This window comes from Harpia harpyja, chromosome 2 (genome assembly GCF_026419915.1).
Source record: "Harpia harpyja isolate bHarHar1 chromosome 2, bHarHar1 primary haplotype, whole genome shotgun sequence".
Classification (NCBI taxonomy): Eukaryota; Metazoa; Chordata; class Aves; order Accipitriformes; family Accipitridae; genus Harpia; species Harpia harpyja.
This window is the reverse complement of record NC_068941.1, coordinates 78819156-78891244: the sequence shown is the minus strand read 5'-3', so window position 1 is coordinate 78891244 and position 72089 is coordinate 78819156. Positions and strand designations below refer to the sequence as shown.

Here is a 72089-nt window from a genome sequence, read left to right as displayed (position 1 = left end):
TTGGAACTATTATCCTGAACTATATTGGAAATGTATTTCTTCTCTGGCTTTATTGAAACCCTAAAGTTGCTGACCATTTTCCATTCATAAAGGGAAAATATATAACAAAGCTTTTGCATAGGTCTAGAGTGTACAACAAAAATAACATGGAAGCATACTGTAAAAATCTGTTCATAATATACTTGCTGCGTTTCAGCCAAAAGCCTCTGCCAAGATTTAATACTTCTTTGTTTTAAAAAAAGTGTTTTAAAAGAAAATAGATATGTAAATTGTGGATTGCTTCTTGGCAAATTATATTTTTAAAACAAGTTAGGTTACCTCTAGAGACTTTGCAACCTATGTTTGGTTGTTATTAAAAAGAATTTAGTAGTTTAATCCTGGTCTCCAGTTGTCAACATCACAAAGTCATCATGCAGTCCCAAACTACTGCAGTCTGTGGTTAAAAGGAACACAGAAGTGAAAGTTCAGATGTGTTATTATTACAGGTCACAAATGACATGGCAGGTACTGGGGCAGAATTACACACACGAGAGATTGCATAACATCTGCTCACATTTTGTGTTCCTTAAGTCTGTGTTACTGGTTTTGCTCTTTAATGAGCCCTGAAGTAACTCATTAAAAGGGCAAAATGCAGTTTAGGGAAACTAAAAGCAAGTCGGCTTTCCTTTATTCCACAATGAACAGAAGTGCCCTGATTTCCTACTTTATGATGACTCACCAAAAGTTCTTCTGATGACCATCTCAGTGCTTCTGAGGTCTCCAAGCTGTCAGTGTCCATAACTCTTCTGCTGCTCCTAGTCCTTCCCATCCTCACCTTTTCTGCTGTGCTGGCAGGCAAAGGGCCGTTCCTTTCTTTTTGCCCTCAGCCTTTCTCCTGTCCTTCTGCAAATTCCACCCCATTAACCTGCTTCATCTGGCTACTTCAGTGTCTGCCTTCCCTATCTCTCAGTGCCCATGGAGAACACCTACAGCTTTCCTCCACATATGTATTTGCATAATCCTGTGCTTCCATATTCCCTACAAATATAATCCTATCCACAGAGTATTAATTCCTCTCCTTGTTTTCTGTGCATTTCTGTTGAGCAGTCCTGATTGACAGACCTGCTTGGAACCACTCAAAATTCTGACAGCAAAAGTGATTAACAGGTTAAATTGGACAACTGATATAAATTCCATTGGAACAGTATTTGAAAGCTTTTATTATGGTATAGCTAAAAAATCAAGACTGTGTTTTGGAGTCATGCCTCTTCGGAGATTAACACCTTGTAGTGGTTATTTATCATCATATAAAATTTCAGTCAGGAGTCAGTAGCAGGCTGCTTTCTGTAAAGTATGGTTGTCAACTGCATGTTAATGTGAGCTATGTGTTCTGGAGAACAGAAACAGTTTGTCTGATATGTGCAAATTACTTTATCAGGCACATAGAAGCATATCACTTTTCTACGGGTAAGGATCTGCCAGAATTATTGCCAAACATCTAGTTTGCCAAAGACGTAGTAGTTATTTCCAAAACATTGAGGAAAGTTATTAGCCTAGAAGTTCGGAACCACCTTCCAAACTGAGGTCCAATAATCTGAGGAAGAAGAACTGAGAAGGGGAAAAATACAATCATGCATGAACCCTCTGGCAAACCTCAGGTAAAGAGGAACAGAAGTTTATACACATCCCAAACTGAAGAGTCTTTCCTGTAAATGCCCTCTGAAGTGTGCACAACCAAACTCCCTGCTGCTGTGGGTTACAAGAGCACCTACACCTATGCAGCTAGGTATGGAGAGGGAGACAGGTCTCCTGGATTTGATTTTGTAGATAAACCTGATTTTACTTTCCGTCACCTGCATCCCTGTAAACCTCTATAAGACTATTTTAGATTTCATAATAGGCTCAAGCTAACTACAGTAGGTTAACATTAGGGCATCCCATTAATAACATGCTGTCCCAAAATAATTTTCCAAGGTACCCAAAAGGTAGGGAAGGTCACCTCCACAAAACTGTGGAGCTTGCTTAGAAGTTAGTAGCATTGAGATCAGTATGGAATAAATGTCTTCTAGTCAACAAAGCCAATGAGAAAAGCTCCTTGGTATGCAGCAGGACATCCCAAGGGCCTGAAAGGGATTTATAATAGCCTCACACACTTTTTTTTTAATTTATTTTAAATAAAAATCAGTTCTGGAAATGGGCAAGAATGAACACAGCCTCATTGCACCTTTTCATAAGCACGAGGTGCTAGAAGTGCTTATTAAAGCTGCAAGTGCTTGAAGCATGCTGGGATATCCTCTGCCAGATGTATGTGTTCCTTACCTCATCTAGCCTTCCTTAGGTTTTTTTTTTGTTTACAAGCCATCCATATGGCAGCACCATTAAAACATGTCATAAAAAGACTACTCAAGTGGTTGTCTTGTTACTCTAATGAAATTACATGTTTTTTAAAACCTTGCCATTCTAACTGCCATATGTTATGAAAACTCAAGCCTACTGGGATGCCATTTCATGTAAAGTTTAAGTGCCTTGCCGGTGAATATAATTAACCATAATAGCATTTTATTAGCTTTAGTTACGACTGCAACTAAAATAACACTTTGCAAGTCATGCCAGCACACATAAAAGAGAAAGCAAGTACAATGCATCAGCTAGGAAGGAGACAGCTACTCCTAGCAATTGCCCTCCTGTCTGGCCTAGCCAGCAGGGGTAGAGGATAATCCTTAAAAATCACTGCTACAGGGCATAACCGTTGCCATCAGGAGGACCGAGGCAGGGGGTGACTGTTGAGGAGTGCTGAGGGAAGCCAAAAGCCAGACTGAGCTGCAGAAGGAACCTGCTGGAGAACTACACGGGCAGAGAAAGCTACGGCTGCTGTATGCCAAAAAAGAATTTCTTGGCCAATTTTGCAGACTTGGCTTCTTAACTCTGGAAGAAGATGCAGTGCTAACACTAGATGCTCAGCTGGCACTGGGAGAATGGTGATATCTAGAAAGATGGCCATGACATGCAGCTGCAGACAGTAGCCTCTCCAAATGGCAGACCTGGAGCGATTACTGCTGTTAAAACTCCACAAGGTTAGATTTTCCACTACACAACTTCATCTTTTACTCTCCAAAGTTATCTGAGCATCCTGATGCTTCTGACCCCCTGTATCCAACTCAGAACACAGCTGGGAGAAGACACGAAAGAGAAATAAGGGGTGATAATACTTATGGAGGGGAAGAGGGTAGGAAAAAATGGGCAAGGTAGAACAAATAGAAGAAAAGTGAAATGCTTGTACAGGCGTAAGCAGCTACACCAGAGGAGGGCAAACATTCAGGGGAAAAAAAGCTCTTAAACTCTGTGGGCTACTGCTGACGTCCACAGGTCCTTCCCGAGGCTGCTGAAGCTAGTTACATCTTTTGTGTATGTAGGAAGACTGTATGTGAACAGTTTCTTCCTGCCTAGGAAAGAGCTAAAATATCCTGGGATGGGTCCCATTACACTGTTCTGAACCTGGGTATACTCCAGAAAAGCGCAGTTTGGCTGTATCTGTCCATTTCCCCTTCCCTTCCTTGTGACTCTTTCCCACCTTCTGTAGTACCCATTGTAACATATTACTGTCATCACAGGTCTGTTTCTGCTTAGCTAGTTACTGCCAGTGAAAAACAACAAAAATGACAATAAAAATTGCCTGAAACACTGGAGGTAGACTGCACATGGCAAAAGGAAGCAAGATTTTGGCCGAAATCACCCCCCACCTCGTTCAAAATGCTCTTTTAACAGAATACATTTGCTAGTGAATATTTTGATGAAATGTAAAGCTAGTCAAGGAAAAAATATACTTCCATAACTGCTTTAAATAGGTAAGTTTTAGATTTTGCATCATGAAGAGGGGTGTTATTCACTTGAATGAGTCAACCTTTCTTTAGGGTGGTGAAGCATGTAGTGGAAGAACTTGGTGTTACCTTTGATCATGTTAATTATCAGGGTAGGGGTTTATCTTTATGTATGTTCAAAACACAGAAAAAGAAAATAAAGAATGATATCGATCTTTTAAAACTTATTCTATGTATTATAGCATTGCAATTAGATAGAACCCTGCTGCTAAAGACCTGACAGTTGACAAAAATATTTTACTTAAAAGGCAATTGGCAAAAAAGACAGCAGGTGAGGAACCACTAGCCACTTGGATGGATGAGATCCAAGGCATTTACTTTGTTGCAATTAATTCAGTACTACGGCAGACTTGGGAACCGAACCCAAATGTCTTGATTTCTGATCTCATAGTGGAAAAGTTGGCTTTACTTTGCATCTGTTTATCCCCATTAAGTTTTTTTTGTCATCATAATGTTCCTGGGGAATAACAGAAATCAGATCTATGTGATGTTGTCCAAGAGCTGCAAGTTTCTACGAAATCGTTCATGCATTGGCCTTCAGAGTCAGAGGATATTGTTGTCTGTCCTGTTTTCTGTGTGGCAGTGAGACTGAAAAACCCAGTGTGAGCATGGCACTATTTCTCACCACATTTACACATGACATAAAGGGAGATCAGAGCTTCAGACTGCTCAGCCTTTCTGCACTTTTCCTGTTGCCTCTCTTCCTGTGGCTCACTGGGTTATTTTGAAATGAGCCACTGTACTGAAATGCAATCCTATGTCGGCTGGCTGCTATCAGTACGTCTCAGTGATGTGCAACAAATTTGTTAGAGCTATCATTTCAAAGACGTCATTTGATCTGAAACTCAATGCCATCCAACTTCCTCATTCTGATAAATCAACCAAAAGCTTCCCTGGCTCTCCCAACACCATTCAGCAGCTACTCATCCAAGACAAGGCATCATTCAGAAGTCTGCCACTACAGTAACAGCCTTTGACATTTTTGGCTGTGCTTTGCCCACTGTGATTATTTGTTCTTTGTATTAGCTTAACCAGGATCAGCTGACACGGTAGGGATGTTGATGATTTCAAGTCCAAAGTCCGGGGACATTTCTTCAGTTTTGAATGATTAGGGAGTAAAAAACCCCACCCTGTAAACTCTGTACATTCTCATCATGTTTTTTTTTAAATTCCTCTGCAAATTATCATGGAGAGAAGACTAATAAATTTTAGAGGAGAAGGAGACAAAACAGTGCTTTGAGATTCTTAGGAACAATTAATTCCACTTGAGAGACACAAAGACAAAGGCTTTTCACTATTGCTTTGAAGTAGCGCTGTGCCTTTTAAATCCATAATCTAGGCGATTTGATGTTCTACACACCCTAAATTCACTGCTTGCATCCTTTTGAAGCACACAGCAAGACCCTTCAAGCACCTGAAAGCCTTTCCTGAGACCTTGCAGGACATCAGATTTGAGTTCTACTCCCCTTTCTCTCCTCAACCTCTTATGTAGCTTTTGCCATCTTAAATGTCTGTTTTCTTCCTCCACATTTTCTGTCCTGTCCACTGAGATGGTGATCTCTCTGTGTCAGAGTCTGACTGACATATCTGAGGCATTGGTCTCATCTGGACTGCAGACTCACATCGTGACAGATCAAAGCAGACCATTGACTCATTGGTCATAGACCTGTCACAAGTGGAGCCCTTGATTTCTATTGATGGGCTTATGCTTCAGAAGCGGTCACTAGCTAAACTGGGGAATATTTTTCAGCAAGAGGTTTCAATAGACAAGCTACTTCAACTATTTGCTATTTTTTATTACAATATTCATTATTTATAGCATGTGACTGGTTATTCAATCAAATGGCACTATCATAACTTCCTACCCAGATAAGAGATTCTTTAAAGAAGAGAATAAGAAATAAGAAGTCTATTGTACAATTTATATATAATTTCTCTATTATATTTTCATCAAACATGCCTACCTTTCCAAGGTCCTATCTCCTGTCCACCTCTCTCAACACCAGGTGGCACACTGAAATAAGTGGTGTCCACATCCTTCTAGCAATTGAAAACTCTCTATGCCCTCATGGAGAAATCAGGGCAGAATATTTCTGACGAAAAACAACTTGTACCATACACATCTGGAATAGTATGTGTGACTTTTAAACATAATCAATGATGAAAAGAAGGGATACAGTAGATATTTCAATGCGTATATTTGTTTAGTATTTATTTTGGCATTGCTCAGCCATGAAATTTCCACTGATAAAAAGAAAACTTTTAAATACACATTGCAAAAATCTACTCTTCTCCCTGTACTCTATGGCTTTTCTTCAGCGATCCAGAGCATTATTGCAGAATCTCTGTAAGACCTCTGGACTGGGTCTAGTATTTACATTTACATCTGGCAAAACCTTTAAAAATGACTTGTATGTTCAGGCTTTCATAAGTAGCTAAATTCATGAAGTCCCTGTCACCTACATCACTCTAAATTTCCAAATCTTCTCCTAACTGCTACTCCTGACACTTCTGCTAGAAACATTTTTCTCTGCAATACATGTTTTTGCTTCTGCACTGCATTGGGATTTTTGACTGAAATTTCTTTAAAGTATACTCTTAGACACACTGAATTTCACAGTGGGCATGAGGGTTTTATCATTAAGTTAATGATGGTGGTGTTAAACACCTAAACATTAAAGTATTTGGAATGCCACATTGTTGTGTTTTTTTCAAATATGACTCACAAAAAAGTCTGGATTGCAGTTTCTCTCTTTTATGTAGAATAACTGTAAGTGAAGGAGCAAAAGAATGTTCTTACATTAAATACAGAAAAATGTTTTGCAGTAGTATTGCTTTCAATATTGAGTTCATGCATAACAGGGCATGTAATCTAATAAATGTTTTGTTTAACAGAGGATACTATAAACCAGATAGAAATTATGTCTTCTGTCTATTGTTAAGCATTTAAATTGGTTCTCTACTTGTTATATCTTAGGGTTTATGCCTCTAATGCTCATCCAAAACACATCTCAAGTTTCATGTACTTTCTCTTTCCTTCGGATAGGCTTCCTCCTCCTCCATCCTATCCTCCAGTGTTTTTCTCCTCATCTTCAGCCACTCCTCACCCATTCTCCTTCTTTGCAGCAATCTGCCTGCTCTGGCTTCAACCCAAGTGAGTAATGAGCTGAGAAATCTCTACAAGCCCTGTTTTTCCAGGAATCTTTTTCTGGCTATTCTCCTCCCTAGCATTCTCCACAGTCTCCGTCCTGAAATTTATGCAATGCTTTGAATTGCCTTTTGATAGTGAGGGTTGAAACCTGAAAACATTTCTGCAGAGGGACAAATCGGGGTTTGGGTTTAAAACACTTAAAACATGTCATCCTTGCACTTCCTTCCTCTGTCATCGATAATCCTATTGAAGATATCTATTACATTATACTATATAAGGGCTATAGACATTGCAATTTGGACAATAATAAACCTATGACTCCTACAAATTCTATTGAATACCATATCCTGACCTTTCTAAGTATTGTCTCTGCTTGCTCCTTTTTTTTTTTTTCTGTGAAAGTGATTGAATTTTCCTAGCCACGGACTACTTAAGAGGTTACAATTCAATTTATATTGGGGTATAAACTCACTTCTCTTACTAAAACCACAGTGACAGGACTAAATTCTCAAAAAGATTAGCCCGTTAAGGATTTGTTAATAGTGGAAATACCACTGGAATTTTGGGGGGGAGAAAAGTAATACTTACTTAAAAGTTAAATGGCAAATAGTTGCCACCCCATTCAACCTCACTTTGCAAGTGGTAACAAAAATGCCAAAATTAAATAAACTGGAACATTTGTAATGTATCTGTATATTAAATAAGAGTCTCTATAGTGGTATGAGTCAGAGTCAGGTTTTCCATTCATATTTAGTGTTTTTAAAGAAAACCAATGTCCTTTATTAATTTCATAGTAAAAGACATCTTTGCAAGTTTCAGAGTTTCTCCTTGCATAATAATGTTACTGCAAACCTGGGATCCAGTCTAATATCATTAATGCCAGTGCAAAACTCCAGCTACCTTTAGTGGGAACAGGTTTAGCCTCTGAGATTCCCTTTAGCCTTGTCTACAAGCTGCTATCAGTAGGCTACTCATTTGTTTCGGTTTATTCTAATTTTCAGTATTTTTTCACATCAGTCTTAGTAACTCTCCTGTAATACTCAGTCTATACCAATGAGATAAGGTTGTAAAGAGTAGCTTTCCTGTACCATTAATAAGCATATCAAAATGTGCATCTGTAGTTTTTGCAGCCATACAAATAGTATGTGCTGGTAAATGAGGAATGACAGTGAATTTCCAGGCATGGCAGCAAATGAAAGGTCAATGTAAAAAGATGGTAAAATAAAAATTACAGAAAGAAAAGACCTATAAGGAAGGAAAGCTTTTTTACTGGGGAAAAGATGTCAATCTCGGAGAAAGATAAAAGACTGGCTTTTGAAAAAACTTAGGACATAGCAAATATTTCTCCAAATATGTCAAAGTCTGTGCTATGCAGCATGACATACCGTGCGACCAAGGTATTCTAACTCTATCATCCAGATATTGAAAGTACTAGTCCTTATTCTTGCCCGTTTGCTGTGTGGAAAATATGACTTCCGGTAAGCTCGTAGCAGTAAATGACACCCAAGAAGTTATGGGGACCGTATATTTACTTTGTGAAACACTGTTTAACAGATACCACCTTTCTCCCTAGAGGTAAATTAACTGATAAGAGAGGAAGAAAGTGAGGTGTAAATCAAGAATAAAATAATTCCAGTTGCATTTTGGGAGGTTTTTTTAAATTTAAGAATAAATAAATAAATAAATAAATATAAATATGTATGATGGCAGTGTATGTAAAATAGTATATTCACCATCTAAGGCTGGGCTGCTTTTGCCTTTCACTGTAAACTCAAAGCGGCTCGCTTAATTTCCTAGAAAATTTCTTCACTTATGTGAATATTTCCAGGCAGAAATGTACTCATTTTCAAGGGAAAGTAAAAGGATGTGTAATCAAATCCAGACTTATTTCTGAAAGGAAACTGGCTCATTTTTAGAATGAAAATATGTCTTGCGTTAGGGAAGTGTGATCATTCTCGATTTTGTGACTTCCACAAAGCAAAAACTCCAAAGCCTCAGATCCTATTTGTGAAACGGAAAGAATAGGATTTTCCATACTGGATCAAACCAGAGGCCTGGGTAGTTCAATATCCTGTTTGTCACTACCCGAGAGAGCAGCTTCAGAAGAAAGCATGAGAATTCCCCCAGGGAGCTCGTTTGACACAATCTATCCCCCCCGAGAAAATTTCTAAGGGTAATTCTAACTTCTAAAGTTAGAAAATGATATAAGCTCTTAAATTGAGAGCTTTAGTATAAGTTTCAGAAATTTACTATAACTTAAAAGACTTTTATTGAAGGTATTTTTGTATACTTCTGCTATCATAAAGTTATAAGTCACCCTTGCTTAACTTGTTAGAAATGAATTGTGTGCAGGCACATATATTATTTTAAGATTTGTAAGAGAATGTTGCCAGAAATTACTCTAATCATCTCAATATCTGCAACCACTTAAAGCATTTGGCTCTTTTCTATTGATGGCTCTGAAATATTCAGGGGGAAAAAAAGAAAAGGGGAAAAAATGAAAAAAAGGGAGAAAAATGTTACCTGGTCAACAGTTAAGCAATTAAAACAACCTCCACACAGTGGGGGTGCAGCTATGTGATGCACGGATGTGTGGGGGATAGCGAGCGGCGCTGGAGCGGTTGTGCTGTAGGGCAGACACCAAGAGCCGCTCGGCGGGACGGGAAGATGTTACGCTGCTGCTGCGGCAATTGCAAGCCGAAGAACGTCGGTGATCGGCAGTGAAGGATTAACCGCAGCAGCCTACCTGCAAATGGCCTGATGCTAATGTGAAATGGCAGCTGAGAGCAGCTCCATACAACTTTCTCAGCCTCCCTAAGTAATTGGTAACCTTTGAACCCTGCTCACATGAGTAGCTGGGGAGAGCTGCTCTCAGTTAGGCAGAGAGGTCAAGCCAAAGCCCGATTGTCTGGGCCTTCAAACATGTGACCTTCTTCCTCAAAACTTTCTTTCTCACACCTAAAGATCATGCCACTGGCCCCCAGAACTGCACTTTGATCGGTGCTTGGAGAGCTTTGTTTACCTTATGTATTAAGCCCAGTCAAATGTGCTTGAACTGTACAGTATCAATTTTTCCTAGGTCCTTTAAGTTTGGGCAAAGAGAAACTAGCCTGTCTTAGCAAACTTCTACCTTACTTAGTGCTGATCTTGGACTTTTGCAAAACTGACAGTATCACTAATCTAATCCTGATGTCTGCAATGAGGTTTAACACTTGGAACACCCAAATGAAGTTTAACCAGAGCAATTTACTGAACTTTTAGGTCCAGCATTTTTCTGGGGGATATTCTGCTTTTAGATTGAATATGACAGTATGTCCTGATTAGCCCAGTGTTGTGAAAAGTGGAATCAAAGCCTCATTCCAGGCGGCTACCAGGTACTACGGCATTGCTAATCACACTTAGCATTTGACCTTGCATGCACTACAGTTTTGCCAGGGCTTTTCAGAGGCCAAATCAAGTCTTTGTTTTCTAAACAGAAAAGTAAAAGATTGGATGTCAATAGCCGTTTAGTTTTTATGGGCTTTAAATATTTTTATTTGGACAAACATCCAAATATTCTAGTTGCAGCACAAAACAGTTATTTCTTCTTTGCTTCCAATAGCAACATTTTCTGGAAATACACCTCGCTGGTCGATCATGCTTCTATTTTCCAGATACAGAGTTTGCTACATGCTTTTCTCTGGCAGAAACTCTTGTTGCCCAGCAGCCTCGACTCTGGCTCATGTTAAATATCTGATTTCCTTTAATAATTAAGATGACAGTTTGGAGGCAATTATTGCTATTTCCTTTCTACCTATTCATCTGTTCTACTATCAGTTTCTTTTCCTGCATTTTGATTTCTGTTTTCATGGAAATAATTTTCAAAGCAGGCCACTAATAAATTGGCAATGGTCCTGCTCAGAGTAGTATTAAGAATAACCGTTCTGGCATTCTCTGATGCTGAATTTCACATAGCAATCACTGGCAAGCCCTAAAATTGTTGCAAGTTTTACCAGTACGAAAGGACATCCCAGTACTCCAAAAATTTAGTACTCACTTAACCTAGTCAAATTCTTTTACAGTTTAGAAAGCCAGCTGCCTTGCAGTGACCGTCAATTTTATTGTACAAATCAATTTGTCTCCACTGACGGAAAATAATTGCAAAGCAAACAAATTATCCATGCTACATTGAACCCTATTCACTCAGGGGACGCTGAGCGTACAGCTTGAGAAGATTTTCCTCTGCCTGTCTCAAAAATAGAGCTTGCTATTAAAAAAACCCAACACAACATTAAAAAAAATGTACCGCTCTTACTGCAGCTGGAGAACTTCAGTATATTAATTTTGCATTTGTCTAGGCATTAAGATGCCATTACATGGAACTTTTCTGAGTATATTCAAACCCAAGTCTATCATACAGCTCTATATACTAAATTTTTAGTACAAAGAGCACTGTTGTTGAAAGTGAAGGATTTGAAAGCTGCTGAAGTCTTACAAAGTCATTCAGGATCTTATGTACAAGCACAGTCCAGAAGCTTTTTATATAGGCCAATATCCACAGAGGGATTTAAACTCCTGAATAGACTGTAGGGTTGGAGTGCGTTTACTCAAATTTCACTCCTCAAACCCATCACCCTCTTTTCATCTGCCACTGGAAACATTTACATTCTGTCAACACACTTAATGCCCCAGAAGTTCTGCTCCTGCAACCCCCCCAAAGTACCTCTGCTCAGGGTGCAGGTCTCGCTGCCCTGCTTGGAAGATAGAGAACATCAGCTTGGACTCTACAAAGTGTGGGTGCAGGTGTCATTTCCCAGCAAACACCTACCAGTAACTAGGGTTCCCCAGTAAAGGTGGACAGCCCCTGGAGCTGGTCCCAGCCAGACCTCCCTTACTTGAGCAATGCCATGTTCCTTCTTTCTCCTTCTGGCATAACAAGTATTTAGGTACTTTGGTGAAAAGTAGATCAAACTTAACTCCTCCTTAGAAAGACTGTCAGACGTAGGTTCCATCCACTCCTCCATGTCCCCATGAAGCCTCCCCGAGGACAAGGTAACCTCCAAGGTGGTGGCTCCAGCCATCTCCTGGGAGGGTTGAGATGAGGCCAACACAAAATCTTAGTAAGACTTTGAAAAAAGAGGGACCTACCTTTAGGGAAAGGTTTGCTTGTAAGCCCTAAGGAGAAGGAGGCATTTCATCCATCTGGGAAAGTCATGCAGCTGCTGGAAGAAATACCTTGTGCCTTCAGCACTCCTAAGGAGTTGGGAAAGTCCATGATTAAAACTTTGTTGCCTTTAGGAATCAAGGTCGTAGTATCTACAGCTCATAAGTGCCAGCTCATGTTCCTAATTGAAGATATCCAGTTTCAGACCATAGTCTTTACAGGTCTTTGTCCTAAATTCAATGAGTAGAGAGCTCAGTGCCAAGCCTTGCAGGCCCGTCCAATATCCAGTGGAAAAAAAATTGTATCCAGTGGAAAAAAAAATTTTTTTCTTTTTTTTTTTTTACTTCCATCTGTTTAGATTTCAGGTGCTGAAGGTGAATCTTCCCTTCATTTGACATACTTCCTAATTTTCTGATTCCAGCTCTGTGGGGCTATTTATTTATAACCAGCATTCGGTGGTATGGCAGAAAAAAACATAGGTACTTGCATTGCTTTGTGATATCAGTAAATTTCAAGAGAACAATAGGATCACCTTACCTATTTTTAAATACAAATGAGCGCTATATAAGCAGGGTTATTGTCAGTCTTTCCAGTCTGTCCCAGAGATTACCTGGGTGGTAAGTTCTTGTCCCAGTAAACCAGTCTTTGAGGCTACATTTCATTCTAAATGTAACTATTTCATTTCACTGCCTCAGCATTTCAAATAAAGATGCCACCTGGTAAGAGATGCAGCAGCAAGCTACATTTTTTCCTAAAGATGACATTGAATGCAGTGTTTGATGAAATACATCCCACATGACTTCTTTTTTTTAAAGGTGGGGTTTCTAAGAAATGAGTCCTGTGGTGTTATTCTAAGTGAATAGTAAAGCCTACTGGATTGTCCATTTTTTCTTTATCATTTAGTGGAAAATTTTAGCAAAATTTATCAACTTGCATTGATATAAATTTGTCAGGGGTAGGTTGGAAGAGATCTCAAATTTTCTAAATTGGGGAAATAGGCACTCATTATTAGAAAAAAGTTGTAAATTTACCTCCACTGAGGAAATAGTTATGGTAAAAACCCTATTTCTTTTTTGACACCATAAAACCTACATGAAAGAAAGCCTTAGGAAAGTTCTAAATGCACAAAATGAGGCATGGACTGGGGTAGAGCTTCCTTCTTCTTAGGTGTCAAAGCCAACAAACCTTTAGACAAACAGCATCAAGAAGCCAGACTTCCTCAGTTCCAGTGTTCATCAACCACCTCAAGCTACTTACCAGACATGAAAGAAAAAGAGAGGCCAAGAAGTCAGTGGAGGGAGTTACAAAATAGTTGGTAGCATACAGCCTAAATTCTTTAATGACATTTTTAGTAAATGTTCTTGCTGCCAAATGTGGTTTGCTTCACCATCAGATCTGTCTCCATTAATAATGTGTAACTCCACTTCAAAATTATTCCTGTAAAGCACTTTCTTAATAGCAGACATCAGCTGTGTGCATTGCTACAGAAGTCAGTAGAACTTATTTTTTTGTGAATGTATGGAGTCCTTTATCTGAACATTTGCAATTTAAAATATTGCTAAGAACTACGAGAAGTCCCGACAGAAATCCATCCCGAGAGAGGCTAAAGTCAAATCACTGGAGACACATTTCTATGATCGTGACCTGGGAAGAACATTGCCCAATCTACTCTATGATGAGAAAATATTTGAAACAGGGACAAATTTCTCATTGACCTCCTCTTCCCCCACTAAGCTCACATTCTTCACCTCCACTTCATAATTTTTCATGGAACCAGAAGAACAACACGTATTTTCTCCATATGTTTCTGCTCAAACTCTAGTTGCGTTTGCAGAGAGGTTAACTTTCCAAATGAGAAGGGGCAAGAGTATAAGCATTCAGATGCTTGCAGGAGTAGAAAGTCTGAAAAAAATGGAAATATTTTCAAGAATACACTTTTCGTGAGATTTCCAGGAGGTCCTTCAACTGCTCCCCAAATAAAGTGAAATATTTTTGCCTATCTTAATCATGTGTCACTTTATATCTACTTTCTGCTGAAATTTTATGACATTTTGGAAATTAATATCTGGGAGGCAAAAAAAAAATGTGTGAGGAAAAAAATAGACAAAAGGATTTGTTTCATCCACTCATTAACATCCTAGGAATGGTCTGTGAACAACCTTTATTATCACTGTAAGCTAATGTTAAATATTATATGCATTAAATTATAGATTAAGTAATATAGAATAAAACTTGGCTCCTACTGGGCATTTTAGAAGAATTTCTATTTAAACATCAAATATTTCTCTCTCTCTTTTTGCATCTCATTTATCTGCTAAACACTAAAAACATTAATTATGTGGTTATCATAACATCATTATGTAAAAGGAACCAAGACAAGCACTAAACTCAATCATGTATAAAGTAAACAAACCACAAACAGGCAGATGGCACATTTGGGACCTGACTCTGCCCTGTGAAGTCATTTACTGTTTTAAAACTGAAAGAGCAATGTCTGCATGGTCTTTGTCACCAGCTTAGCAAAATCATTTTAAAACTACCTTTTTGCTCAAACTGGTACAACTCTGCTTGCAATGACCATGCTTCACAGGCTCTGTACATAAATTTATGAAGCACGACTTTCAGATCTATGCTGTTTTAACATTCAGGTAACTCCTTTACCTTTAATGTGTTTCCTCCCAATTCCCACCTGCAACTCTGAGGGATGAGGAAGCCCATTGCACTCACTGAATATTTCATTAATTGCATTTTAAGTCCACAGTATAACCACGCACTGCTACTGGGAGGACGAAAGGAAACACTGTATTAAGATAATATTGATTCATTTAACCAGCATAAAATGAATAAAAGGTCAAATTGGGGCAAAGTTGGTGCAAGCAAATACATCCCTGGCAGTTAACTGTTGTGATTCAGCTACCGACAACTGCAGGAAGGGCATGGGAAGAGACTCTCCAATGCTCACTAAAGTGTGCCATTAGTCTGTTCTTTGGAGTCATCAGACTGCCTCGAGTTGGTTTTTGTCCCCTAGGCAATCATCACAATTAATTGGGCATGCAATTTATCATAGACTAATTAAGTGGCTTCTACTGCATTTATCACTGCTTGTAAAGTGAAAGAGCTCATTCTGGCTTTTAATTTGTATCACTGGCAAGGCAGTTTAAAGCACATGGATTCATCACTTCTAAATGGGTATTAGATTCCCAGCAACTGAGCACCTTTGCACCCAGGAGGGAAGGGCAGTCCACCCCAGTGGTCTGGGGCAGATGTGTTTGCATTTGCAGGAGTATTAGTCTGGTTTCTGCAGGAAAAGACCTTGATACACTTATGGGTGTGTGGGTGTGTGCATGCATGCTCATGTGATTATCTCTACTCTCCACTGACTTTTGGTCAACTGCAATCAATATTTGAGAGGGAGAAAGAACTCAAAAGAAAGAAATCCTGCTAAGGCTCTGTCACAACCCATGCTGGACAGACCAGGGAGGGGTCCTGGTGAGTTCAGAATTCCCTCAGGCTAAATTAAGGTGAATCGACACCAAACGATCAGTTAAACATTTTATTTATGGCAGAAGCAAGCTGAACTTGGAAGTGGTAACAGTAGGTTGTGTGGTTTCTCACAACAGGAATTGGCATGAAACTACATCAGTAAACCGTGTAACACATGCTCACCATGGCTATCAATTCAGGGAATAAGGAGATCCCTCCCGTTGAGTCACGAGGTTCAGAGCAGACCCCTTTGCTTTCTAGACTCCTTCTGAGAGAGGAGCCATGGGGCGGCTGAATCTGCTCCCAGACTTGGTCAACAGTTTTATGTCTAAAGGGATGAGGTGTAGGGATTATGAAAAAAGAGAGAGAAAGAGAGACAGAGAGAGGAAGAGGAAAAGAGACAGATTTCACTGGTCCTGGGTCCAGCATTGGTCTAAAAGACCCGTTCCAGTGGGTGCACGTGCATGGGGCTTCAGTTTGTGTCCTTTTATCATCTCCTTGCCCCTCCTTCAGGTGGGCACTCAAACTCAGTAGGCTAATTAGGTGTAACCTTCGGGAAATGGGTCAGTGAGCTTGGGGGTCGTTTGGGGAGTAACTTCTCCTTCCCTGCAGGCATGACCATTGTTTGGTCTTTGTCCATGCATGGTGAGCTGCCCTGCTCAGCATATCAGAACATGAAACTGCGCATCCTCCGAACTGCGCATCCTCCAGCATGCCCTCCTTGTCCTGTTGCTGATGTCCTGTGATGATCTGTGCTGACCGGTTTCTCACTTGTGATTTGTTGTTATGCAGAACTTGCCCCACCACAATGTTTGAGTCATTAACTCTTCCAGTCTCTCACAGGCTCCCACAGAGAAGGAGACTTTACAGTGAGTTTAGCCTTGCTCGGACATGGGGGAATTGTCTTGGGAACTCTACCTTGAGACACAAATCAATAGGACATCTGACATCCTTGATTCCTGTGCTCACAGTTATGTGTACTCACCACTGTTCCTCTGTGCTGTTATAACTTTCTCCTGCCACCAGAATATTTGCTTTGCTTATGCTGATCTGGGAGTCATCTTGCAGTCATTAAAGAAGATGGCAATTTCAAAGGAGATCTCCTTTGAACCAGGCTCCATATTTACAGCTATGTCACTTTTAACGACAGGGCAGATCAATGGTACCTGTATAGTCATGGTGGGGTACAGTTGCTTCTGAAAGATCTTTTTCCACCAGAAAGCTTTTGAGCAGAAACGTTGTTGGTTTATTCCTACTGACATTGCTAGTGAAGCCAAGAGCATTCACATTTGGCTGCCTTTGCTGGTGCAACACATCCTACAATGCTGAGCCAGTGTAGACATCCCAGTCTCCCCATCATTGTCTAAGGAAATAAGATGTGAGCCAACTCCTTGGCCCACCACTCCAAGGTCAATACTTATGTAGCCAGTCAGACACTTGAAAAGCTCCAGGGAAGTGTGTACAATATTTTTTATTATTCCAGAGTTTAGCTGTGTGGAATTGTCTACAGAGGAATGAATTACATAATGTGATGAAGGATGGAAGAATTTGAATCTAAATGATAAAAGAAAAATGTTCGGTATTGTTTCTGTAACTGGCACAAGAAAGCAATCTATTCTCCAGTAAGATAAGCCTGCTTAGCTACTTTATTCATCATTAGGGCATCTTAGCAAATACTTCTGAGTCCTCATAATGACTACTGCCATATGCCCCAAAGGGTTGTATGGTCTCTTCTCTTAGTCTGTGCACTGCCAGGTTGAATCTACACACAGAAAATCAAGATTACAAAAGCATTCCTCAACAAGGAGACATTTCCCATTTGGTCCTCAGCTCCTCATTGTATTTCCCAACGGCTTAACCACAACATTTATTTTTATAAACCAAACTGCCAGGAACATGCCTGCACCACCCTTTTGCATTTTTAACACGGACTAAATAGAAGGAAACTGTCTTGTGTTATGCCAGCTTCAAATATCTGCATTTGCCCCCCTATTCAAATACATTTTCAGTCATCATTAAAGGTGGAGGATGTATTAAATGGTATAGCTATATTGCACATTACTATGTTGAGTGGTGGTAAGTTACCCAAGCTACCTTTAAGCCAAGCACATGTGGGCACTGGAAATTGTCTAACCATAGCCACATTGAGCTCTTCAAAGCTTTTTTTCCCCTCACTTTTCAACGTGCCCCAAGTTTCTCCCTTTTGCAACAGAACAGGAGCTGAATGGATACTAGCAGCAGCAGGAGGAAAGCAGAAAAGTCCTTGACCTTTATTCCACCCCAAGATGTGTCCCTAAAGAACTACAAGACTTAAAATTATCACACAGGCTAGCGTAGCCTGAAAAACTTTCTCGCAGCCTAGGGGCCAATATGCAGTATCTGCTCCGTGTCCACCCTTTGACAAAATCCAACAGCCCATTCCTACTCAAGAAAGCATTCAAACTTACATTCAATGAGGGGCAAGTGGCCAGTTCCCACTGGAGGGATTTCTGCATCAGAGTTTCTGAAAGTTGTTCCTAGTCTCAGCAGTGGGGCTTAGCTTTATTTAGGTAGTAAACTACATCATCATCTTAATAAAGCTGAGACCATTAGAATGTCTGCAAACTATGGAAATCACTGCCTCAGAGTAGAATTGAAGCAAAGTAGTTGACAAGAGTTTAACATAATGGTTGACACTAAATAGCTCAAGATGACATCCCCAACTATATAATATATTAAGGGGTTATTTTAAAGCAGATGCTGGTTTTTATACATCAGAATTGTATGCCTTTACATAAGCTCACAAGTTAAGATTTCCACCACTATCCATTACTGTATTTCTTCCTGTAATGGAGAATTTCTGAGAAATCCCTGAGCAGACAGGTCTTTCAGAGGAATGAATGTAGTGTATCATGTTGCTGTTGTTTCCCATCAATGTAGTAGGCAGAGGCTGGATGAGAGGAGAGTGGAGGGAGAAGAAGCTGGGAAAGTACTGCAGAGCAGCGTGGACCTGCCTGGGAGCATATATACTGCATGGGTGGTGTTACTGGACAGCAACCTTTAAGGAATTCTCCCCTCCTACCTTAAAGATACTCAAGCAGTAGCAAGACACACTTGAAAATGGAATTCCTTTTTTGATTATGTAGAAAGTTACATAGGTGTTCGTGATTGTACCCACAAACTTAAAGGCTGAAATCTCCTAAAAAGCAGACATATTAGGCCGGATGGTTGTCACCATCTCTAACAGATTTATTTATCCATCTGATTTTTCAATCTACAATGGTCATGTTTTGTGTGAAGAAAAGCTAAGCAGAATAGCTGATGCACCTTCAGGATTCTGTCAAAGAGTATCTGCAAAAACAGCAACCACTGTACGTCTGCTAAAAGAAAACTTGGTTGTACAGCCACTAGTCATGCAATGAAAATACTGTTTTTTACAGCTCCTTCCCTGTGTCTCCTGAATATTTCTATCTGTCAAGTCTTAACCAAAATGCTTTTCCAATCAATCCTTTAGGGTCTTCATAAGAAATTTGGAAACACAGTCCCTGACTTGTAAAACATTCTGGACTCGGACTAAGTGCCAGTCAAAAAACATTGTGGTAAGCCACAGAGATGGAGGTCCATTCTGCTGCTTCCTTTCTTGACTGAATATAAACCAGGTGGAGCTGTGTTCTCTTACTAGTGTATGCGTGCTTCATACTGGCGATTGGGTTTTGATAGAGTTTTTACACATAAACATATGTTTCTACATGATACAGTGATATAAAAAGGACTTGAAATGTTCCTTGGTAGAATTTGCCAGTATCATTTAAAGGACGAGATCCTCAAACATCACCTAACCCTGAGGTATTTGAAGACTACAGATTTAGTTTTGTCAGTAAAGTTCTCCAGTAACCTACACACATGTTTCTGTGTGTGCCAAGAATTGTGCCAGAAATTGTCCCCATGTTGGAAACTTGGGACCCAGCTAGAGTTGGTATGAAAATGTTTGCATCTAAGGTAGTCACCTCATAGCCAATGGAGAGAAATACATGCAATTTTGGGACAATCCATCCTATTTCAAAGCAGACATGAAGTAGACCTCTAGGTTATATGGATAATGACTTGAAAGTGTGTAATTCCCTGCATTAACTGAGCTTAGAGCTATTATCTTGGTTGCGTACATTTACATTAAAGTCTAGTGAGATGAAGCCCTCCATAGGTACTCCACCTCTTCACATGTCCAGTCTGGTAAGTGTATTCAGCACATTTTAATAAGAGTGAATAAACCCTGAAAACAGGGAGCATAACCATGACATAATGTTCTGTCATTTTGTCTTTTTTATTGAAAACTTATTTATAAAAAAGCATAAGAAATATCAAGTAGCTTACCTAGAATGGCTTAGTGATCAGAAAATCATCCAGTTAGAAGGAAAACATGAGACCGAAGCACTTTTTATGGAGGGAAGAGCTAAAGATGTAGCAGCTATACTATAAACACTAGGCTATTGAAGGCTCTGCCTTCTCTAGCTGGGTTTTAAATGCAAGTTGACACAGCCACTGGAGTTTTTTGGATGAGCAACATGAGTGCTGACTGGACCAAGCCTTTCAGGGAAGGTAGTCAGAGGAAAATCCAGTTTGTGAATCCCAGCAGAGACTGAAATAGGAGCTGTACCCCTGAGCATGCCAAGACTGATGCTTTTGAGCAAGCCGACAAATAGACATTTAAGTGAGCATTATTAACATCAGAAGCAAAGTAACCTGCATACTTTTGGTACAGTGTATCGGTGTAGCTGAGCAAGGGTTCTTAGATTTTAAAATTTGGACTTGTCCAATTCCTATACCTAAAATGAAATGGCCTTCTGGTCAGAAATGGGTTTTCACATGTCCTCTACACAAATAGGTCAAACGTTTTCTTAGTGATTTCAACCGACTGCAGTGATTTATTTGCTAGAGACAGAATGGTCTGCATTCAATTTTTTAAGTAAGTTTCTCCTTTCTCCGTTCCTTTCTTAACATTAGTGAAAAAATAGAAATTTTGTCAAAACAAACTTCTGATTTCCCAGTTACCTACTGGAGGGCAGAAGAAGCATTGCCTTGAGCATTGCATTAGCCACACAACAGTGTTGTTTTAGCTGCCATGTCTCTCTGTTTTGTTTGCTTCCTGGTAGCCCTAACCACTAAGCCTTGCTGCTGCTTTAACCTGCTCAGATCTCACCTTTAATTTCATTAGTAATTCTGTTACTGAAGGCTTGCATCTTGTGAGCTGCCTAAGTAAGTTTGGTATTTTACATTAATAAAAGCAGCAGAACTAACTAAATCACTTGTACAGTGCTAATTTTTGGCAGAAAACTCACATATTCATATTTTGGCCACATCAATGTTTCATTAAATTTAGCTGATAAAAAATTAATGAAGAAAAATACCTTAGGTTTTGTGACCCACCTGCTTTTGAAACCTTTATCATTTGACTTGAAAGAAGGCATACTTATCAAGTCTTTAAAAATCAGAACTAACTTAAATAAAGGCAATATTACTTTTTTATTCCTAATGGCTCAAATATCTTTTTGATAGCAATACAAAATAATAAGTAATATATTATGTAACTTATAAGCTATTATTTTTTATATATGCATTATATAAAAATATGCTTCTGTGTATGTGTGCATGCGTGTGTGTGTGTATAAATTAAGAAATGTTCCAAATGAGCATTTTAATTTTTGGAGCTCTGGTTTGTGACATTTTTAATTTAATAAATATAAAATCCCTTTTCCAGTCTAGCTTTTCCTTTAGAGGATTGTCCGTGTGAGTAAGAAAAAGAGTAAAACATGTTGTGGGTAATAAAAGCTCATGGCATTACTCAAAGCCTAAGGAGCACTTCTATCATGGCCACAGGGATGAAGAGACACCTAGGGACCTGCCTCAGCACTATCCCTGCCCTGGCAGCAGGACATGATGCCATCTCAGAGCTGAGCCCTGGCAAGAGTCTGTTTTACTTGTTCAGTTGAGCACAGAAACGACCATCTTACTTTAGTCTGCTCTCCCCAAAGTCCTGGTAACATACCAGCTCAATTTAAGCATCTCTGCTTGAGGAACGTAGCCGAGGCTGTGTTCAGAAGCACTTTGCAGCACATTTGTGGAATTGTGGATTTGGCCAGCACCCATTGGAATTGTGAACCGAATGCAGCCACATCACACAACCTTTGTCTGCCTAACTCAGGCCCTGCCTAAAGATGCTAACGTCCAGAAAAAACTCCTTTAAAGGCAAAGGCTCCCTGGCCATGGCTTGTCCCACTTGTCTGGGGGGGATTAGCCACCAGCCTCAGGGAGCACCGCGCAGAGGTGACAACTGGTCTGATCCGGACCAGTGTTTCCTGCGTTCCTCTCTACTGATCTGAATGTCTTAGTGGTGAGTACGACTTCCAGTTAGTCCAGCAAGAGTTTTCTTGTGGTTGCCATCGTATCATTGCAGAAGCGTATTTTCTCTTTTTCCTCCAGGGAAATAGCTCTGCTAGCCTTTGGGCTAGTTCCTTCATTCCCCTTGGGTGGCAGCTGTGCCAGCTGAAGTCCTCACCACCCTCCTGCCCTGTTCACACCGCCCTACTACTCAAAAGGTCACTATGACCCTGGGCTACTGATCACCTGCCCCAGCTTCTTATGGTCAAAATGAGGCAGCCTGGATAACAAGCCTGTGCCGACTTGGTTCTTGTAAGAAAGGCTGATCAAAAGGGATGATAAAAACCAACCTTAACTATGTCTGGTAATCCTTACCAGTAGATGGATTTACTTCATACTAACTCCTGTGCGGTCCAGTTTCTTAATTTCTCGAAGTTTGTAGTATATTTATGATTGAATTGGGTATCACTTTCTCTGGGCTGCACAGGAGATAAAGTATTCTCCAAAGGCTGAGTAGCAGTCATACCATCCAGCCCTCCAATACACAAGCTATTGTTTTTAGAGGTCACCTTCTTCCTGGATTATATTAATGCATAAAAATGTGTTGCCTGTATTCCTTTCTTTGTATGTGTATGTGATCTAACTCTCAGAGATTTACTCCTTCTATAGGGTAAAGGTAGTTTGATTATTTAGTAGATTTATGGACTATTTTATAACTACATTTGTGCCTGACATTAAGGTTGACTGAGACATCCAAGGTATGACTTAATAATGTTCATTTGAATAGTGGGTTATATGGTTCAAATATATACTTAGCTGAAACATTATTACAGACATAAAATGCTACTTAATATCAGTGTAAGAAAGAGCCATGCTATCTTATTTTTGTTTTAGCTATCAGTACGTTGCGTTCTGCAATATATTACTGCATACTTGTCTGTGATTTTTATCTATGAAACTTTATTTTCTGATGACAAATGTTATCTTTATTCCTGTTGAAGATGAATAAAGCAGTGAATTCTGAAGTCATTTTTTATTAATCTAACTTACATGGGTTTCACTAGTCTACTTATCGTTAATCACGTATTATTGCTATCATCTGCATTAGCTGTTACATGTGTAGCTTTAATATAAATTCTCATTTTAAAATGGATCGCTGCTATTGCACCTAAACTAATACCACTGTTCAGCTGAGGAGAGCAGGCTACAGTAAGCTGTGGCTGTACCTGAATGAAGAATAAGCACAGGGCTGTTTCAGCTAGCCTACTTGTCACTGATAGTCAAGCAAAAGTTAATGGAAATACATGCTAGGAGAACGGCCATTGGTTTCCATGTGGCTGAAGAAGCCAAGAAGCCATAAGACCCAATCCTCACTCTATCATCACCTCCATGCACAATCTTAAACAATCACTTAGCTTTTTCAGCAGCCAGTTTGCTGAAAGGACCACCAGCAACTCATTAGGAGACACCTCAGGCCTGCTTATGTAGATTCACAACCAAACTTTGTCCTCATCATTACAACATTGTTTTATTTAAGGCCCCGATGCTTAGAGGAATTCAAAACCCATGTTAAATACCTGCTCACAATATAGAGGGCATGTCACTCAGTGCAAAATTCATTGGGACATGCAGACACTATATGGTGGGTTAACCTTGGCTTGCTGCCAGATGCCCACCATGACACTCTCTTGCTCCCCCTCCTCAGCAAGGCCAGGAAAGAAAAATAAGGTTAAAAAGTTTGTGGGTCGAGATAAGGACAACAATTAATGTCATAGGCAAAACAGACTTGACTTGGGGAAGATTAATTTATTGACATTGAAAGTAGAGTAGGATAGTGAGAAGAAAAACCAAACTAGAAACACCTTCCCCCCACCCTCCTTCTTCCCAGGCTCAGCTTCAACCCTGACTCTTTTATCTCCCCCCCTGAGCAGCACAAGGGGATGGGGAATGGGGTTGTGGTCACTCCATAACACTTCATCTCTGGTGCTCCTCCTCACACTGTTCCCTTGCTCCAGCGTGGGTCCCTTCCCCGGGCTGCAGTCCTTCAGGCACAGACTGCTCCAGCGTGGGTCCCCCACAGGGTCACAAGTCCTGCCAGAAAACCTGCTCCAGTGTGAGCTCTTCTCTCCACAGGTCTTGCCAGGAGCCTGCTCCAGCATGGGCTTCCCACGGGGTCACAGCCTCCTTTGGGCATCCCCCAGCTCTGGCGTGGGGTCCTCCCCGGGCTGCAGGTGGATATCTGCTCCACCGTGGACCTCCCTGGGCTGCAGGGGGACAGCCTGCCTCACCATGGTCTTCCCCACGGGCTGCAGGGGAATCTCTGCTCTGGTGCCTGCAGCACCTCCTCCCCTCCTTCTGCACTGACCTGGGGGTCTGCAGGGCTGTTTCTCTTACATGTTCTCCCTCATCTCTCTCACAGCTGCTGTGCATTTTTTACCCTTTCTTAAATATGCTATCACGGAGGCACCACCAGCATTCTTTTATTGCAAGCCATCAGGAATAGCATTAAGATTAGAGAAGAGAGCTGCAGATGAGAAGCAGGGGCAGGAGCACTCCCCTGCAGAGCTGAACTACCCATCTTTGAAGTCAATGGCATAAAGGAGGCCCCTGAGCGTGGGGCAGCCGTTGCCCTGCATGGGTAATGAGGCACAGAGCCTGGCTTATCTGCCCAGGCTCAGCAGCAGAAGGAAACAACAGGCAAAACTAATGTGGGATGTTCACACGATGCAATGTGGAAGGGTCGTGATGGTTGCCCTGCTACAGAGCAGGCAGTGCTGTGCGTGCCAAGCAGCAATGCTCAAATAGCTATGGCACATCACTGGCTGTAAGTTAGGAAACACAAAGCCTTTAAAGTCAGGCAGAGATTTTGAGCCTTTACTTATTGAACTTCTGGGCCAAAAGTTACTGTTATGTTCTTAAAGTTTCTTGTAGATTTACCCCTTAAACCATTCAAGGTTTAATTTCTAATTATTGCAACACTGCTGGTATTTTTACACATGTAGCTGTAGGATAAATGGTGGTACCCAGCATATAGTGCATAGCATGTATTACATTGAATAGCCTGAGGCTGCTCAGTGATTTTTTAATGAGAAATTAACAGCTTTTGCATTACGGCAGGAAAAAACTTTCCTTAAAACTGTAAAACAAATCGAATACTGTAATGTAAGACTTTTATCCGATTATTCAAAATAACAATTACTAATGAGGTAGAAAAGAAGAACAAGCTTGTTTTTCACACACTAAATCACAGTTCCTAAAAGGGAAAGAATAGAAATTAGAAAGAACTTCCTCAAAAACGCAACTAGGTGCAAGAGGTATAATGAAGTTTCCATCCTGCAGGAAACGGATATTTCAGAATTGTGCTTCTGTGTGAAACATGAAAAGCTAAATAACCTGACTTCATCAGAAAGGAATTTTCCACTGCCTCTTTCTTGTCAATTTCACTGAATTACTATTTTTTTAAACAAAAAAAATCCTAAAAATGCTTAATCCGATCCAGCATAGAGCAATGCCAGTACTAATTGCATGAAAATAAAGAATATGTATCTTGTTGCAGAAAGAGAAAACTGAAAGGGATGCATGTGCATTACATTACCGAGTGCACAAAAATATTTAGATTGCATTTTGAAAGAAGAGAATTAAAAACAATATCAGCATCCACTATCACTATTCTTTTAACTCTATTGTTACAAGGCGATATAACCCCTTAGAGAAATATTTAACTTCTAAGTCTCTTCTCCAATCATTTAAAATAATCCCTGATAACAAAGATTAGTTACAGATGTATATTGATGATTTGTTGTTTTTGTTCTTGCCTCCTTTTGAAGTTAGGACCTCTAAACTGAAATTATAGATGTATTTCAAAGATATATATGTAAATTTCTAAAAATATTTAAAAAACTGCTACATCCCTTTCCATAATCCACTTCCACACAGATGCTGCAGTAGCAAGCACCTGCCAAAAATTCCTATATTTATAAAATTATTTATTTGCCGGTTCAGTGATATGACCACACCTTGCCAGCTGGCCTTATGCGCTATTAACATCTCTGAACAGGATAGGAAAGTGGTGTTACGCTTCCAAGCTCTGCCCATAAAGGCAATCTGGGTCAGTCGCGGTATTACAATGGGATGCTTACTGACGGTGTGCTGCAGAGGTGCTCAGCCTCTTCCCTTATACCACCGTGGTCACACTGACACTAGTGCTGCTGTACTAGTGTGACATGGTGGGCCCTGGGAACCAGAAGGAGCTGCCAAACTAGGGGGAAATCCCCCATTCATCACACGCTCATTTAAGCAGACCTGGAGCCAGAAACAACGTGGCCACCAAAAAGGCCCTACAGAGAAGCCCTTCTTCTGGTGTGCCCTGCGTGTGATGGGTGGTGGGAAGCAGCAAACCTCCTCGCAGCGGTCTGGATGCCCCATCAAGGAAGCCGACGTGAAGCCCTTTGGCAGCACGACTTGAGACTACACAACGTCAGAAGAGACAAATGTCAAACAGGATCTGTCCTCCGACATGCCGTGAAGACAAAGACAACAGGGGAAGTATACTACAACCTCCCCATCCACTCCTTTTACACTGTGGTAGCTTCAAAAGAGAGATCTTACACAGTGAAGAAAGACAGAGTTGAGAGTACCTCTGACAGGAGCTTTGTAAAAAGGTGTATCAGCTTCGGCTCACATTTCCATCCAAGCCACCCAAACGGCTCCATTCCCTGTCGTCCCTCGTCTCCTGAAGGCTGAATCTTCAGTGCTTCGCTGCTGCGGGGGGGGATGCCCACCCATCGCAGAGATCTCCAAGTCTGTCTGCAGGCATCACCACAGAGTCTTGTCTCACTTTGACGGTTGCTTTCGTAACCACTAAAGACATCTCTGGCTTGTTTTTGAACTGCAGTGCAATACTAGAGTGATGGACACAAAGAAATGGCACTGGCTTGGCAAACTCTGCTCAACAGCTGATTCACAGGACTTCTGAACAGACTGCAATATTGTTTTGGAGTGCTTCCCTTCAGCTGCTAAACTGAGACATTAAAAGGAGAACTGTATAAACACTATGAAAAATGATAGCAGGAAGAGCTTTTATTAGTCAGTGATTTTGACACTTAAGTTTTGTTTTCAGCAGTTAGCTTAAGACACCTTTCTCTTCTTTTCTATCTTTAGGAAAATAAAGATGCTCCTTCCTATATGTGGGTGGCCCAAGACTGGAACATCATTTTGTTACAGGAGACAAAGTTGTCAACAGCTGCAAACTTTTCTGCCTTTGCCTATTATTGTTAGTTTTGATCTAAAAATTTTTTATGAATGGAACAAACAGTCCCAAATCTTCTTTGGTATAATTCATGCACACAGCTTGCGATTTGTCTCCTGATAGTTTTTGTATGTGTTCTTGACTTTTTTCTGCCATATGAGTGAAAGAGAAATTGCACGTATGACATAAGCAGACCTTTCTCTTTGCTCTTTATGCTTCTAATGTTGTTAGTTAGATTTGCATGCTTTGACTTGTTGGGAAGATTCATTGCTGGCAGAGCGATGAGGTCTGGACAGTTGGCAGGTCAGAATGTTTATTAATGCGATTGCTTTGTGCAGAAAAAGTTTGGCTCCATGGTAGAGAAGATCCCCTCTGAAACGAATGTGGAGACTAGGAAATTAATTATTAAGGAGGATGTTACAAAAACATACATCAATACTGTTCAATATGTGGTTGGAAGGTAATTGAAAAAAATTATGTAGACTCTGACTTAAAAGGAGAGGGAGTCTCATGAACACACACTATAATTCCTGACAGCACCGTCTGGCTGCTGAACCTTTCACGCTCCAATGTAGCACTGGAAAAAGGCCAAGCCCTGTCTGTAAGGCATGGTTTAAGCATGATGGAGACTGCCAGGGAACTTCGGTTGGTTTTCACTTCTTTCCTATGTTACTTGTAATTCAGCTGTAGGAGGGCGTGTTTCACTGAAGCATTTCAATCCTTCTTCCTATTCAGAAAGTATTTAATATGCTCCTAAATTTACATTCCATTAAACTCAGCACATGAGCATCTTAGATAGGTGCATGAGAGAGATGATCACTTTGTTCATTTCCATGTATTAATGACAGAGCTGCCTACAGCTGCTTAAATTTCACCACCACTTACAATCCTTTTAACCATATTATAGTTGTGGGGTGGGTTGTTTTGGGGTTTTGTTGTTTGTTGGTTTTTAAAAAAAAAAACCCTATCTGATATTTAACACACATTTCTTGATTGAAATAAATATTGAAGAAGATTTATGTAATCCAGTCCAGATACAAATTCAAGCCAATACTTTGTCTCCCAGATAAATGTAGAACTGAATTTATTAATCTCAAATAAAATGGAAAAGTGATACTAAATTTGGTTGTGGTGTTATTTGGCAGGTTTTGACCAATTCTTTCTTTCTTTCTTCCTTTCTTTCTTTCTTTCTTTCTTTCTTTCTTTTTCTTTCTTTCTTTCTTTTTCTTTCTTTCTCTTAACCTCAAAGCACCAATAAAGATGTCCTAAATCTAATCTAAACTCAAATGGATTTTTGAGATCCACCCAGGTAATTCTGGCAGTCTTTTACACCTCCAAGGAACTGAACACTGAAGATTTTATCTTACGAAAAAATGAAGTAGTTCCAGAAGACTGAGACGTACCTTTTCCCAAGAGCCTTATAGTTGTTTCAATGCACTTCAATACATCCTAACTCTACAGGCTGTTGCATGTGAACTAGCGGAAGTGTGATCTGAACTTTCTGTCTGCTGGACACCTCTTTTTGTGGCTGAGGCAGAGGGACATGAGGGGGCTACTTTTGCTCTATCATACCGATTTCACATTAGTGGTATAGTAGTATAGAATACTAGTTTTTCAAATTTTCTCAAACATAACACATCTTTACAATCTTCCCAGAAAATCATCTTTCCCACGTCTTGAGTGGCATCTGCTATTTCAGCTCAGGACTCCAGGAAAGAAGTGAATTTTCTGCACAGTCATTCTGTTTTGCATTTCAGTGGGCTTGGATTTACTGTGATTACTTGAAAAAATTCTAAATAGCCCTCTGAGAATCTAGGAAATACTTATAGAAAGCATTTTTCTAAGTGTGCAAGACATTATGTGCATAAAAAGGGCAGCTAATAGCCAGCAGTTTGGCATATTGTTCTGATTTTCTTAGCTTTACCACTGTTTTCACAGGGCGGCGGCTTTGAAAAAAAATGATCACAGAAGACAGTAGTAATACTTATTACTGGAAATAAAGTCTGGAGGTGTATCTCTTGCTCACTTATCTTTGGCATATTTAGGATTCGGAGTTTCTGTACCTTGGCAAGCCTGGGCAAGGAACACTTATCCGTGTGCATGCGGTACATTCACTCCCATATAATTACTTCTTGTTAATGCTATGAAATTGTTTTCTTTCATTTTCATATAGTCTCCAGACCTGCAGACATTCAAGCACATGAATAACAGACTCCTAACTTAAATCAGATTACAACTAGGAATAAGGTACTTAGGCATGTGCAGCATCTGGTTGCAGAATTAAGATCATTCATCTCTGGGGTCTTGCGCAATTATTGTATGAGATATATGCATACGGACTATAGGATTTGTGCAATGTGTGCTTCTTTACCTAAGATGAGCAAAAAAGTTTTTAGAAATCAAAGGGTAATCCAGACAGCTAATCCAGCAGCTCCTGCAGTAAGTACATCAGCTCCAAACAATCACCCTATTTACACACTCTGGCATTTAGATGAGGAAACACTGTGAGTATATAGAGTTCATTAACCAGTTCAAGCCAAAAGGAAGTGTGGGCCTATGTGTTTCATCAAAATTAAGGATATTTTTTGGATCGCCCTAAAAAAAATTATATCCGATGTCTGAGAGAGGACAGCATCTTGCAAGACCGCTATTCACCTAGCTTTACCCAACTTGAAAAGAAGTTCATGATTTCTTTAGTGTCTACGAGTTTCATTAACAAGGACATTGACTCAAAACAGTGCATGATGTTAACAACCTTAGTGTAATATGTCGCATTTTAACCTAAATTCCCCACAAATTATCTCATGTATTTTTCTACACGACAGGATGTGTGTATTTCCAGCAGTAAAAATATTTTTCAGTATTTTGCTGAAATAGATTAAAAATCTATTTGCTTAACAGATTAAAAACTGTTCAAATAATATTAACATTTAAACATCATAAAGATTGGATATTTAGACTCCCTGGAGCAGGAAAAATATGTTATTATTGACACTAACCTGCCTATGAGCAGCCCATCCTACTGAACATGTTACTTATTCAGATGCAGATTTATTTCCAAATTCGTAATTCTTACTGATTTTTTAATGATTAGAAGAGTTAATGAACTGAACTTAATATGCTAAAATAACATAAAAAGAGGAGAGAAAAGAGTTTTCCGAATGTTTCTGAAAGTTATTTTTAGTATATAGTCATTAATGTGTTAAGACATGTACAAAAATGCACTAAAGGAGCAGGAATATTTTCCTGCAGGTACTTAGAACCTAATAAATAATGAATGTGGTGGTTAACTACATGGGCAGAGGTACAGAGCATTACCAAGAAAAAAACTGCATAAAACCTGGCCTTTGAACGGGTGTGTACCATTGTTTTTAATATATAAAAACACTTGAACATACTCAGCTGCGTGTGAAGAGAAAACAAAAGTAGTAAGCGAGCTTGAATTAACATTATATTTTCAAATGAAACAGATTTAAATATTGCCAAGAGCAGTGAGAGCATCTGGAGTCGGGTGGAAGGGCAGCAGAGCGAGGTGAGCAGAGCACCGTGACACCCTTCAGTGCTGCTTGAGCAGCCACAGAGGTTTGTGCAGGTCTAGAGAGCTGAAGTAAGACCACCACCAAGGCTTCTCCCTGCCCGGCGGCGACCCACCTCGAGCCTCAGGCTGCCCGTGTTGGGCGTGAGGGTCGAAAAGTTCCAGCGGGTCGTACGGGTCGTACATGTCTTCCATCGACCGGCGGAGGAGCTTGTTGGGCCAAGCCTCAACAGGTCGCAAGACAAAGTCGACTCGCCCGGCCCGTTTCATCTTGGCGGGAAGGGTGACCCTCTTCATCACCCGGCTGTATCCCGCGGCTTGGGCGCTGATTATGTATGTCCCTGGAGGCAGGAGTCGCCAGTAGTCTCCATCAGCAGCTTAGGTAAGGTAAAGGCACAACAAAATTGAGCTTAGTTTTTAGCCTTGCATCCTTTACAGTTACATACTCACATACACGTGCATGCACAAGCATTTAGGGGGCAGGTTTTGAAGGGTTCTCAGATTTTGATTTGGGTTTTGAAAAAAGTTCGGACGCAAACTCTTGAATGACAAAAAGAGGCTCCACCTGTGAAAATCTGGCTTTTGGGAGCTAATGGAGTGAAATTCACATACAAAATGTCAGTAACTGCTGTGCCTGTATCACAGGGAAGGGAAGCTTTCCTTCATGCTGCTTTCCCAGGGGTACAAGGAATAACTCCAAAGAAATCAAATTAATTTAAAACTATGTGAAACTTAAGAAAGTGAAAGCAGAATCCAGGCAGCAATATATATATATAGCATGTCTAAGGAGCTAAGAAATCCCTGCTTTTATTATATTACATTCAATTACTTTGCAGACATTATAGCACATAAGACTATGGAGTTGGAGCTGCAGCTGGTATAAATTGCCATTAGTGTAAAATGGGTGTAAATTTCCTCCAGCTGAAGGTTAGAGCCTGCAGGCAAAAGCAGGGAGTTTTAAAACCGAATATGTATTCTTCATTTTATATTTCCTTTATTTTGAATGGCAAGTTTCTTAGCTCAGTTAATGTTGCTTTAATGCTATTTTCTCATGGAATTTCTCACTCTTTTTTAACACTGAAATTAAAAGGCTTTTTAATCATATGACATTCTTAACCCCACCTAACTCAAGAACAAATACTCCTTTTTCCTTCAATGTAAACACATTTTTTATTTAATTCTTAATTCTTTAAAGGTCTACTGCCAATGGAAAGCCATTGTCTGGGAAGAAGTTTGAAAATGACCCTAATTCATGCCAGAGTCTCCCACCAGCCTCAAGAATCTGCATCATCTCCACTATTGTATCCCCTCTAATGTTAGGGTTTTTTAAAGCTGGAAAGCATCCACTACATTATAAACCATTCTGACTTGCCGAATTGATTCAACAACTATCATTAGAGCAAAATGTTACCATTCATGTCTTCTATTTTGCACTCCTATGGCCTACCCTGTTCTCACTGAAATCAATAATAAAATGAGAGCATTGATTTCAGTGGGAGCCTAAAAGCTCAGAACTTTATGACTGTGAAAATTAACAGTTGCATATGCCTTGATACATGTTTACCAGCTGGCGACAGGTATAAAGTGAACATAATTCAAAGTTCTAGTTTGTTGCATTTGATATAACTGTACTCCAAAATTTGCATATTTTTATGCTTTTCCACATGAACAAAAAAGGTTGCAGGCCCTTCAATCACTGCAGTTATTCCAGTTGTTAAAGTCAGTGTGGATCCTACTCTAATTTCTACACCTTATGCTCACAATATTTCAACTAACTTATTCTATCAGGGCTCTGCACCTTCACGTGCTGAGTTACAGCCCTTGAGCAGGGTTATTGCCATATTCCCCCAAACATGAAACTAAGGTGGATTTCTGAATCTCATTGAAGACACATTGGATTTGATGGGCAGCAGACAGTTCCAGGCAGAAGTTTCAACGGCAAGGACTAAGTCATCCCAGAGACATGACAGACTCAACAGCCTGTTTGACATGTCTTCTCTCTTGTTATACTAGAAACAAACCCATAGTTGAGCCTTCAATTCTCCATTAAGGTGCCATTGCTATCAAATACGACAAGATTTTTGCAGGTTAAGCTCTCAGTGCTTTCACCCCACCCCAGGAAAAAGCTCAAACTAAAAATATTACCTGTGGTGACATCATGCTGGATGCCCCTGACTGAAATACGAGCATTTTTTATTGGGTTGCCAAACTTATCAGACACAATTCCTTTTATCCCTCGATGAACCTGGCAAAGCAAAGCAAAGTTAGATGGGAGTCATTTATTACAGTACCACCTACTCATCTTCCAGAAGGAAACCCCTGTAGAAAGGAAAAAACTTTCAAGATGTTCAGCCCATTATAGAGGCTCTCGGGCAGTAATGCTCCTTCAGCTCACATCCTCTATTTTGGGAGCTCCAAGGGGGCTGAGGGAAAGGGATAACTGAACAAGAGCTTTTTTGGGCTAGGTATGTGGCTCTGCATTGAGCGACCCTTCTCTGCACAGATCACTGGCACCTCATGATCTGACCACAATATTTAAAGACTGTTTCTGAATGTCTGCCCTAGACCCAGAACAAAAAAGAAATGAAAAGTTAAGGCTTTGAAAAACATCTGACACTCTATACACAATAAGAAGGCATTACTTTAGCTACTTGGGACTCATCATCGCTCTGCTGCCTACACTTCACTACATGTCAGAATGTCATGATAGCAGTGTGTGCAATACTTTTCTTCCCTTCTCTACAAGCACAGAACCGAGCTGCTAGAGCTGATGAGAAATGTGCTCGGTGACAAACTAAAGAGCAATGTGAATTCTGTCATATAGGGAGGTGCACAAAGAGCTCACTATATTTGAAGTTCAATAAAACAAACCAAAACAGGAAAAAAAATCCAAGTATTTGAACAGTAAACCTCTTAAGGTTCTTTTTTTGCAACCTCCTGAAATGAAAACGTTTTCTATTGGAAACTCTATATGACCTTTTTAAATGAAAAGTAATTCCATTTCAACTTTTTCCCTGAACTGCTATAATCAACTTGAGCTGTTCTTTACTTCAATTCCCCCCCCAACTCCTTTCTCTTCCTGTCATTTTTCCCTCCCCATTATCCTTTGTCACAAAAGAAGAACAGAAAAAAGAACAAAGCATCAAAATAACAGAAAAAATATATTTGCTTTTTTGTTGGAATATAGAGATGTTTAAAAATAAACATTAAAATATCCAACTTTACAGTAAGTCTTAATATGAAGCTGGAAAAAAAAAATCTAGCATAGTGGCAACAGTTTTTTATTTAAGGTGAGGCTGTGTTGTCACTGTTCTTGTTAAACAACCACTCTGTACTGAGTGGAGCTATTCACTGGAGAGTTTAGGAGCAATTCAGTATAAGGGCTTGAAAACTGTCCCTTAAGAACTATTATGATGAAGCACTGCAATTTGCTTTTCAGCATGGACTTGAGGATTTATCATATGGATAGTGGGTAAATCTGGTCAGAAGACTCATCTCAGACCCAAATTTAATTTACAGTGTAGGCGTACTCAAAGTAGTATGACCTCATCCAACTTCAATAATAATTTTGCAATTACAACATGACAGGATAAAAATGACGAAATTGAAATTTCTTTAACAATATTGATGTGTTTTGCTTTAGTAAATATACTATTTTTCATTTTGCCTCAAGTCTGTGTCACATAAGTTTGGGAGAGTGTTTTGATATCACTTTTGACAGGGAGAAGAGATTGGTGTTTATGAAAATGAATTCTACTTCTGCGTGTTAAGCCAAGTAGATTTGTACACACATCAAACAGCCTGGTATATATCAGAATAAGAAAAGTTTGAATTGGTTATGGCAGACTTAATCCTTATCGGTAGTAATTCAGTCATCCTTATCTACAAGGTTGTTTTGCTTACTGTCCTGCATTTACTCAAAAAGCTTTTCCGGCATAGACTTCTACAGTATCTCACACTATAAAAATCTTTACATCTTGAAGACTTCAGTTGCAATATATATGGATTTAACCCAGCTCCATTTGGATTCACTAAAACTCATTTTCATCAGACAGCTGTAAAATGAAATGAGTTTGGTGGTCTGTACTGTAGACTTTATTGAATGATAATACTTACCACAAGTAGCAAGAGGTTGCTTAGAAAGGCCATAAAAACACTCCTAACAAATTTAAATTACTGCGTACTCTATCAAAATAAGGCATGACAGAAAGCTAATCTACTAATGGCTGAGAGAAAGATGAGCAACTTCTGTTTCTGTATTCACTTACTTATTGTCAATGAGGTATTTGTTTTTGTCGAGCTTAAACTTATTATTAAAAATGACTTTTAAATGGCATGTTTTAATGCTCACAGACATACAGTTGTTCCTTTAGAAGATCAGGCTTCAGATATTTTTTACTTACTTTCATAAAGAAATCAAGCTGAAAAGTGTGGAAAAGGCATTTCTAGCAAGATACTTAGAACCTCCCCATTTTAGTTGAATCTAAATCTCCTGCTGCCATGCAGTAGGGTTTGGGCCAAAAACATGGAATATGGAAAGGAAAAAGTTCCAGGAAGCTCTCTGGAAAGCAGATCTTGGTTTATTCTTCAAGAGAAAGGTTGATTCATATTTTTCTGAATATGTGGGTTTTCTCTAGCATTAAATTTTGGACAGTTGATTTATAATGTTGCATAAAGTATTTATAATCCTCTTTCTCACTGTTTTCAAGGCCTTTACAGTCCTCAATCTCCATCCTTCCTGCAGTATAGGCAAAGTATTATCTGTGTGTCCTGCTAGACAAACCAAGGCACCAGGGCTCCTGATGGAGTGTGATGATTGATTCGGTGCTATCTCAATAACTAACCAGGGAAACTGTAAAGAAACGAAGATTGATAAAGAATGAAAAAGAAAAACTGTAAACCCAAAGGTCTGTAAAAGCAGAGCCGTACCATTTCCATGTAATTCAGAAGGGCATCTCTGTTTTCATGCCAGATTGTAAACAATTCCTCCTCCAAAGGAAACTTTTCACATCCTACCTCCACGGTAACTTCAAAGCAATTTGTGTGAAGGTAATTAAAATCTGCCATACCTATAAGTTTAAAAAGAAAAAGGAGAGATCAAGAACAAGCCATGTAACCCTTAACTGGAGCTTTGCTGTTGCAGTCAGCTGAACGCAGTCCCTGTGGGTGTGGATTAATATATTGTAAAGAGTGTGCATGGCCAATATATAAAAAGTATTCAACAAATTCAGAATTCTACAACTCGCTTCAACTACAAATTAACTAATGACAATGACACTTATTTCAGTAGAAAAAGCATGATTTAAAATTATTATTCACCTGACCAAGAAGTAGCAATAGAGAGATAAGGATTGGTTAATCATGGTAATTGGATAATCGGCTGTATCAGAGGTGATTGCCAAGGGTCACCAGCAAAGAGATGACCTTTTGCCATTAGTATGTCCAAAACTGTTTCTGTACAAAAGACATTGGATATAATTTTCAGAAGAATGTAAGCCGAAGATATTTAAACCTAATTCTCACTCATGCCCCAAAGCTCTCTAAATGCCTATTTTCAACATAATTATTTGGGGATCCAGCTGAGTCCTACTTGAAAACACAACTGAAGCACTGCTGAAAATTTATGAATACTGATATTTCATGATGCCAGTACTTCAGGAATCCTGAAGAAAACTAAATACTATTATTGGGGAAATCAAATTAGCAACCTAAGCACAAATGAAGGGGATGTTTGCACAGTTGTTTTCCCTGAAAAAGAGTTTATGTAAACAGATTGAAAAAGCAGCACTTGCATAGTCTGCAAGATGGATTCAAATTCAAGTCGCTAAGGAATGAGAGCATAGCATTAAGCATGTATTTCTACATTTCAGATTTGAAAACTAGAATGATAGTATATGCAATAATAAATTTGACCCTTGTATAACTTGTTAACTTTCCTCAGGTCATATCAGGGCTGAATACATCCCATGGTATCTGAATTTGAATGTTACCAACATACATTTTGCTACTTAAATCCCATACAAGTTACATTTTGCAGGGGTCTGGCCTGAAAGCAAATTGAAATGAATAAAATTATTTCTTTCAAACCCTTGTGTCTCATAAAGGTCATATAGAGGTTTTACCTCACTTGATATGATGGTAAAGTGGTTTTACCTCCAGTGAAGCTGTACCACTCAGCACCATTTATAATACCTCCGCGTTTCACAAAATTTCCACCACAACGAAGTTCGGATCGATCCGAGATGACTGGATGTGCATCTGCGTAGGCTTTAGCCAGCATTTTAAACATCTGTAACAAAACGGGTTGAAATACATTTGCTTTTACAAACTGTAAACACTGTCATTGTTGCTAGTAACTATTGCTGTTGCAAGCCCAGATGATGAGCCACCCTCTGTCCTCGAGGGCGTTGGAGTGTGTGAACCTCTGTGAAAGGATATTCTGCCAGGAAGTTTTCACTTGCCTTCTTCTCCAGGGTCCTTCTCTGCAATTCAATACATTTAGCCAGAGACAACATTAAATACCAGTGGATTTTGTGATACTTGGCTTCAACCTATCATCTGGGGCAGGAGTAGAGGGCATGTTTGGTTGTACTTCAAGTCTCAGGTTTTAAAGCTGAAATTAGCTCTCTCCATTACGTTTTAGCTCATGCTATTTTTACCCTTTCAAAAATACCTACACCAGCCTCAGCCCAACCAGATCTTCTCAGTAGCTGCTGCTGTTTAAAATGACAGTGTCAATTTGCTTTGCACTTATCACTCTCACAGGACAGCCTGCCAGTTTGATCTCAATGACAGTTGCTTCTTTGTGGGGCAGAAACCATTCCTAAAAAGCGAAGGATAGGATGTAGCAATGGAGGATGTCACCACTGATTTCCTAAGAGTGTTGATACTGATGAAGAGCAGAGGAGTCACCACCCAGAAAGGAAAAGTGACAGGTACATGTAGTGAAGACAGAAGAAACAGCAGTGATCTGTAGAAACCATTTCTTTGAATCAGGTTCCTGTCATTTTTCTCCAATGTTTATTCAAACTTTGTACAGAAATCCCCCCTCTCCTTTTTGTTTATTTGAACCTCATCTACAAAAGCTATAAATTCAGATTTCAACATTGAAATGACAGCAATTATCAGATGCTACTAGATCCTAATACCCAGCATCATGAGTTTCATTGCATATTGCTTAAGATAATATGTGCAAGAACTTGGGTGGCTAAAATCCTATTTTTAGAAGTGATCCTAAAACTTCATCTTTGATATTGTCATAAAGGATAAAGATCAAAATGATTAAGCACACAACTTTGATCTAATATTTATGGATGTTTCTAATAATCACAAAGCTGAGCCAATTATGGGATCAGGTAGGTAACCAAGTGTATGTGTAAAGACAATTTACCAAAATACTTCTGATGACCAGACACTGAAAATCCTGACTTAATATAAAATGCTTTTGCATGTCCTTTGAGTTTGTATGTGTCTAAGTCTCCTTCGGACAATTAAGTCCCCTTCAAAGTTCTGCTGGAAAGAAATGGACGTTAATTAATTATGTTAAGAAGAACTTTTACTGCCAATAGTCTGGGGCCAGGCCTAATATCTTTAAGTTCTACAGGAATTTGGGTCCCAGTTCTGAAACTTCTGTGGCAGATATTTGCTAAAAGTTTAGAAAGTGCCTATGTTAGGAGTATGTTCCTCACCTTTCCCAAAGACATCTGCAGACATTTTATTTCCAGTGACCAAGTCTTTCTTCTCTTGTTTCACACAAAAAGGCATAAGGTTTTTGCCTGTCCACTAGTGCAAGTGAAAGAAGATGTGTGGTAGTGAGAAGAGAAAGTGAGAAATCCAAAATCAAGTGAACTTGATTTAAAAAAAAAAGTTAAGCCTTTTTTTAAAAAAAGTTGAAATGTGCTCAGATACCAATATGCTTATTATCACTTCGCAGCTAATGTATGACTAGTCATGGACCTCAAAAAAGCTTTGACATTTAGGAATAATAAAGTGGAACAAAAAGGGAAAAAAAACCCAGAGGAAGCCTTGATGCTTCATTTGGTAAAATGAGGTCGGTTCTGTTACCCTGGCCAGCTCTTTTACCCCACTGACTGCCACAGGTTGGGTTTTTTAGGGGGAGAGAAGGGAGTATTTCCATTCACCAAAGGGAATGCATTTGACTTGGTGTGCACCTTTCTGCTCCAGTGAGCACAGGCATCAATGCAGCTTCTTGTGCAACACAAAACAACAAGAGCCTGCTAAAAACATCCATCTCTGCAAAAGCCGAAAAATGGGAAAGTTCTGGATTAGGTGGGCTGAACCAGATGCAAGACTGTGAGTGGAAGGACATGGTCCAGCTTTGAGACTCCTTGATCTCAGCAGGTACCAGCCCAGGCTGTGATGCAGGCTAAAGAGTCTTGAAATCCGCAGTGTCTTGGAGCAGGTGCCAAGAGGATCCTTGTGTTACCACACATACACCATGGGGGACACAGGGAGGTGGCAGCACCCAGATGCGTTTTCAAACAGGGCAACCTGGTCTGAATATACAACGCGGAATTTGACTTTTAAATTTCTGGCCACTATCTGCATTGCAGCGTTTCACCCTGGGCTGCAGCCAAGGGTGCAAACTTGCCTCATTTCCCCTTGCACTGCAAATTCGGCAGGTTAGCAGTCAGAACAACGGTTATGGCTAATGTGTGGCAGGTAAAACAAGCTGCTATATTTCAGGATGCAGGTTCCCCAGCAGCAGCAGCTGCAGGTGACATTACTTAAATGCCTGTCACTTCACAGGTACAGGTTTTTTAACTTTCTGGGCAAAATTTAAAGTGATACTGATAGTGTTGTTAAGGTTCCTGTACTGACTCATTTGAAAAAGTGGTTTTAATTGAGGACATCCCTAGCCCTCCCCTGTAGGTTTTAAACTTCCAAGTTTGTAGCTAACTTCCCAGGCTTTGCAGCCACTGACTGCAGCAGTCACCAGTGTGAGGTCATCTGTCTTACACTATCGCAAACCAGGGATGCCATTCACACTTGCCCACCTGTGTACTGCATCGGGATGGAGCACTTTGTCCGTGTGACTGCATCGTTTCACTCGAAACACACAGGCTGTCCCTGACTGGAGATGATGGAGGGACTGCTGCTCCACAGGTGAACTGCTTGGTAAGGCACACACGGCCATATTCCTCCACCATGTACGCATAAATCAAAATACCCCTAGCCCAGGTGATGGGATATAAGTGCACAGGTTTCTGATTTGCCCTAGTCCTCGCCAAGAGTTTCTTTCATTACCACCCACCAGATATTTCTTTTTACTGTGCAGTGCCTAGTTTATTTTACTGCTAAATCATTGTCATACATGCATAGTCAGTAGGTATCCTACAGCTCAGAAGAAATGGATTGATAGGGAAAAAGTTTAATAGTCATAAATATTTAAATATTTAATATGTGCTGGTGAGAACTGTCACTTTAGAAGTAGTCAGCCCAAAGATATGCTCAAAGATAACGGATGCTTCAAGTCAAAGATCAACTTCTGACTATTTTCAGCTGCTGTTTGTTATATAAAGAATCACTTTTTCTTAAGAGGCCAGGGACACTTTTAGCATATGCTAGAAGGCTGAAAAACTAGCTGTTCTCCTAGTGGGCATGTCGGCAATGAATACTAGATTGAGGAAACCAAAGGGAAATAGGAAAGATGGCAAAAAATTTCACAGAAGATTTACAGTGAGTCCCAAATGGGGCACTTTCCAGGGACGAAAGGGGAAAACCATTCCCGTTCATCTGACCTGGAATAAATGTTACAAGGCTGCCACCATATGGCAGCCGGTCTTTTTTTTTTCCTACAGATTTCAACAGAAAATAACACTGCTGGTCAGGCTTGTTCCTTTTCTTCTGGAAATCAGTGGTAAAAATATCACAGCCTACACCCTTTAAATAGTAAAATCCTGGCTTTTCCTAACCTGTGCCTTGTGAAATCATGTGTGGCCCCACAAAACATGGATAAATCTTTACAGATCAAGCTGATAGTGTGTAAATGATCCTATTTTTTAAAGCACATTAAATAGGTGTATAAATCATATTATATATATATATACATGCATTATATATACAAACGTGTGATTTATTGCATATTTAATACATACTTGCATGCATACATGTATACACATGTATACAATCTAAATAAATCAAAGTTTGTTACTTGTTAAAAGAAAAAGTTTCCATAGTTCCACACGTGAAGACCATATCGATATGCTCACCTTGCAAAAACAATATTACCTTCTCATCAGGTGTAGGGGAGAACATTTTTTCTTCCATAGGATGCCTCGAATAGTCGTAAGGATAGGTCACAACCAGCTCACCCCCATGGAGGCTGGCAGAGAGCACGAATGGGATAGATCTCAACCACTTCATGACTGCTTTCGTCTCAGGGGCCACCTGAAATCCAGGAGAAAAACAAAAAAGCTGTGAGTAGTCATGCAGCTCTGAAGGGATTTGATCCTGGGCAGGATGAAGCCCAGAGGAGAAGGTAGTGTGTCAGAAAGGAGAATGCTGAGGCTTTTTGGCTCTTCCATCCCAAAGGTTAATGGGGGAAGAGCCTCAGTTTGCTCCAGGGAACAGATGAGACACACTGTTCACTGTGGAAAAAATGAAAAAAAAAGAAAGAGAAACTTTGATAAAAGAATAACTTTTTATTACAATGACATTTTCAGCAGCTGAAAGTGATGATAGCAGCATTTTAGGCTTGAAAAATTGTGGCGTTGTAACCCTACTTGCAAACCAAACTCCTTATTGGATTTCATCTCCGAATCAGCAGGATTTACTTTGGGTGGGTAAACTGGAATATGGGGATCAATTTGTAATTCTCAGCACTTGTTGGAAATACATTGTCTCATTTGCTGTCCTTTGGTCCAGGTTCATCTGCAAATAAATGAAAGGTAATGTCTATAAAACACAGCAATGACTGCAGTTTACCTGCAGTGAACTGCCGCAGTTAAGTCACAAAATTCGTCTTTCTGACAGTCCGTGCTCAGTAACGGTGGCCAAGGGAGTGGGCACTGGACTGCCAGAGATGCTCAGGCACCCATCTCGCCCTGCATGCCGGAGGCTCCTTCATCCCCTTGTTCTGGGGACCTGCTCCGGTGTGAGTTAATTCTTAGGGGTAACAGTGTCATCTGGTGGCCGGTCCCTGCAAGCCCAGACACACGCCAGTGCCCTCGGAGGAGGTGAGGTTCTTTTCCTTGCAGCTTGTGAAGTTACCAGGGGGAAAGTGGGTGAGGGCAGAGGCTGCTAATCCGGACTCTGCTTTGCACAAGTGCAGATACGCAGGTTTTTAAAAAAATTAGCAAGATCCTTTATGATGGACTTAGTTCAGCATCTACATCGGACAGCTAACATTGCATGCCACCCTTTGCTTTGATTCCATCAGCCATTAGAAAATCATCCAGCCAGGGTCCCAGAGTGGCTAATGACCAGTAACAGTGAATCAAGTCAGCAATGTGCAGGAAAAAAACACAAAATAAACAAACAAAAACCAAACCGAACCAACCAAAAAACCTAAAGACCTAGACATTAGATTTGCAATAATAGTAATTCCTGTTTTCTTTGGATCAGTCCCAATTCTGCTATTGGTAAATCACAGCTTTGGGGATGGAGTGGGTAACACAAACACGTGTGGAGCAGAGAAAAACACTGTGAAGCAAAGCTGCACCATGGATGTATTACAGCTCCCAGCAAGGAGGTAGAAAGCAAACAGTCTGAGTAAAAAGCTGTGTCTAAATACAGTTTTACCTGGAATGTTTTAAGAAGACATCACCCCGCCCATTTCTGACCTAGGCATGAGGCTACCTCCCTTCAGATGCCATAGTTATTAACTGAGTCCTCCTAGTTTTCAGGTTTCCTTAAAATGCCATTCTGTAGTTGTTGAGCTGAACTAGTCCTTCCAGCCACTGCAGAGGTGCTATTTGAAAAGGCTGTACCTTGTACTTGGGAAGAAATAGGAACCTGAGGGTTCCCACTGCTGTAAGGTGAATCACTAAAGCAGTAATTTCTGGTTAGTGCATGGACACAAGTCAGATTGTGCCACTTGTCCTCAGGAGAAACAGGCCAGGTCCATTTTTTCTGTCAACCTAGCAGTAGCCTCTGAATCTCTGTGTCACAACCCTTTCAATCTCGGTATTATAAACAGGCAACTTAAATGTAAGATGAGATGTAACAGGTAAAGTCTGACCAACTCAGAAATGCACAGAATGCACTTTGCACACCAGAAACCTAACCAAGTTTTTTTCATAACTGGGAAGATTACACACAGAGTTTCCATGAAGGGCATGACCTGAAAAACATTTTTTAAAAGGCAGGTAAAGGGCATCCTGAAAGGAAAGGACAAATGCTCTGCACTTTTTGCAGTCTCACACACCCACTTACACAACACAGAGGTGGGAGAAGAAAACAGCCCACCAGGCTTTGTGACAAGGAACCTGGCAGCATCTGAAGGATGCTACCTGCAGCAGTCAAAGTATTTGCTTTTCTAGTCTTTGCACAATGCCCTGGTTTGGTCTGATAATGACCTTCATCCCAAGGGAATTTGGGACTGAACCAGCCACTCCCACCTGAACCCCGAAAGTGCTTTGTTCATCCTTTGAGCCCATCTCTTCTGAAGAGAAGAGCCCAGGTGGTTTGTAAGGGGCTGCGAGCAGCACTGCCTGCTCCAGGGATCCCTGTTTGGGGGTTCATGGGGTGGCTGAGGATCTGGCACCAAGCCCGTGCCCTCCAAGCCCCGCAGCACCAGCACTGCCCAGGAAGATGCTGCCCCAAACTCTCAGCAGCTCCCTGCCCTGCCTGCAGCTGCCCCAGCTCCTGCTGCCCAGCCAGAGAGGGCATGCCTGATGCCAGAATCAGCCCTGCTTCCAAACAGCAGTCTTGGGCCTCGGTAAAAAGATTTTTAAGTTGCTTCTGCAACTCAGTGGGCAAGGGTGAAATGCACAGTTTTATTTAGAGAGCTCCTAAATTCAGTCCCTCCCCCTGATTAGCCAACTCGCTCACTAGTTACCTGCATAAGCCACGAGACACTGCTGTGTCACAGAGCCAACGTCTTATTGAAGTGAAGTTGTGGAAAATCAGGAGTTTCAATGTCACTATTTTTATCCTAATAGCATTTCAGTGACATCATGTACGGTGATTAAGGCTTTGAAATGTGTACATCCTGGTTCAGCTCCACCAGATGAGCTATCTGTGTCACTCTGGCCTTTGACTATTCATAGACTTCTCCTTTAATGTGGGTTTTGTGGGTTTTGATTTTTTTTTTCACCAGGGCTCTTGCTTTTTAGTCAGAGGGGATCAATTTTAAAGCATCCATCTCACAAGAACAATTTGAGGCACAATTAGAAAACAGCTGAATTATTTCTGCATAAGTACAGGGAATGGCCACTACCCTTTTTAAACCTGAATGTCATTTCTGTCGATTATACTGCAATTAGTCACTGTTTCCATGGCTTTCAAAGATTTTTTTTTTCCCTTTTAGAAGCAACCAGACTCATTTTCCCAAAGACTATGCCAGCCTTCACTGGCACATACTTCTAAATTCTGTTTGAATCAAGCCAATTTAACTGACTTCATTTCAGATGAAGCCTGCAGCCTCTCAGTCTGAGCCCTCAGACCACTTATTACAATAATTCATAATAGTGGGGAACAAAACACACCGTACAGCAAGGGTTACGGAGAGGCAAGAGCTCTCCTGAGTCTATGGGATTGGCTGGGAGCTCACTTTCCATTTTCTGATCTTTATACAATGCCCTGCAATACTCAGATAATTGCTTTAATAAGGCAGGTAATAAACACTATTAAGTAAATGAAAGCTGAGAGGCTGGTGTTGAAACATCCAGTCTAATGCTTTTGCATGCACAAAGCCAACTACTGTAAGAGCCACAGGTTCATCTGCCTGACAAAATTGAAGCTCATTATGGGACAGCTGATTTGGCTGTCCTGTGATACCACCGGCAGAGGAGAGGGACACGAGGCTGTGAGACCGCTTCATGCCAGGTTTCTGAACCATGTGAAACTGCAGCCGGCAAGGAGGTTTTTGTGGTGCCATCCAGGTCACAGGCAAATTAGTTCCCTCATTTGTTCTGCAAAGCATATGGATTTGGAGATGCTTCGGGTGTTGTTTAGGTCAGGACCCACTTTGAGGTCAGGAGAGCATCTAGAGGTTCCCTGAGGAATGAATCACTGGACCACCACCTTATTTCAATTTCTTCTTCAAGAACAAGAAAAGGTTTGCAGGAGAAGGGATGTATTTATAACCCCGGGTCTGCACCCACTGAGGCAGAGCTCAGACCGAGGGTGGTTGTGTGCCAAGGCTTCCTGGTCCCTTGTCTGTGGTGACAGACACCCCAGGGTGACCAGCACGCTGCAGCTGGGGCAGAGCTGGCCGCAGCAGTGGGGGTAACTGTGGGAGAAGTGTTAGGCTGTCTCCATCCAGCCCTCTATAAACTGTTATGATGTTACACAGCATCTAAGAAAGCTAAATACATGGTTGTAAAAATGACTTCTGCAAGCGGCTGTCTACCACCGACCATCCCAAAGACCATCAGAAGGGCCAGGGCAGAAGCAGGACTTGGGGAGGGAGCAGGGAGGTTAGAGCCACAAAATCCAGAGAGTTACTGGGACTCTGGGCTGCACAGTGTGAGGCAATCTCACAGCTTGCACCAGGCACTGGCACAAAGAGGGGTCAAAGCCATGTTTGTCCTTCCTCAGTGGTGCTTGGGCCTTCAACCCTGCACCTCTGGATGCAGAGACCAAGTGAGCGCATGGCTGGAGGGAGATCTCCATCCTTTCCTTCACGCCTCAAAGTCTGCTGCGTGGCCACTACGTCGAGGCCGAAAGGGCAAAAGCAGCCTTCCTGGATACCTCCACGGAAAACCAAAGGCATTTTGAATTACTTTTTTAGGCATGCCAGGCATTCCTGTAGCCTGTCTACACATAGCTCAGGGGACAATACAGCCCATGAAAGAGCTCCCAGGAGACTGGCACCCTCACTACTGATTCTGCAAAGAGCCATGCAAAGAAAGGACTCTTGTCTGGTAAGTAAGTGAGATGTTGCAGACACAATCTGACTCATCAGCTATATCTGTGGACAGGCTGGTGGCAGTGCTTGGTGGCTGAGCTATACAACCTTGGCAGGAACAGAAGTAAGTGGCTGTGAGTTCGTGTTCCTAAGACAGGGAACATCTCCCTGTAAGCATCTCCCCCAGGAAAGCACGTACATCGATGTGGGTCAAAAAGCCTGGCAGCTAACAGACCTGCAATTGCGTGGATTGGCCAACCTTGACAAGGTTAAGGGCAAGCCAACACTTGCTCTCAAATCAGGAACCCAGTGAGAAGCTGTTACCAAGAGAGATGGGCTCTGCAAGAGGGTCTGAAATAGCACAATGACTCCCAGTAAGCTAGAAACATATATATATGTTTGTAATGACTTGTCTTATTATATATTTTTGATGTAGCACATTATTCTGAGTAAACAGTACTTAATGTTACAAAAGCTGTCAGGTTGCTGACTAATGGAATAATCTTGTTTTGCTCTATGGGAACAGGATGACAGATACTGAACTAAAATGAGCCATCTTCAAAGAATTGCTGTGAAACGCAGGCATCCCCAGCTGAAGTCCCGTCTTTAGAGGATGGGGAAGGGGGTTTCCTAAAAAGATAACAGGGATGGCTCCAAGACTCAGTCCTACGTGGGAAAGCAAACCCGCTGGGAGACCAGGTAAGACTCTGTAGTGCATCCAGCTCAGAGCTCATACCTGCAGTGCTCAGGTTGCCTCTGCAAACAATGTGGTGTCAAGCCAGGTATCTGCAAGGCTGAGCCTAATCCTGCTCCCAAGATTCTCTGTATTCATTCATACACCATTCATTTGTTGAAGAAAAGTTTCAGTTTGATATCTATACATGGTTCTCAGATGTACAGCTATAAAAACTACCATACACAAGTGGAGTGAATCAGAACTATTATCGCTCTAGACTTTTCTCCTAAAATCCCCTTTTGTTCCAGCTGTTTTCATTGGACCTTAGACTCTTCTCCACATGCTCTCAACCCTTCTTTCCCATCTGAGGCTCTGTACTCTACTTGCATTTACCAGCTCACTGTTATCTGTCATTATTCAGTTAAAAGTTGGAAACTATTAAGCTTGTGACCTTATACTCATGTTGCAATCCAGTGACATGAGCTGGGATCTGTATGATAACATGCATAAAACAGAATAAACTTCTTGAGCTTAGTTATGTCAAAAATCAATGGTCTAATACAGTGTGCATTACTGAGCTTCTCACAGCTTTGCATCCTCATGTGTACATTATCCTGAGGAAGTGAGGTGCTTTTATCCAGATTTCACTACTGTGAAATGGGGTTTCAAAACCCTGGGGCAGCATCAGAGATGCTTTTGGGATCTAGACCTGGCCTCATATGAGATCACCTGCAGCAGAGTAGAAAACTGACGTATGGTCTCTCAAATCTTCTGCTAATGCACCAGCTGCTGAAACAACCCTGTTCCCCACCCGTCTGAGGCTTTGTGCTAGCTATAAAAATTGAATTAGAATAAAATGAGTTTAAAAGCAGCAGAAAAGCAGAGCTCCCAATATCAGAACTACTGATTTGGCTTCCTGTGTTTCTTCTTTCAAGGGGAGCTAAGTTCCATTGCAAGTTGTTAGTGTTGGGGGCTGCCGGGCTGCCAGTGACACAGGTAGGACTGAGCTTTGCATTCCTGGACATCACGTAACACGAAGCTTAGTGATGATGAGTGCCAGGCCCTGCAGTGCTGCCTCCATCCTGCTCCCTGGGACTGGAGGCAGCAGCAACTCTCCCTTCCAGCACCACTGCAGCTTGACAGGCTGTTTCCATTGCTCCAGCTGGTTACAGTCATTTATAAACATCCTTTTTGTGGAAGTTGATGCCATATAAGTTCACATGAAGCCTTTGTATGTTCTCCAAGACAGAAACTGCTATTGCATCAAACCTGTGCAGAGCTTAGTGTAATGAGAGCCAAATCCATTAAGTCTTTAACATGCTACCACAGTTTAAATCACTAATAATGAATCATTACACCCTTGTGACCCTCTCCTAACAGTCATTATTCTTAGACTAAAATAGAAAAATCCAAATTATCCGCAAATTTTCCCAATGATTTGTGACACCTGCCTCTTTGCCCAGACCTACACCATGAATTTTGATGTCAATTCTGAGCCTGTCCAGTTTAGACCTACTTATAAAATCTGATTACCAGAGAATAACTTCAGACCAGGCAATCTCAGTTTCTTAATTCCTGAGTTGTTCTGTAGTATATGTGATTTATAAAATCTGTAATTCATACCTTACCCCACCAGTAGGATTGTGGAATGGGGATGTGGTCAAGGCGGGCCCCACGAATCCCAGCTCTGCTGTAAGCCTCAGACGTCAAATCAGGGAAATTTCTGTTCAGGTCCAAGTTCTGAGCTGTCTGTCGTCCAATGACCCATCCATTGTAACCAGCTCCCTAATTTGTAACATAGAAGCCAAACTCAGAATTACTTCCTGTCTCAAAATAACACTTTGTGCAAATTGTTTAAAATGCCATTTTAATCAAGGGGAAGTTTTAAAAGAAGTGAACTGAAAATGTCTGTCCTGTTAAAAAACCACACATTAATCATTTTTTATCCCCATGAACACTAACGCACTAACTAGCATGCAGGAAGCATTTCACTCACCAGAGACGTGACTCATGAGAGGAACACAGCAGCTTCTTACTCAGCACAGAGCAGCATGCAGAGTGGGTTAGAGGGGGAGAAAAAGAAAATACAGCTGACGCTGCGAGACAGGATCAGGGAGAATGCAATAACCCCAGACTCATAAAACAGACAGAGCTCACCACATGAGCAAACACAGAAGAAGAAAGGCCTTATTTTCATGCTAATGGTGCTAGTGATAAAAGTGAGATGAAAAGAAGAAGGTCAGGTAACATAAAATAGAAGATTTGCTTTCACAGGTCTCCTTCAGACACCAGCTGATCTCTGAAAATTGCCATCCGTTATGAAAGTGTGACAGTACAGAAAACATTCACATTTTATTATAACTGCTCTTTTAAAAGAGGAAGACCACCTATTCCACAGTATTAAACTACATTTACTTATAAAATAATTTAACAGTCATTACAGTGAGTCAGTGGGCATTTTGTTCTAGAACTGATAGCAGAGAGGGCTAAATGTGTGAAAAAGTAACAGTCATTCCCACGTCATTGCATGCAGGCAGCAAAAATGACAAATATGGCTCTGATTTCCTCTTAGCTCTGTTCACATCATCTTTGGAAAGCAACCTACCACCAAACCAGCCTGGGATTCTGGCTGCTGATTATTAACATTCCCTTCCATATGTGACACTTCCCTCCCAGTTTGTCCCTTCCCATGGGGAATTTTAGAAACATAAAGCCCTGAACATTTCCTTATAAAAAGTCTTTTACCTCTTCTGCAGCCAGTTCATACCCATCAGGGTTGAGTGAAGGTAGGAGATGAATTCTGGTATTATTAATCAAGGTCTGGATGCGAGGGTTCCCGAGAAGATACTCCGAACACAGATACTGTGCGAGGTATATTAGCAGTTCTTTCCCCACAACTTCATTTCCATGCATATTGCCAATGTACTTAAATTCTGGCTTGACTGTGGAATATGAAGTAATGAGAGGCTTTAATTTGATTATATCTGGATGGCTTCCAAAAGCAGAGTAACCCAAATAGCTTACTGATGAGTCAGAAAGTTTTATTTACACTAATTCAATGCATATGTTCCTGTAAATAGCACACCAGTTCCAGGTGAATTTCCCTCCATTACAAGTCAGTTCAGTGACAATTTGAATAGTGTGAAATCAAGTAAGTCCATACTTAAGTAAGAGGCAATTGTTGCTCTGAGCTTTTGCTGGACTCATCATTAATTGTGAACAAAGAATGCTGCAAACAAAAACGTCAAGCCATGGCTGGCAAGGAACAAAATACACCCCTGGCACTCTCACTTACCTTGGGCGGCTTCAATGCCTTATATTGTCACAGATCCTAGAAACGACCTGCAGATGTGTAATGTATTACCCCTCTATTTGGAACAGAAATTAGGTCGTGCATAAAAAGTGGCTTTTAGGCTAAATAGCCTTGGAATAAGACTATTAGAAACATATAACTTCACAATTACCTGCAGTTATTCTCTGTTTCCATCCTTCTTTAGAGACTAATGGAAAGTAGAAAATAGATGCACGTTGAGGACACCCTTTCCCATCTATCCTTTCATCTTTGTCTTTGATCCTGGCCAGCCTCGAGCACCAGACACTGGAGGAGAGGGCTGGCACAGAGCTACTATGCCAGCTTGCTCAGGCTGGCAAAATCTCCAACTCTAGAGCTATTTGCACCCTCTTTTATGCTATCCTGAGCAGCATGGAGCAACAGATTTAGAAGGAAATGCTAGATAACATGTTAAACTACCTTCTTTTATCATGCTGTATCACAGTTTTAATTGAAAAGCCTAATTCATAGGCTTTGTGTTTTCCTGGCAAATGGAATATCAGCTTGAAAAGACACCTGCAATTTCTTTTCTTTAGACAAGAGAGGAAGGGTGATAGGCCAGGAAATAGTAATGTAGACCTTTGCTCTGTTAAAGATGTCTACTGGGATCTTGACCAAGTTTAAAGGCACCTCAAAACACCTCTATACCATGCAAGGCAGCGTGGCCGGGAGAAAACAAAGCTAACACCAGTCTTCACCGTCTTCTCTGACTCCCCTGCAGCATAGCACACAGAGGACACAGTAGCTTGACCTGAGATGATAATCTCAATAAAGTATTAAGTCAGGTGTAGTTCAGGTCTGCTACACCACTGAGGCTGCTTTGATGCTGGAGCTGGTCTGATCAGAAGCAACCTGAGACTCTTGGTATGCAGCAATGGCCATACCAGTCCACTGGATTCAGCCAGGTACTATATTTGAGCGGGGAGCTGGTAACTGGAAAATAATACCTAATACTCCCCAAGAAAATGATCTACACTTTGAAGAATTTAGAACATTTAAAAATCTGGCCCTTGCTGTCTCAGTGATGAATCTACAAAATAGAGATCAGCACTGTTCCCCTTTGCAGAAAAGTTGCGAGGACTCATATCCTAAAGGTGTTCAGGCGCTCTGATAACATAAATTCCTTGTATCACTCACCTGTTACACTGACAGGTATTGCACTGACCTGAATCTCTGGTCAGGAGTATTGTTTTCTGTGTTGCATTGCCCTTTTTTGATGTCAATGTCCTTCTGTATCTGAGGCCTTCTCACAAGTTGCATGTATTTTAGGATGTGAAGGACTATGTTTAGACTCGGGACAGGCATTACTTGTAGGAAGTGTGTAGGGTTTGATGGTCCAGCGATAAATAAAAGGAGACTGAGGAAGTGGTAGATGATGGAGAAGGCAGGTCAGTAACAGAAAACTATCGCAACTTCTTTGTACGCTGGGCACAAATAAATAATAGCCATATCACTGCAACCAAGTACTCCGTCATACATCTAGGAACAAGGAATGTCAACCATGGTCATAAATGGAGGTCAATAAAGTTAGGAAATTGCAACCAGACTGTAACTGCTATAGTGAATCATCAGCTATCACTGTAATTCAGGAAAACATAGGAGGAGAAACGTATTTGAATCAATATTTTTTACAGTTTAAGTGATATCCCATGAAAAGGACCTGTTTTCACTCAGATAATCTGGACTCCCCTCAAGCAACCTGATCAACACTGATATAACTCACGCAGTTCATGGTGTCCAGGCTTGGTTGAAAACTCAATCACGAGAAGATCCTTCCCTTCAAAACTGCGACCTATGCTGTAAATTGTTGCAATATGGGAGCACTTAGAAGCAGTCTTCTTCAATGTGCTCACCATTTGGGAATATGAATGGTGTTTGAACTGAATAAAAGTTCCTGGCAAGTCTGAAGGCAAATCTTCTTCAACATCTACTTCTCCTGTGAAGAAAAATTGTAACACAGTGTTTAAAATCATGGTGCTCAGAGGATTGTATGAATGCCTGCACTTTTCTGCAAAATACCTTTTTCAGTAGTAGAATTATAGAAAATACAGCCGTAATCAAAACCTTAAATCTATGTAGTACATGCTACACTGTGGCATATTTTGTTTGCAATATAATGCATATGCACACTGACAAATATTTTGTGCAACGACAAGTTATAATTTGTCCTTTGGCATGCTTAGCACATTTTAGTCACAAAATGTACAGATTTTTCCCTTTGAATGTGGTGGATCAAACTCATTTTTTATGAGATTCATCTGTCTTCAGCTATCTGGATCTTCTTCATCCAAACAAAAATTTGTGACAATCATTAATGAGATTATTTTAATGAGCTGTTAAGCTTGTCAAGTAGTCATGAATTTATGAGTGCATTAAAGTTTCAGTTTTTAAATAAAATATTTCAGATATACAGACAGCTATCATACATGGTAGGGCTTATCTAAATGCACATTGGCAGTCTCAACATCTTGTTCTGAGCTGCTTGTCTTGATGCTCTTTGTATATGAGGGAGAGAAACATATGCTTCTTGAGCACAGTTTAATTAAGTGGTTAAAATAGGTGGAACAAAATGAATCACACCTTACAGGTGTCTATAAAGACGACAAGCTGAGATGACAAGCAGTGAGGTTTTGTGCCATAGACATGTCAAGCTGAGTGAGATGAGACCCTTCCCACCTAGACGAGTAAGATGTGTCAGCAGAGTTTCCTTCCTTACCTCGCAGCTTTGCCAGCGGGTCAAAACATCCCTCTTCTTCCCCAGCGAAAAAGCGGTCACAGTCTAAGAAGTAGGGCCAAGCCATGTCTATTGCATCAAAGGCAGGGAGGCAATTTTTTTTCAGGTTTTCACAGACATGCCTGCAGGGCTTTATAACTTTGTCCTTTTCGCACTGCGGGGCCAGCACTGAGCAGCCCAGGAGCCTCAGGTCCGGATTGCATTCTCCCTGGAGCAAGTTATGCAGCACGCTGATGAGGATGTACTCGGAGCTGTACTCAATCACTTCTCGAGACTTCTGATCCAGAAAATTAGGATACATCATTTGAGTATAGGCAACATCAGTACAAGAACTTAAGGCAATGTCCACGCATTTTGCTATGAAAAGATGAACATACGAAAAATAACTTGCTTCACTGACACTGAATAGTTCAGAGACAACATCACAAATAACACATTCAATGAACTTATGTTTTTGTTCATGGATAGACTGGAGACAGTTTGCAATACTCTCGAATGAATTTGATGTCTAAAACCACTTATAGAAAGATGATGGAAAGTATGCTTGGTCTGGGGATTGATTGCGAACAGTTTGATGCAAGTAGATGTCATTCAGAATTCAAATGCTATCTGACAAATTGATGGGGCATCAGGGGCTATCTGATTGATAAGCACTGTTCCTAAAATAAGATTTATTTTGTTAATTCAATACCTGAAGAGCAAGGAAAGGACAAATCCCTGGCCAGAAAACACTGGAGTACCAGCCCACATGGGAGGTCATTTAACAAACAGCTTGGAAACCACCAAAATTAATAAAGCCTGATTTCCAAAGGAAAGGCTGTCTCATACTCAATTAAATCTTCTCTGATTTAAATTAAGAATATAGTTTGAGCGTATTAAAAACCAGAGCATCCATAAGAGAGAAAAATCCCCTGTTGAGATGTGAATTTGCTGGTGTCTAACATGGGAAAAACTCAGATTCCTGAATAAAGTGTATTTGTGATATCACTTTCTCCCCTGTCCTTGCGTTTTGGTATGGGTTCATGGAGGAGGTGTGAGATCATACAGATTTTTTTTTCTTTAGTGGGGGAGGTATCAGTAAGATATCTCTCTTCTTTGCTTGGCCCCACAAAATTTGTTAGACTTTAATATCTCTGAAACTGCAACCCCTCTGTGAAGTTTGATTGAAATTGCCCAAAGAGATCAAAAGTTATTCTGGGACTTAACTCACAGGCAAGCAGGCCCATAAATGTGCTTACATGTATATGCTTATAAACCTAATACATTTTAAGAAATCAGGTTAAGAGGTCTTAGGAAGGATAAATGTTGGTAATACCTTCAACCCACTCAGAGGTGAAAAGGCAGTAATAGAGAGATGTCTCTTCATAAAATTACTGGATATTACAGTAATGGGCCTATGTTTGAGCTGCCTGCTCTTGCTAATGTCTCTGGCTGATAACAAATACCATTGTCACAGCAGCAAAATCCTCCCTTGTGTGAAAGAGATCATCTCTCTAGGAACAAGACCTACTATAGCACCAACATTAGAAAATCTTTCAGAAAATAATGAAGAAATACTTAAAGTTTTGAGATTCTCCAAGGACAGCAACCAAAGTCACACCATACCTTTCTGTACAGTTTGGCATTGACCTGCAAATAAAGAGGGAAAAAAAAGCATTATGGGGCAGGTATCCATGGTTCCTCCCTCATGTTAGGATTTGTCCAATCTGGTAGCCCCACAGAGGCTGCTGCAGCTCTATGTCCTGGGGTCCAGCCATACCAGGGACAAGCACATATTCCCACCAGGCACACGTTACATATATACACATAGAGAAAACACAGTACAGGCAAACACAGCACCAAAAGCGTCATCCTGTTCCCCTTTCTGGCTAATCACGATAAAAGACCACTGATGGAAAAGAAGTACAGGTGGATCCCTCCAGTAGCTTAGCTTAGACACACTGGAACCCCAGTAGCTAGACTCAGTTTACCCAGTAGCTGGCCCCTGGATCCACTGATCTCCCAGTTGCCTCACGTGCTGACGCACATGCTGGTCTCCCTGGTAGCTGGCCCAGACCGAGGGTCTCACTGGTTGCCAAGCGCCAGACACTGGTCTTCCCAATAGCTGGCTTGGACCTCCTGGTTCCTCCAGTAGCCAACTCCGAGACCTCCCGGTCTTTTCAGTATCCAGCCCAGGATCACAGCCACTCAAATACCTAGCTCCCAAATCTTTTGTCCTGTCCACTGCTAGTCCAGCTTGGTGTTTGCTAGCCATTGCACACACTGACATACGCACACAAGGCACATGCACTCAGGTCCCTCCAGCTGCTGCACCCCAAGCAAACAAGCCCCTCTGACCCGTGGTCTCACACCAGTCACTGGCATGTGGAGCCCCATACACCCCCATCCACAAACAAAAAAAGAGACCCTTACCCAGGCAAAGAGTTGGAAATGGAGTTTAATAAGAAGACAGGATAGACTACAAGGGTCAGGCAGAGGGCATGGCCAGACAAGCACACTGACCAGCCAGTCTTTGATCTACCTTAAAAAGGAGGACTTAACGATATATCTAAAGTGTGGTTGTGTAAGAAATCAGGCCTGTGTCTGAAAAAGACGTTGAGCTGCCTAGCCCTGACAACTTGACGATATTTCTAGGCATGCTTAAAAACTGTAAGTTAGGTGCCTAGGAAATTTCACTAATGAAAATGTAGGTCTTTAGTAATCTGGTTTTGTCTAAAAGCCCACGTGAGTCCTTCTGTACATACCAAGATGCCTTATGGATCTTCCCCTAACAAATCTATTGGTCCCACATAATGCTGTGCAAACCTTTCTTGTAAAGCAATTAAGCCTTTGGTGGATATGAGGGGATGTATTTCTTCCCTATCCTACTTCATTCTAACTCTAGCACCAGCATTTTATAATCCTTTTAATAACATCTTAAAACTAATTATTTCCCTCCCCAACTACTCTCACGGGAAAGCTTTTCCAAAAGCTTGCTCCTCTAATGGCTAGAAATTGCCTTTTAATTTCCTGCCTAAAAGAATTCGTGGCCAGTTTATATCCATGTGTTGTTGTGCCAGCATTGTCCTTTAGCTTAAATAGCTCTCTGCGCTCCCTGGTGCATGCCTTCATCGTGTGTTTGCAGAGAGCAATTAGATCCCCTTAGCTTTCTATTTACTAGGTCAAATAAAAGAAGGTCTCTTGATTTTGAAGGAATGTGGTTTGATGACCCGGGAGAGGCCTCTTTTGCTCCTGTAACCAATGATTCTCTATTGCCCTTCTCCAATATTGGCAACTAAAGAAAAATATTGCTGCCAGGGTATCAGAGCTGTTCTCACCAGCGCCTCATAGGAGCTAAGCCATGATGTGCAAGCTTTTTAAACACCAACAGGTCTGCTTTCCTGGTGATGTATTGGGGATCTAGCTATGTTGCTATTTCTTCTAACTCTCGCTGGGGGGACGGGCATCTAGCTTCTTGCTCAGTGAATTGAGCATTTGTCCTTGTAAGACCAAAATCATTATGTTTTCTTTTTTTCCTACTAAGGAATATTTAAACTTCTACTCCCAGCATATTTGTTTAAATGTAATCATCTGCATATGTGTTGCTAATGAGTTGATCATTCTTTAGCCAAAACAAAATCATTATAATGAGAACAAAATTAACCCTGGAATTTTATCTTGGAGGGAGACATTTAATTGGAAATGAGTCTGGTTCTATATTACGAATTGTCATTGATCCACATTACCTCATAAAATAAATGAGGGATCAGAACTAGCAGAAACAACCCATCTCCAACACCAGCAAGTTCTGGTAAGCAGCAAGCTGGAAAAAATTATATCCATACAAACTTCTTTCCTGGCTTGGTACATTATGCTAATAGCAATAAACAATACCTGGTTCATCAACAGTGCCTTCCGTTATAGGACTTCATTGTTTCCCTTAGTTAGGCACAACCCCCTCAGTGAGTTAGTTATTAAGGTCAAGGCATTTCTAAAAAAGCTTCATCACAGCCAGACACTGCATGTAGTTTTACATGTGGGGATAATCAAGGAATAGCATTTTGTACAATGCTAGCTGGGAGAGAGAAAGGAGTGCTCTCTTGTTAGTAAGAGCTCCAGCAATAAACCCTGCTGATAAAACTGGATGTCACTACCTCCCTGAGTCTGGATAGTCTTATATCCTAACGCCATCACACCCACAACAACTTGTGAGGCCTTGGACACAAGTCTGGAGCCAGCCAAATGTTCCATACAGAGGGGAAAACTTGGTGTGGAGGGGATTGGCTTGAGTTCAGCCACATCCAACGAGCAGAGTGACACTATCTCTGGTTATCACCAGGGTCATTAGCAATGAATCCCCTTCATTACCTTGAAGAGTGGCAAAGAAACATTTGATGCTTTTTTTTCTCCTCAGCAGAAAATGACTGTATTGTAGCTATTATTTTAAACTAGAGGGTCATATGTGCTGAGCGCAGTTCTTCATGGGTTCATCTGGGGAGTATGAATGGTCTTCCTACAACTGCTCACGTTTCCTCAAAAGTAAGAGGCATTTCCCCTCTGCTGGCTCTGTGACCAAGCTACAAATGTCCTTTTTGTTTGTCTCTCCAACATGCACTGATCAAATAATGAAACTGAGGCACACACAATCTCCCAGACCACTATTACTGTGCAGGAGTGCTATAGCCATCAGTCAGTTTGATACGTGGCACAAACCTGTTCTCAATGGTGACTTAGTATTTTGCTTATTCAGCTGGAGCAAAAAGGTACTCTGGCAACACACTGGAACAAGCAGAGGAAACCAAAGGGAAAATGCAGCAGGCAGGGTCTGGGCATGGTGCTGTTGCTTCCCCCTGCTCTGGCTCTCTGAGCAGCAGCAGTCTTGCTGCATTTAGCAGATGCCTCTTTCTGCCCAGCTGGCCAGAAGGAGAGGTGTTGGAAAGCAATGGCTAGCTGATGGAAGAGACATGCAAAATTTTTGCGAAGTCATATGCTGGGTTCACAAGAGGACTGAATCGTTTTGTGAGCAGGAGTAGATGTTAGCACAGGAGAGGTAAAGACAGCTCTGGTTTCAGACTGTCTGCTACCTGGCTTCTACACTTTGTTATTTTTACTATACTTATAGGCAGACGCAATCTATAAAGTAACATGGCTATTACTCATTAACAAAGACGCTGACTGAAGAGGATAGATTTATTTTTCAGATGAGGAACCCAAATCCATATGAACCTTTCCTATGGCAACTGAAGTTGTTCATCTCAGTATGTGATAAGCAGGGGTGATTCTTCAACACAGGATAAAGCTTTTCCACTACTTTTGGCCCAGGATGTCTCTCACAAACTCAGAGCTACCAAGACTCACTCATTGACGAGCAGCAAAACTGACTCCTTCCTCCTGGGTCCTAAACCTAGGACCCAAGGCTCACATTTTTGCAGCATACCGTGCTGTTTTCTCTCTGTCTCACTCTGCCAGAAACATCTATGCAGCTTCTGACGTCTCAGAGGCCAGCTCTGCCCAAACTGTAACACCTCTCCCCACCACAGCCCCGTGCAAGCTGCCATACGATCCATACATCGGCCACAGCTCTGTCTTGTAAACACCCAGGAGTGAAACAGCTTGAGCTTTCAGGTTATCAGGAATTAATACACATAAAAGCAAGAGAGGTCTGGTTTATACCAGACCTTGCTTTATAGCGAGTTTTAAATGTGTATGTGTGCTGATGTGGTGTTTGGACTTTTCCTGTGTTTCCTAACGCCAATGCTTGCATATGTTTTGGAGGGTGCGGCTCTGCAAGGGCCAAAGATAATTCTCCAGTATGTGTACTTATATAAATAAGTGTGGATGCACGTAGCTGGGCCAGAGCTTGCCTGTCTGGAGAGCAGGCGGCAGGAAACTCTCCTCAGCCAGCTCCCGAGCTGCAGCTGCACGCTCTGCTCCTGGAGCCCTGCACCCACAGGTCTGGGTCTCTGCACACAGAAATGACCAGCAAATCCCCATCCCCACCCGTTAATAGCTAGTTTTGTCACAGCTCAGGCAATGCCGGAAGAGTTCAGCCACTCCCTTTCTCTTTTTCGTAAGAGGCGTGACAAGCAGTGATATACGGAGAGTTTCTCAGGTCTCCAGATAAACTTGGCAGGCTTCAGTCGCTGCTGCTTCTGTGCTTGAAAGAGCCTAAGCCTCTTCCATTTTTTGAGCAGAGGCTTCGCTGGGCTCAGAGGAAGACAGTGCTGCCTCCCCTCATAGTCTCATCCGTGGACAGGTTGGTACAGAGAGACCTTTTTCTTCCTGACCCAGAACAGCCTTTTCAATTTTTTATGTTTATTTTTGTACTCCAGCTATTCCACCAGAGCTACAAAAGTCCTTTCAGTAGCACAGCTTCTATTTAAGATTATGGATAAAATAACTTATTGAAGAGAAAAGCCATTTCAAGCTTTCTGAGCCCTCTCTATAATATACGCTTCTGGTTTTAATTTGCAAAGGCAAGCTTGAAAATCTACAATGCAGCACATACATATTTTACTGCCAAGCTTACATTTTTTCCCCTTGATGATTCAGCACTGAAAGAAGCAAGCTGCTGTGATTAACCCTAACCCAGACAATAGAGCTCAACAGCTACTTCCAGTGCCATGGCTTGGCTGCTTGCCTTTTCAAGAGCAAAGCCAACAGGAGACTTGTGTGCTTTGGGATATGGAATAAGCACAAGGGCCAGTCTTAAATTCAAAATATCTAAATCATTCAGTGAGGCTTACACAACTGCATTGTTATGACTGACAGATCGAACAAGATTAGATAATTTATCTTGCACAGACCAGCACACCCCCTACTAGCTTTCTGGGTTTCTTACAATAGTGTTTTAAACTGGAAGACATATGTATTCATTTTAGTCTGTTTATAGTCAAAACCTCTGCTTTTCCAAACAAAGCATTTCAGTTTCTGATCATATCAGTATTACTCTCCTTGTGGTTCTACATGGTTCATCGAGTCAGTCTTTGCAACAATCAACTGCCTCGTAACACTAAAGAGACAAAACTTAATATCAGCGGTGATATGCAAACACTGCTGGGCTGTACCACTTTGCAAAACATTCCAACAGCACCTGCAAATGGCAAAGCACTGCCTACCTCTGGAGGCAGCTCCTGGCTACAGCACCAGAGGACAACAGCAGAACAAGATCCATTCTAGAATATTATAATGGGTCAGAGTCACCAGGAGGAGGGTGCAGGAGGAATGGAGAAGTAAGGGGTAGAGGAATGAGGCAGCTGAGTAGCTTGACTAGGGCAAAAATGGTCAAGCAGAAAGCCCAGGAGGGAAGGCAGCTGCATATCTAAGGCATACATGCAGGGGCAGAAGTGGAGAAGATCCCCAGCCACAGAGAAGGAATTCCAGGAAAACCAGAGGAGAGAGGAGTGATTGCAAAAAGCAGCCCACGTGGTTAACTCCTTTTTCTGGATACATCAAAGCTTTTGTGAGTAGAGGACTGAATTCCTGTTACTAATCTTCCACTCCAGCAATTGCGGTAACTGCCCCAGGGGAGTGATGTGTTTGCAAATGGGCAAAAGCAGTATGCAGGAGCCTGACCTGCAAGCAGTGAGACAAACCCTATTTTAGCCCTGCTCCCTCACATGAAGAAGCCTGAAAGCACCTGAAAGAGATTAATGCCTAATCTGCCTTCACTTTGCAGAGCAAGATCCCAGCAGGAAGACGGAAGCCAGAGTTTGTTATTAATCACCCTTCCTTCTAACCCACCCGCTGCCTGGCTTTTGGTTAAACACCCATTTTTATTGAATTCCTGAAGGTCTTCCCACAGCAATGACACTGCAGTCAGCTCTTCCAGAACTGTTTCTCTCACGGGTCTGGTCTGGGGCCTGTGAGAAGATGCCGAAGTTTTCCCGTGGGTGATGGGAGTTCACGCAACCTGCAGACCACAGGTCAAAATCTGTGCAGAGGCACACCAAGACCTGCCACTTGGCAACGGCTCAAAGCCAGCCTCAGTGGTGGCCAGTAATTCCCCCTTGTTTCTAATTGTCCAGATGCAGCTCAAACCAGGCTGCAGTTGTAGGAGCCTAAAAGAACTGACAAAGAGTATTTCTGTCTGCCTGTCTTTCTCCACCGCCTGTCTTGGTGCCTCTAATGTCAGGATTCCCGGGGTCGCCCTAGCTGTGCCTCTGGCCAGTAAGTGCTGCTCCAGGGAGTCCTCCCAGCTGAAAATCCTGAACAGAAGCATAATTCCCAACCCCAAAAACACTAAATGCCCTTTTTTTTGGACTCAGCCGAGAACTTATCCAAGTTGTGAGGGCAAAATTATTGATTGGGAAAACAAAATGTAGCAAAGACGATGACAACAAAATGGCCCAGCAATGGCCAAATTGGCTGAAGACTTCGTGGGCTGCACGTGTGGCTGGACTGCTACTGAACATGCATTCGCAGTGCAACAAGATGATCTAGAGACACATAGAGACCATCTCTCAGTATCTGGTCAGTGAAGGAAGGAGAAATCAGCTCAGATCTGGGGGATGCTGGTGTTAAAACAACAGCTGGGGAGAAAAGATGGAATAGGTCACAAAATCTCTACAACTGTCATCTAAAGGATCAAATTTTTGTCAGGGTGACTGGAGAAGGGTGAAAACACTTATTAGACTGGTAATCTGGAGGTGTGATGCCTCCATAGCTTTACTTTGTGACCACATACTCTCTATAGATCAGTTCCCACTGTCTAAGGTTGCAGTACTCTCCAAGTGCTTTGGCCAACAGCTTACCACCGAGTCAGAAGCTTACCTTTGAGTAAGTTCAACTCTGTTGAATGCCATGGGACAGAAGATCATGTCTGAAAAATTGGGGTTGAATCTTTGGTGCTACAACCCTTCCAAAACATTTGCCAAAACATCATTCCATCCTCTTTAAACACAGTCTATGCAGCCCCCTAGCATAACTCTGTCTTTTCATTAGTTTAGATGTATGAGAACTACTGTAATTAACATCACATCTGGTTCTTCCACAGGTAGTTAAATTTTAGCCAAATGTGGTATTTTTATGTTACAAAAGATTGACAGTTAATTTAACAGCCTTGACTTAAATCTGTGCCTTAATCTCATATTGTCTCCGCCTTAACCTCATATTGTCTCCTAGATAAGGGTGTCCTGTTATAACCCTGTAAAACTGGAATAGTGCCAGTTAAATCAATGGAGTTACAACAGGATAAACAAAGGAATTGAAATTTCAGTTTTATTTCTGCAATGGGCAGAGCAACCCTAAGTCCTTAAACTCCATTGATCTGTGACAGCTGCATCCAATTGGGAGGGTCACTCTGTCCAAACGAAGTTCAGCAGTCATAAAAGCTCTGGGTCATAAAAGCCCAGCGAAGAGACCAGGACACAACTCACCAGCCTCAAACACCATGTTCACAACACAATAGGTGAATTCTGCATGGTACCTCCATGCTCAGCCTCCCCTCAAATGATGGCACCTGTGGCATTTATCCAACATTTGGTCCAGCCTTGAGGAGGGGATGGCTCTCACATGGCCTGGGCAGCCCAAAGGGGTCCACGGTAGCTATCAGCCAACCAGCACCCCCAAACAACCACTGATTGACTGTGTGGAGGGAAAGACAATGTCTAGAAATGTTAAAAGGATTCAACCATTAGTGTTACTGTGTCTTGCTAAAAGCCTAGCTGCGCCTTAGGGCAGCGGGGATTTTGTTCAAGTTTTGACTTCTATGTATTTACACACCCACACTTTAAAAATGTCTGAATAACCATTCTGAAGAAAACTTTGCCTTCAGATTAAAATCATGCATAAACTATTTCAGTAGTAAAAGGGTACACCTGCCTATTATATTTTCAATATAAACTTACTTTCCCCACATAAATAGCTGTTTCTGATCCCATTTCCCATGTTAAATGTAGCTGAAGATCAGTGTTGCTAAACTAATGACTGTGTAGAAATACTAGAGTCAGCGGCGGGAATCCAGAGCAGCTCACATGACTTGGTGATGACAACCGGGTTTACGAGAGCTGGAATTTCTGGTCTCGTGAGTGTGCATGATGTAAACGTTAGTTCTGCATTTTTTTGGTTTGACAAGTCTTGGACACATCCATCTCGGGTGCAGCAAGCAACGTTCCTACGGCATGGGCTTTCCCATATGTGGTGGCACAGCACTATGGCCATGTCCATGTCTGCGCCTGCCCGTGCCAGCCGCAGCAGGATGGGGGACCCAGCTGGCACCACTGGCCCTGGGGCAGAGGAGCAGAGCCCAGCCCACCGCCAGGTCAGCCAGTGCAGTCACACGCATGAAAGCAGCAGTAGCTGGAGAAGCTCTGCCTGTGTGTGCACACAGACATGGGTTTCACCAGGAAACAAGCACTAGAAATGTCCACAGGTGGTGAACTAAAATGTTCAGGTCCCATGAAGCTGGGGCCAACGTGAAACTCATATAAGGATATGGCTTTTCCCTTTTTCCCTTTCACCTAGCAAAATCCATGGCACACTATTGGAGATGAGAGCGGCAGAGAAGAAGAGGGGAAAGGTATAGCATCTATATGTGAAGCCACTTTTTTCTGTCAGTCTGACCTTCCAGAAGACAATCAGCCTTAATGCCACAGCTCAGAGAGGAGCCAGTGCCACAAAATCTGTTCTGGGCTCCAGAAGTAACACAGTACCTGACCCCTGCCTCCCACCCTGGTGGTTTTTCCCTCCCCAGCTCTCTTCCTTGTACCTCCCCACTCATCTCCAGCGCTTAAACTCGGAGACCCTCAGGACGGGGCAACGTCTGGCTTGGGATGAGGGGAAACACCAGGGTGCTTGGGAGAGGAGGAGGCCCACAGGTGACTAGCGTGCCAGCCAGGGCTAACCCAGGGACAGCGCTCCAGCTGCTCTCCCACCTCCACAGCTTCAGAACAAACGGCTCCTGTCCCCAGCAGTGCCATCCGACAGGCTGTGCCCCCACGGACCCGAAACGCCTTTCAAACGCTCGGACGGGGAGCGGGGGGAGCAAAGCTCTCAGGCATCCCTTTGGCGTCTAAACCCAGTCCAGCCCCGGTATCTCCCCAGCAGCCGTCTGTACAAGCCGCGGGGCCCACACGGTGGCACCACAGACGGCGGCGGGCGGCGGAGGCGGCGCCCGGTGCCCGCTGCAGAACGGCCCCGCCGGCAGCGGGACCCGCGCCGGGGCGAGCGCTGGGCCGCCGCCGGTAAGCCCGGGGGGGTTCGCCCCCCCGCTGGAGCACTGCCGTGCCTCTGGCCCAGAAGTCCCCGGTAAAGCGCGCTCTGAACGGGAGCGATCGGGGAAGGTTTTACCGCTGCGGTTTTACAGCCTTAGCCTGCGCCCTGGTAGCGTCTCGGTGGTAGAGCTGGCCCCAGTTGCGAGGAAAGGCACCTGCTTTTAGTATTTCAAGGCAGGTGACTTCAGCCCGCTTCTGCTTTGGTTTTAGTTTTGTCGTCAGTGATGGGAAAGTGCTGCATTTAACTAATTACCGCTGGAATACATCAGTCAGCGACAGAGACCCGTGCAACTCGGATGAAACAGGAACCTGTGCTATTAGCTCCCTCCACCGAAGACCGGCCACCTTTCAGAGGACACATGCTAAGCTGTACTTTTCTCACCCAAACGAGAGGCTAAGAGGCCAATAAAACTCACCAGGGTCTGGAAGCACTGCCTCGCAATGGGGCAATGTAGCATCTTATCACTGGGGGAGACAGTGGCTTACTAGCTCCCCAAGGAGACAGGACACTGCTGGGGAGCAGGGATCTGCCCTCTCTCAATGCCATGGTTCCCAGCTGCTGCTCAAAAAGCTCCCCACACAGTGTGTGATGCCTGTGCCATATTGTGGGGCTGGATGACAGCAATCATTTCCTTATTTCTCTAAACAGAAGAGCACAAAGTATTTTGTAAGGATCTTGGTATTGTAGACCATGTTTCATCTTGGTTTCTTATTAAAAAAAGCAAAATGAGTCACAGCAGAGCAAATATCACCAAGAAGGCCAGGCAGTCTGCAGAAACCAGCTCCAGCCTTGCTGGGAGCCAGACAGTGGCACTGGTTCCTGCTGCCATTCTCTCCTGTACAAGCAGCTCTAGGCTGGTCTCCCGCAGGGCACCGCAGGTCTGGCCACTGACATACACCGAGATCTGCACAAGGGATCCTAAACCAGGGTAGAACTCTCACTGCTACAGCTGAAGACATAACCGACTGCCCTGGATGTTGAGAGGGGATCCCTGCAAGGTCTGCTGGTGAACACGTGCAGCACTGCGGTTCCCTTTCTTTTCATGTGGCCCGACATGACCCTATTCCCCCTTTAGAAAAGAAAGACCCTTGAGAAATATGGCAGGTCTCTCAATATCCAAGCTGCTACTTTATTCCCTGGTCCAACATCCCTCCAGTGTGAAGGGTGCCCCTTCCTCACATTGCACACCAACATGTGGCGACGCTGACAGCTCACTTTCCCTACCATTAGCCATCCCACTAGGGCCATATTCAGCAGTCATGTCCCACCACATGCAAGGTGTATTTCCATTGCCTGCCTTTCCTCAAACCCTCTGCTAAAGACAGCACAGTTGCCAAAACACACGAAACATTCTGCCACAGCAGAGTTACCCCTTGATGATCCATACATTTGTGGTTGCTAGGATTAATACCCCATGGCAAAACTTTGATCGGCTAGAACTGGAGCAGAATCATACCTCACAGAGAAAGGGCATGCCGCTAACCACACAGCCTCTTCCTGTAATTGACTGTAAATAGTCTACAACACTTCTCTTTGTGCAGCTTTATCCAAAAATAAAATCCCTTTAGGCTGCGGTAGACCTCACTTTGATGTTCGTGGGAACAGCACTCTCAAATTATATGCAGTACACAGCACATGGATTGCATTGTGTAGCAGTTCAATGCCAGTGACAGTCTATGGCTTATACTTAAGCACTGAAATATAGCTGAATTTCTTTGGGTAACATTAAGGTCAGCTGCAGGTTAACTTATCCCTTCTTGTGTTCCCATAAAATAAATATTTTTCTGAATCATTTTGAGTTTGAACCCCCTGAAAATAGTTTCCTGGAATAGATGTTGTCACTACACTGGAATTCACTTCTCCACTGTCCCCACATAAATGAAATTTGAATTAAGCCTGCTTGATTAAAAACACCACCTATTTTTAAAAGATACTGTTAATATTTTTTATTAGTCGACTGGTTACTGAACCAAAAGCTTTCAATTCATTTAGCAGCATGTTCCTATCTAACCTTTATTCTAATGGGTAAATGCTTTTCCAGCCAATCAACTCATACAAATTCCATATTGCTTATAGCAAGCTAAAACACACCCTACAGCTGTCAGATCCTAATAAATCTTCTCATACTTTGGACTTGAAATAAGTGACCTAAAGCTAAATGTAAGAAGAAGATTTTTTTCTTAAGTAGAAAAGCATACAGAAGGTCAAAAGTTCATCTTCTTGCAATCTAGCTACCACATTCCTAGAAGGCAAGGCCAGAGATGGGGCAAATCCTCTGCGTTCCCCACAACAGCGAGGGGGATCCTACTGACTGGGAACTCCGTGAATTGACAGAAAGACACAACTACACATGGCCTTAAAAGACAGTGATGGGGAAACATTATGTTCCCTTGCATCACACACTTGTTTTTCTGTTGCAGAGCTATACCACCTCCTGCCTTCCCATCCACACTTCCCAAGCACAACCCCAGTTTCATCACTGGCAGTCTGCAGATTTCTAAAGAGCTGATCCCCTCATCTCTAGGGGAGAGGGACAGCTCCTGCCTCCCTCGCCTTGAAGCTGGAGCCCCTTACTCTGCTCATCTCCAGGAGAAGGAAAGAGAGAAGAAGGGAGACTTTTGGGGTGGTTAGCCTTACCTAGGGTCTCCTGGCCGGTTTCACAGCGGGGTGCTGGCTCGGTGGCCTTAAGCAGCCCACCAAGGAGGAGCAGGAGCCTCGGGACCATGCTGGAGCCCCTTGCGCAGGCAGCACAGTGATGTGGCACTCGCTGCCCGATGGAGCTGCTCCTCACTCTGAGCCTCAGCGCGGCTCTGGCTCTCCAAGCTACAGAGGAAATCAGTGCACTGCAAGGGCATGCCCACGTCTCAGTATGTGCAGTCCAGGCGTCAGATTTCAGCTAGCATTTGAGCTTGGAAAGCAAAAGGCTTTGAGACAAGAGAGGGAGGAGGAATAAGCTCCCCCTCCCCTCTGCCTCCTGACCGTCTCCCTCTTGCAGCCTGGTTTACAATTTCATAAACACTCGGAGTGGAAGGGGGTCCCTGCAGGGATGCGCCTGCCTGCTCCTCAGCCACGGGTCCGACGCCTTTGGTCTTCGGACAGTTTTCCTAAGGGACAATGGACCTTCGTTAAAGCGTGTCTCGCTGAAGCCGAGAGCGACTGCCTGGAGAGAGCAGGGGGAAAAGAGAGAGAGAAAAGCAAACAACCGAAAGCAACGTTCCTCTCAAAGAATGGTATTTCATAACCCACTTAACTGGAAGTTTAAAACACAGCGTAACAGAGAAGGGACTCTAAGTTGCAACACCTCCAGCACAGCGAGAATGAGAACCCACAAAATAGCCACCAGGATCCCCCTCTGCATGCTCCTCCTGGGCATTTTACATAAGATCCAGCTTACAGAAGCAAACTTGGAGGGATACCAGCCTTTTCTGTCTATTCTTAAAAAAAATAACTTCAAAAAATGTAGATAAGATCCCAGAACAGCAATTCAGGCTTTAACTGGATGGTAAATCTATATTAAGTTTATCTTAAATTTGGGGCTTTTTTAGCTTTTTTTTTTTGTGGTGGTGGTGTTTCTTTGGGGTTTTTTTTCCCAGAGAAATATGCATTGTATGTTTTTATCCCTATGCAGCAGGTATGGTGGAGAAGTTTGCCTTAGGTAGGATGTGAACTCCTCATTTCTTATCTACACATCAAAAAATATCCTGTATCACAGGAAAAGGAATTTTTCTTCAAAATCTAGACCAAGAGAGAGCAAAGCATCCTATCTTTCCAGGCAGTGCATGTTCCTTTGAGGAAGATACCTGCTTACACATGAGAGCAGAGAATCTGTCCTTGCAGTTGGAGCGCACTGGCTCCTGCTGATCACTATCAGAAAGATGAGTAGGGAGTTATGGTGCTATATGATAATGTAATCAAATAAACCCCCTATAGGGGGGTCAGAAGCTGACAGGACAGGAGAAAGCTGTATGCCTCTCAAAAAGCAATTGATGTTTCATCATGTATGGAAAAGGTTACACTGCTAGATGGATTGGGAAGCTCAGGGGTAAAGTACATCCTTGGCTGCTAGGCTCTGCAAGGCAGGGTGGCTTTTCTTGCCTCCAGGAATTCCTACTAGATCCAGAGACTGCAGAGTCTGCCCTGGGAGTAAACAGCACCAAAGCCCATCAGGGTTCAAAGAACAAACTTCTAAGGACAAGAATATTATTTAGCTGCCTTTTTCTGCCCTGAATCACACAGCGGCATGTCTGGACTCTCTCAAAAAAAAAAAATAGTACCAACAGAGCTCTGAAAGTGTGGTCTCCAAGGGCAGGAGTACTTCACCTTCTGCCCAGCTTCCCGGCAGCCTGCAGTCTGCTGCTCTGAATACCAATCTGCCACATTCGGACCTGATGTGCTCAGGTACAGCTGAGGGTACGGCTGAGGCAAGGCTTGCTGTGTGCCTGGGCTGTGCATTTTGCATTAAAGGGAAAGAATGAGGCTGCCCAGATCTAACCTAAGTGATGTGGCTAAATTCCTTACAGCAAAAAAGGCTGCAGAGATTATACCTACAAACAGAAGCTGACCCCCAGTCCTTGGAAATGCTGATGTCTTTATTGTAATTTTCTGCAGCCCTTAAGAGTATGGAGTGACATCTCTCCCATACATCCCAATGCTTTTTGAGGTGAGCTCTGCTGCAGAACTAATCTTTCCGTAGCTGTAATCCTGTCAGCTTTCCCCTTTTTTGTCTTTTTCTTGTTGGCATTTTTTTGTTTCTGCCTGTGATTTCTCACTCAATTTCCCATCCTTCAGCCTAGGTACTATATTCTCATGAGTGTTTCCTCCCCTCTACCGCACTTCAGGCCACCAGTCCTAGTTTAGATGCCACAGACTTTAGGACCATATTTTAAAATACCAGCAAATGTAAGTCCACTTTACTAGCATCCCCCAAAACATTTTGCAAACCAATGACACCTGCTTTCACCTACTGTGGTACTCCACATTCATACTGTGCTCCATACTTTATCTCGAATACTAATGAGACAACATCCCATCACACTGGGAATACTGACTTGGTGTCATTTGGGAATGTCCATTCATTATTTCCCTGAATTAAATGATTGTGGGACACATTATATTGTTTCCTGTTCTCAAGATTATTGTATCCATCTAATATTATTTGTAGCTTGTCTATGCATTGATTTCCACACACCCCCCCCCCCCGCAGTTCAGCCAGCCTTTGGACCATTACATCATATTCATCAGAATCAAATGGAGACAGTATTTTCTCTGCCTTGCATAAGGCAGTACAACCTAGTGATTAACTTGGATGAGCTCTGGAACTAAAAGAGCGTTGTGTCTCATCATCATAGCAATATGGTCAACTTAATTAGCCTTGTCAAGGGTCAGGACTCCTTGACCTCAGTGCAGTCTTTCCAGGACCAGAGCTACCATCTTTTACACATGGCTGCAATGTGGTACCCTCATTCCTGCGGGTCATCTTGGGTTTCTTTATGACATTGTCTAGAGCTGCAGAGTGGCTTTAAGGGACCACCATCTCAGATGACAGGAGCAGAGCTCTACCCACTCTTTGTGCTTCCAAGGCTATATCCTGCCCCACACCATAATTGTGCACACTGGGCTGCCTAGGAGCTCTTTAAAGCTCTTGTCTTTCCTTTTTTATTTTTCTTGACTTCCTTAAAGGATCAAGAGAAAGTATTGGGCAGGAGGAGAGACAGAGACAGCATTGCTGTCAGAGATTACCCATACCCAAGGTTTGCACATCCAGGTTTGTTCCAGACATGAGAATGGGAAAACTGGCCTGGCTCAGAATTAGCTCATCCCCTGCAACACCTGGGGCATAGTGTGCTGTATGGCTCCTATACACACCAACATACTGCTGAGTAAGCTCTGCACAGGTATGCACAATGAAGGGGCACTTGGTTCAGCAAATTACCTTGTTAAGGATTATTCAGTATAACAGAATAAACAAGTAACAAGGAAAGTGATAAATTAAACCCACAGACACTCAGGAATTAATGAGCAGGTGATGAAGGAGACATTAACAGGGACCGGATCACATTGGTCACTGACTGATGGGCCATTAAAGCAATGATTTGCGCAGTCTTGAAGAGGGTCAGCCTGAACTGATAAGAAACATGAAATGTGATTACCATTAATATTATGGGAGAATCAGAAGTGACTTCAGCAACCATGCAAAACTTATTATGGTCTGCTTAGGGGAAGGATCAAAGGGAAGGACCAGAGTTGTTTAGGGATGCACAAGAGTAGGAAAATCAAAGAGGAGGGGGATAAAGGGAACGGCTGCATGCAGGCAGGCTGCTGGGCAGTATGCTCATCCAAGTCTTGTGCCTGGTCCCTGCAATCTACTCTATTGTCATATTAAATCCTCTCTTAACTTCTTTTTCCACTATGTAATGTCCCTTTCTGACCTAGGTGTGAGTACTGAAAGATCAAAGTGCCAGCAGCTGGAGAGACCAAGGTGTAAGCTGCAAGGTCTAAGTGTCAGAGACTGGCAAGACCTGGATGTGTTTATATTTCCCAAGTTAATATAATCCTATGTCCGTGTGTGTGTGTGTGTAGTTTGCTAGTAAACTTCAGTTTGGATTAGCAGGCAAGTAGGAGAAGACTTGCATCTCAAAAGACTCAAGATCTGAATCAGTGGCTGGGTAAGGGGCCCAGGGTGCAGACATGGCCTGAGAGCTTGTGCTGATATTTGAAGGATCTGTGAATGTGAGCGTACATGTGAACCCAGAGAGTGGGAACTCATCTGTTTTCACCAGTGAACCGCAATCCTGAACAGCCAGAGAGGGGCAACAGAACCGGGCTCTCTGTACTTAGATTTACGTGAGTGCTGTTGGTAAAGGCAGGACTCTTGTGGCATTGTGCATGTGTACACGTGTGTGTGTGGATGCCACAGTGGGACTCATCCTCGCTGCTGGCTGAACCTGCAGTTGGGAACAGCAGTAGCTGCACCCACAGGTCTGGGATGGAGAAATTCCTGGGCATCAGAGCACAAGCAGGAAGGGGAAATCCCCAGGTCCTGGTTGCCTGGATCTGGCACCCACAAACATCACATCCTTAACAAGCTCCACTACACCAACTAAATAAAACCCTCAATAGCTGGCATCCAAAAAGCTCCAAACGTCTTTGTTTCTCAACTTCTACAGACCTTTTACATGCAAGCAGGATGTCTATTTGGTACCAAGATAAAAAATTTGCAGCACAAGTAGGGTAGATGGGGGCCTAAGAATGACATTAAGGTAATTAGCAACAAAGGGGAATTTATCAGTTTGTCACCACCATCTATAAATGTTTCCATGGTTGCATGCCATAAGGCATGGAAAACAGAAGGTCTGGAAGGGTTATTTCATTTACCCTTACCTTAGATTGCCTGATTTTTTTTCCTCCTTTCCAAGGGATTTGATCCCAGGCTTTACAGTGTGTCTTTCTGTGAAGCTTTGTCCGTTCCCCCGTGCATGGTTGCCACCTCTGGGTTCCCCTGTAGACCCGCACCTTTCTGAGGGGCACAGTAGTTCAGCTACTGCTCCTCCCACCCATACAATATTTCCAGCCATCCAGCATTTCTATCTTGCTTGGCTATTTTTCAGCCCATTATTAGTACTCTGTATATATCACTTGTTCTTCTCACGTTTGTTGTGTGTTAACACTGACTATATCAAACAGGACTACTAGCAGGTATTGCACAGGTGCATGACCAAAACCTATAAGTATTAAAAGCAGCTAGGGAAGGGATGGGGGTTGGGAATAGAGGGATTTCCCCACCTCTGTCTTTTCATTTCTGGATTTTAGTAAATCTTGTGTGGTTTCCAGGGAGTTGACATCAAATTCTGGCTTAGGCTTAAATATGATATATTCACCCCAATTCTAAAAGAATCTTGAACAAACAAACCCCAGAGTGATGAGCAGATGTAGCAGCATCAGCTGCGTTTAATCATTTGCACCTGAATCACTACAATAAAGTTAAATAATTTTACTAGCTCTTATTGCTGACTACCTCTTTCCTGATCAGACCTTTCTGTTAGCCTACAGTCCATAGTACAGCAGCAATCCAGAAATCCTCAGACAGGACTAAATACCAAAACTGATTTATCTCTTTGGCAGGTACTCAAAGTGGGATTAAATACAGCACATTTAACTTGCTTGCATTCTCATGATTCTTACTATTGTCAGAGAAATTTAGCAGAGTGATATATCAGACTCGGACTGTTTTTCATTACCTGGTTCTTTTTATTTTGACTCTGCTAATAGGAGGTTGAACAACAAACAGAAGCAGTGCTGCCTAGATAACTGTTTCCTGAAGGACAAACAGACAGAAAGCAGATCAAAATGC

General features: G+C 42.0%; 1 protein-coding gene across 1 annotated transcript; it reads right to left on the bottom strand.

Moving 5' to 3' along the window:
* Positions 1 to 30545: 30545 nt before the first annotated feature.
* On the bottom strand, positions 30546 to 66843 carry CPZ (carboxypeptidase Z). Its single transcript, XM_052780585.1, has 11 exons — positions 66377 to 66843; positions 54152 to 54175; positions 52529 to 52903; positions 51536 to 51748; positions 49227 to 49423; positions 48105 to 48266; positions 41023 to 41181; positions 36925 to 37060; positions 35701 to 35840; positions 32917 to 33016; positions 30546 to 31148 (listed from the first exon to the last, which is right to left on the bottom strand). Exons 1-11 carry the CDS (start codon positions 66462 to 66464, stop codon positions 30793 to 30795), a joined length of 1950 nt encoding a protein of 649 aa, XP_052636545.1. The 5' UTR covers positions 66465 to 66843; the 3' UTR covers positions 30546 to 30792.
* Positions 66844 to 72089: the final 5246 nt, after the last annotated feature.

Excerpts from the sequence above, each read along its gene's own strand:
- CPZ (XM_052780585.1), bottom strand. The coding sequence starts at position 66,464 with ATGGTCCCGAGGCTCCTGCTCCTCCTTGGTGGGCTGCTTAAGGCCACC. Across the intron at positions 51,749-52,528 it reads CCCGCTGGCAAAGCTGCGAG|GAGAAGTAGATGTTGAAGAA; the intron begins GTAAGGAAGGAA and ends TTTTCTTCACAG. Across the intron at positions 48,267-49,226 it reads ATGAACTGGCTGCAGAAGAG|GGAGCTGGTTACAATGGATG; the intron begins GTAAAAGACTTT and ends GTTACAAATTAG.